Below are 71,873 nucleotides of genomic sequence, written 5' to 3' on the forward strand. Positions count from 1 at the left end.
GAATTGAGGCTTTTCTAGACAGCAAAATGGATAGTGGCACTGTTTGCAACAGCCAAAAATAGAAGATTTAGGATGGGATAGGATGAGACAGTCCTGCCTCCCTGGGCCACACATCTCTGGGGAGCAGGGGAGACAACACTTGTCTGAAACTCCAGTTTGATCAGGACAACCAGCCTCTGATGTAATATACTAAAAAAACTCTCAACAATTTAATTTATTGCAGGGTCAAATCTTTCCTACGCAGGTAAGCCTGGAAGCATTTCGCTTCTCTACAGACGGAGTATGACAGGTGGTATTTCTCTGCCTGCTCCATAGTTGTGACTAATCTAGCTGAAAGACTGCATTGTTTTGGGAATTAAAAATTAATTTTAAAATGTTTACTTCCTGTTGAGGAATTAGATGAGACTATGCCAGTGCTTTGACTAAACAGCTCCAGTCCTAAGTCTTCTTTCTCCTCACTCATTAAAAGCTCTTAACAGTTCCTGTCCAGTCCTATAGATGCTGCTAACTTCTGGATCTGTTCTGAGGTTGTTTACATACATTTCCCATAGAAATTAAGTGCAGAATTATCACTTTCCCAGTCCTTGAACACTTTTTATTAGGTAAAAACCTTCCTAGTCTTCCTTTCTGCATTGACCAACCCCTGCCAGCACACGGGTCAAGCTTACGGAAGAAGAGGGATAGTTTTGTGTGGAGTTTGGTGGGAACTATCCATGCATGTGACACTCCCTTGGACCCCCACCATGCAGGACTCAGGGAGGGATTCACCTCCAGCTCTCGAGACCCCCAGGGATGGCCCCTGCAGCTGACAGGGCTCATACAGCCACCAAGTCACCAGTGACCCCCCTCCCCCCCCCAACACTTGGCACCTTCCAGCTAGCCCTGAAGAGCCCAAATGCCAGCCTTGAACCCTTGAGTGCCTACCAGCATCCTGCCCTCAGGGAACAACCCATCCAAATTCACTGTTGCTGCCCAGATGTGGATTTGAAGCTACACTGAGCTGTGTTGAACCCAGCAGCCCTGTGGGACACAATGCTGCCTCACTATGCATGGAGCAGTTGAATACATTATCAGGCCTCAGATGGCTGGACTTCTGCCTCCAGAGGAATTTTAAACTAATAGAAATTGGGGTAGACAGTCCCTTTCCTCTTCTCAGGGATGCCCAAGTCACTGGTAGGAAAAAATATTAAATTCTCTTGAACCTCTACCTAGGAACATTGTCTGTGCCCTTATACTTTGGATATGAAATGCTATTCACACCCAAGGCCCAAGATATGTTTTCTAATTTTGAGATTCAAATACTTCTTCAGCAAAGGAAAGGAGCTGAAATTGCTCAAGGTCAATCAGATTAAGGAGCACCCTTACATTGGTTGTACATCCATTCTCACTACTTTGCCTTGGCATGAAGTTTGGCTGCTGGAAGAGTATGCTATCTCCAAACTGGGCTCCATCTTCTCTGACTGGAAAATTACTCTGAACATCTGCTCATTTCCTGACTATGTAAGTTACTAGATCTATGGTTTAAACCTTGGAGGATACTGGAGTTCTTCCAGCTAAACCACTGTGAATGCTCCACAATCCAAACCTCCCTGCCAGCATGTGTCTCACAGCTGCTGTGAGTCCCCCCTCATTGCTGCGAGGAGGGACTCTGCTCTTCTCTGATGTCAGCAAGGACCAGGCTCTGAAATGGCTGTGCCTTTTGAGCACTGCAAGACCAAAGCCATCCGACACAGCTGGTGCCTTCAGTAAAGCACATGCCCATTGCAGGAATGAGACGCTTCTCCTCGTGCCTTGACCCGGATTAAACACGAGCTGCTCACTGCCTTGTGCTGTGGGAAATGAAGTCAGCCCCAGCTCGAAGAAAACGCTGCAGGACATTTGGCTGCAGCCAACATTCTCTGGCCAGCACTTTGCAAACTCTGCTCCCCTCACCCCGAGATGGTGCCCAGCCCCTCGCAGCTGCCGATGCCAAGGCTCTCCTGTGCCCAACCGCACCAAATAAACCAGAGACCAAACCCGTGCTTCTTACAAACAGATTTATTTGCATTTTGACTGGAGCACAGATTCTAGATACAGATTTCTTCTGCACAACAGTACAAGAGCCAGTGCAAAATATGCTTTTTTTATTTATTTATTTATTCATGTACAAAAAACCCCAAAAACCAACAAACGAAAAGACGAAGAGTGTGGCAGTATTTACTCACAACTGGTACTCCTCAGCCTCCCATCGACCCACCTCCACTCGCCCTTGCCCATCACGCCAACTTTGTGGCCAGCACTGCCTGCCTCTAACAGCTGCACTGTCAGTGAAGAGGTAACTCCCCTTTGAAAGATAAACACTCACCCCAAGCAAACCGGGACAGCAGGCTACTTTAAAAAGTTGAGCACACCATCTGGTCACTAATGCATCCCCCCGCCAGGGAGCACAATTTTGAGGGAATGGAAAAAAAAAGGTACAAATCAAAAATGCACAAAAAAATAGGCACTAGCTTAACCCATTTGTTAGAGAGAGCAAAGGACGTTAGACCTCCAGTCTGCCTTCTCATATTCACCCACAGTAGTGATGATCAAAGCCAAACACTCCCCACTCTGAGTACCCTGTGCTGTCAAACAGATTATAATCTAATGAAAGTATTTCTATTACTAGCATAAAGTTAAACCATTTCATAACTGGAGGAGAAAGAGAAGCTACAGTCTGAATATAAGCATTTCTTTGAGAAGTAAAAAAAATCCCAACAGATAAGAGACAAAAAACCTGTTTGAGTCATCCACCAGATGATTGTTAGAATTACAGCCAATGCTTAAGCAATACAACACTGAGCTAGGAAAAGTCATCGTATGGTTGTTCTGCTTATGGAGTAGCCTTACTAGTTCACTAAGCACTGGGCAATCTATTTCTCTGTTACTCTAACTAATTTTCAGAAGCTGCAATGTAGAACTGCAGTGTTAGTGAAAGAATATGCTCATCTTCACCAAGGCCTGGGATTCGTATCGCAGAAACTCATCAAACTTAAATCACCCCAAGTATACCATGTCCAAATCACCTAGTTGCTACTATGGACTTTTACATTTCTACCCAAGGAATGGCTGGGTTTTGAAGCTTGATCAACCAGAGTCTTTTACATTGAACTGCAACTAAACAAAGCAGAGTACCAGTTAAAGCCAAAGAACACGTGTACTCAGCACAAATAGGTGTTGATACAGTACAGTATGTATATGGATATATATGTATATATATATGCATATATATGTATATGTTACATTATAAGGAGAGTGCCATTCAGGGCTTCTCAAATGCAAGAATCCTCTTACCACCTCTGAGTCTTGAAACTTCAGCCCATTAAATTTCACACTAAGACAATGAGAACTCCAGTATTTTCCATATTGAATGATTATTTCTATTTTAGCCAATTAACCATGCAGGGCCAGCAGAAAAAACAGGAGCTTTAATTTTAGTAGCACTAGTCCTGCCACCTCAATCAGATGGCCAAGATTTTATCACCAGATCATTTGCCCTCTCCCTGCCCTGCAGTTGTGTATCATGGGCACTACTGTGAGTTTTCCAGACATCACCAGAGTCATATTAACTGATCGCTATCATTTTACTCAGTTGATAGAGAAAATGCCACAATTTATGAAATTTCAAACAGACAGTACAGGTCCGACAAGAATGCAAGTTTATACTTTGCAGTACTGGCTAGAGTCACACTGGTATTAATCACATAATGATTCTGCCTTTTCATCCCCAGCAAGCCCACTTTTACTCCTAGTGGCTGTCATCATACATACAACTGAAGAGCTGGACAGCTTGGGAAACTGTGTTACTCACTGTTATACTAAGACCCAGTCCTTATAAAGTTCTGCTGCACAAATTTCACACATAGCTGTAAAAAGTTCCAGTTAAATCATTTTGAGTAGGTTTTCTTACTTTTTAAGAAATAGAAGCAACAACAATAAAAAAAAAAAATAAAAATAAGTGTAACAGGCACTTAATAAAAAACTAAATGCTATTTAGATGAGTGGGAGCTGCTCACCTCCCTTGCCTTTAGTCTATCTAGAATTTAGATATCTGTTATGTCACCCTGATTTTTTAAGATTTTCTAAGCCTTCTGATGTTTGCATTCTTGTAGCAAACTTTCTCACACACTTTCTGTAAACAACTTATTGTTTTGCATTCTTTTATAGAGGAGGAGAAATTTGATAAACTCTTGACCCAGTGTCATTGGAGAGGTGGCACTTTCATCCTCCAATCCACTGACACCTTTAGAAATCTATAGACGTTAAGAGTCAGAAAATAAACTTCCCTTTTCTCCCTTGAGAACGGCAGTGTGTTCACATCGTGTTGTTTGGTGTCCTATAGCAACATTATCCCAGACTAAACATTTGTGCTTCCTCCACTCTTGAGGAAACAAAAGTTTCCTTCTGGAGGCTGTCACTTCCACAAATGGGTCAAACAAGTCCTCCAGGGATGGCAGATCCAAGGACAGTCAGGGATTACCTGACACACAGGTGAGACAAGTCTTTCTTTCTCTCTTTATCTCTCTGCACCTTCCTCAAGGGCAGCAGTGGAGGGGAGGTGCTGATCTCCCCTCTCTGGCGACCAGCAGCAGAAGTGAGGGAATGGAGTGAAGCTGAATCAGGGCAATTCAGACTGGACACTGGAGAAAGGTTCTTCACTGGAAGGGTGGTTGGTCACTGGGGCACGCTGCCCAGGGACTTCCCTTGCCCCTGGTCATGGCACCAAGCCTGCCAGAGTTCAAGGAGCACCCAGGCTGCTCTGGATGACACTCATAGTCACACGGATCAGTTTTAGGTACTCTAGGGCATTGGACTCTGTGACCCTTCAGGATCCCTTTCAACTCAAGACAATCTATGACTCTATGCTGAAGTAACTCAAAATTCGTCAAGGAAATGCTATTGAAACACTGTGAGGACTTTGGTATATAATTCCTTATGGGCAAGAGCTGGTTTTTAGAAGAATCAAGGAGTTAGACATTTTATAACAAGCAAACAGTTCTCAGTCCCTAACTCTGGCAGCAAAGCCACCTCTATCCTTTCTTCACTCTACTGTGTATCAGTATTGCCGTGTCCCCTCAGTTACAGGGCTATCACATCTAAGTGGGTATGATGTGATACAGGCTACACTCTGGAAACTCCAAGGTCTATAGAACCTTTCCATGAGGTCAGATTCACCTGAACTGTGTGCCAATGACAGCCATACCATGCACTGGGCCAGTATTACAGAGCAGGATGAAAAAACACAGCCAACATCCATCTTCCAAAGCACCTTCTAGAAAATAAATCAAGCAGCTCCTGGTACACAGGGGCACACTGGTCCCACCTGCTCACAAAGACATCTGGAATTCATTCACTGTTTTGGAAGGCAGCTGTGTGTGGCCTCAACCTGGATTCCATGGGCAGGAGCTCCTCCTCACCTACACAGCTTGGTTCTCAACCAAGAAGCCTCAATTCCTTCATTTCAGAAGGGGGAACCACCACGACCCAAAGCCTAGACATCCTTTTTGCATGCCTACAATTCATGGAGCATCCAGGACAGTCAGTTGAGCAAGATCGTGCCTAAGCAGGCATTGCTGCTCAATTAGCTGAGTTGGCTGAAGGTTTTCCCATTGTAACACAAGTTTTCTATTCTAGTATTATTTTCGGTGAAAAAAAAAAAAAATCAGTGGAGATGGGTGGGGTTTTTTTGCGCAAAACTTGATGCTTTAATGAAAAAAGGTTGCTTTTCTCAATATTTTGCTGTTTATTTCTGTTGGGAAAACTTGAAACACATAACTTCTCTCAGAGAAATATCAGTCCGTGTCTGTCCGAATTCCTCTGGTGTCAGCTGGGAGCTGTAACTCAAGGGCTCCATGGCCCCCTCTTTCCCTGGGCACCTCTCCAGCCCTCATGACGCATTCCCTGTTTGACTAACCCAGGGCAGGAGCATCATGGGATCTGTAATTCAGCCAAAGAGCTCAGCCCCAAGGGAGACATGGCGCGCAAGGCACTTGAATGACAATTTCTGAGGGCTGCAACAGTAGCTCAAACTGATGCTGCTTTAAGGGCCAAATGGATTTAATTAAATGTTTCCATTTCAAAAGGCTGGAACATTTTATTCAGTGTTTTCCAGCTGACAATTTCTCATTTTTTGAAAAATTTCCTTTCCAGGAAAATGTTTGGTATTTCATCTTTCCATGTCAGTTCAGGATGAAATCAAACGTTCAAGAATCAGATTTTGATGGTGCATGGACACTCAGTTTGGGGAAACAGCCATATTAGTTAGCTGTCAAAAGTGAAATGGCTTCATCCATGCAAGAAAGGTGTGATCCAGTTTGCCTTTGACTTCAGTGGAAGGCACCTTTTTAGCTTAATGGAGCCTGGACAGAGTCCCAAAAGACCAAGGGAGGGTGGAGCTGATCATAGTTACAGATACAGGAAACAGGAGTCAAAAGTGAAAGAGCGAGAATGTAAGAAGTAGCAACTAAGATGATCTGTTACCTGGTCTTGATCAAAACAGTTTTACTCCAGTAACAGGATGAAAATCCATTAAGTTTGTAACTTCTAATTCCCAGTTACAGTAAAGATAGCAGTTAATCACTAATTTGTAGAGCAGAATAAATCCATAGTATGAATTTGTCACGAGCACTATAGCTTCCAGTGCTCAAAACAGTTCCTAGAAAACCTTCATATGCTCCATTCAAGGAGACTACTCTTAAGCTACACATAATAATATGGTACTGAACTGCTCACCACAAGTTGTCTGTCCTCCCTTGAACCCCCTCAGAACTGCTCTGCTGGATTGGTACTACAGAAGGTCTGTCAGGAGGGACCAGGGTCTCTGGACTTTGAGCATATCTGCAGGTGGAGAACAGCTAAGTGTGGGCTTTCAGAGCTGATACTTTGGGAGAAGGCTGGGCACCAAACCCTTCCTCTGCTTTGCCCAATCTGTTTTGGGAGGTAGCCCCAAGCCTTCCACCTCAAAGAGTACACGACAAGCCCTGGGGAGTCCACATCCATCAGCATCAGGGTGTGTGTTGAAAGCAAGAGAGCACTCAGAACTGTAAATAAATCAATTCGTCTGAACATGAGGGGTGAAGAGAATTGGGATTTGTTTATCTTTCATTTCCCTTTCGTACAAGGCAGATGTTTCTAAGTAATAAGCAGAAACCTCTACAGTTTTCAAGACTGAAGAGGAAGGGAGGGAGGAAAAAACATGTACAAGCTTTGAGGATGTTCTCAGCTCCAGCTTAAAAAAAAAACCAAAAGAACCAAAACAAAAATCAAACCAACCAAACAAAAAAACCAAACCCACCAAAATCACACACCACCAAAAATTTCTATCTGTAAAAGCAATTTTTTTTCTTAAGCTGTTTGGTAATTCTTCGCTCACAGGAGCATTTATCCAGAAGGTTCTTTGTGTTTCCAGTCTAGGTTGTAGCAATCTCAATGAGGCACTAAGTTTTAGGCCATTAAAGTCTCTCTGAGCAGCACGGTCATTTTAAAATGATGTGGTAGCCATCATTGCTTTCAGCTGTAAAAAAGAAATGCAAAGCATATTTTCATTGTTTTTAAGAAACACCAGAGATACAGAACTTCAAATTTTCTTTCTACGTAGTTTGCAATAGTTCATACACTTGTTTCACAACCCACTCACGAAAACCAATGTTGAACATCTAAGTAAAATAATTTACATTAAAAACCCCCTACATACTATCATATTTTATCATTTTATCCTAAGGCATTTATGTCAATGGTGTCAATGGATTTATGGAATTTTTGTAACAGTGTAACTGGGAGTAAAGCATTGATCAGTCTATCATAGTGTAGGTCAACAGCTTGACTTACACTAGATTAGATTACTTATCTTTTCAGTATAACAGCATTGAGTTTGTGATAACCTTTAGTGCAATTGAAAGGAGGAATTATCTTTAGTGTAACAGGTATCAGCAGCAGCAATACACACCTTTCAATGTACTGATAACAAAACAGGATTCGTCTTGGAAGTTTTGCACCATCTGAAGGGCAGAAGGAAAAAAGCCAACACAATACATTTTTAGCAATTAAATTCACAATTCTTTCAGAGCCAGTATAGACTTAGAGGAGAGGTATTAAACAGCATTTGGTGTCTAGTCCTGCAAAGTCCTGAGTATCCTTGCCCATGAGATTATTAAGGTACATGACTGATCAATTAAGGTCCTTGCAGTTGAAGGGAAAAGCTCACACGAAATGTGCTTGCCTGAAACTCATCCAGCTTCTTCAGCATTTTACCATCCTCTTTTTACAAGAACCTCTCTTGGTTCTTGTACCACTCCAATTATTCTATTAAAGATCATGCTCTTTGTTGCTTTCAGTGAAGCTGTACTAGTTTAGACAGGATTCAGGTAATCCCTTTCCTAAAAATCCAACAGTGGCAATTACATATTCAGTTAAACGATGGAGCTCAGCTGAACTTACATCAGCATTTAAAGAATACTGGAAATGGTAAACCCCAAGAAATGGACTCCCTGCTGAGTACAGGAATTGCTACTGAAAAGCCACCTCAGCAGCATCCATCTGGCTATTTTGATCAGACATTAGTACAGATGCTGTGCTTGCAGGATTCATTTACCTGTTTGTATTTTGTCAAGGAACAAGAATTGTAGTGAAACTGTTATAAGAGGCGAGGAAAATCATGCCTTGAAATGAAGAAAGACTAGAATCTAAAGCTATTTGAGCTATTCATGAGAGGCAACTAGATTTTCAGAAGAGGTGCAGATTCTAGTGGCACCTTTAAATAAGGAGATAAAGATTATTTCAGTTGCAATATGAAAAGCCCATTTAAGATTCATCCTTAGTCAATGCTTCCTCCCATCTTAGAGTAGCTATGTGGGCCAGAGGAGGTGAATTACCTTCAGGAGGTGTCTCATACAGTTGAAGCAAATGCTGGACACAACTCCAGAGAAGGGAGGTGTGACCAGAACCTTGCTGATCAGTTCATGAAACCCAGCTTTGTGAAAAAGCCTTCTCCTAGCTACTGAGTATCATTTAAGAAGTGCATTTTTCAGCTGTAAGTTCTCACATCAAAATACCATTCTCAGCTTAGACTGATGTCCCTATACCCTTTTGGATTTAAATCCAGCCTCTACTCCTTCAAATCAAACTTCTCTGGCCAGTTTGTGTGTCTTTGCCTAATGATGCATGAAGTACATTCACAGAGTGCCATACTCTTGCCACTATAGTACTAGAACAAGAAAAAAAAATTAGAAAAGCAATAGAACTTGTTAATAATTGACTTCAGCAAATACTTAAAGCCTTATACCCAGGCTGGTTCATGCAATTCCCCTACCAAGAGCTGCCTCCAAGCACTTTGCATCCATAAAGCATCAAAGTTTCAGATTTAATCAGGCTGGAATAGCAAGGAGACTTCAGGAATAAGCATTACAGCCTTCAATTTAGGCTTCAGTTGAGACCTATGCTCTGCTTCATTTGTTTTAACCATGCTTCTTATAAATGAAGCTCCTTAAGTGATTCTGGTGCATGAATGAGTAAGTAATTTAGTAGAGGAAAAAGAGGAGGAAGGGCAACTCACTATTAACCTGCAAGTTAATGGAATCGACTAAATTAAGGCATCATATAATGGGATACAAACAGTAGCAGAGGTCCATAAATTAAAGTATGCATATAGTGACAGACCCAGTGCCTGGAAACATGGGCCAAGATGTAAAACTAATTGCCCTACAGATTTTAAAACTTACCTTCTTTGGGCAACTTACCTATTTAATTTTAAAAGTTTTTAATTTAGATCCTCACTTCAAAATGTGTGTAAGTAGCCAAAATGAAAATAAATTCATAGAATTATTTAAGTTAGAAAAAACCTCTAAGATCACCATGCACAAACACTGACCTGGCACCAGCAAGCCCAACTCTAAACCATGTCTCCAAGTGCCGCAGTTACATGACTTTTAAACACCCCCAGGGATGGTAACTCAACCACTTCCCTGAGCAGCCTGTTCCAACGCTTGGTAACCCTTTCAATAAACTATTTTTTTCCTAATACCCAATCTAAACTTTCCCTAGTACAACTTGAGGCTATATTCCCCCTCATCCAGACACTTGTTACTTGGGAGAAGAGACAGAGCCCCACATTGCCACAACCTCTTTTCAGCAAAGGTCTTGAAACCACACCAAAATCAGTGCTGTGCATGCTGATTCACTACTTTAACTTGTTGGGATTAACAGCTTCACAATTCTCCCTTGAAAATGCATTCCATAATTTGAAAGTTCATTCTAACTTCAAGAAGTCAGACAACTGCTCCATCTCTGACAAAGATGCAACCCCCTTTAGGCCCCTTACCTCATTGCTGACTAACACGTGGATCCCCGTGGGTCCCTGCCGGTCGTCAGACAACTGCTCCATCTTGCTCCATTCCAAGATGCAGCCCCCTTTAGGCCCCTTACCTCATTGCTGACTAACACGTGGATCCCCGTGGGTCCCTGCCGGTAGATCCGATTGATCTGCTGTGGAGAAATGCTGTACAGGTTTGCAATCTTCTCCAGCAGCTCCAGCGTGGTCAGCTCTTCTAAGAAGATTGCATGATACACTGCAACAAGTGGAAAGCAGCTACAGAACAGCAAATAGAGGTGGCACCTAGACACTCAGCATCAACAACCAAATGGGTTTAAGATGAAGGTTCAAATGGAATAAACAAGCTTAGTATTTTAAAGCATCCCCCAAATATCTGGCTTGATGATTAGCAGAAAAATACCCACTATTCCTATGTAGCAGGCAATTAAAACACACACAACTTGTACCCAGAGGAAAACATGGGGACTAATGCACTTGCACTTGGGGACTAATTACAACTTGCACTCTGAGGCACTAAAACAGCCTTCTCATAAAGCTGCTTTTATTTTTCGATAATCATATTTTACTGATTTTTGAAGTTTAAAAAATAATTCAATTAAAGAGTAAAACACATGCTATGTCACACAAAAGCAGTATTTTATTAGATACCATAGGCACAAACTAAAACATACAATGTATAAGGTAACAACATGGATGACAGTATTGTTTTGGAAATCTAATCCAAATTATAGCTACCAGGTAGGAAAGCTGTACCTGTTTATTACTAAATGCAAGATTTAAGGATAATCTTTGCTCTCATTTGATTGTACATTGTCATCATGAGGGATGACAAATTCCAAAGCTTCAAACTTTTAAGAATTATAACCCAAATTTATATTGACCTTCCATTTCCCTGAATTTTTTCAAACAATACATAATCTAAAGAAAATTGTGGATGGAAGGGTGGTTTTTAATGCTGTTGTCCCTACTAAGAATTGAACAGAGATTTGGCATTCTACAGATAATTTGTAAGCTGGGTCTGTCCCCCAGGCAGACAGTGCCATTTGGAATCTGTAGCCGTGAAACCATAACCAAAGTGGCAAAACTGGAATAAGCAGAATCCCTTCAAACACTAAGGACCCCAAGCTGTCCTGCACAGGAGCTCAGGCAGAAAGCAGCATTCTCACCAGGTAAGTGTTTAACAAAATCCATACCTAAGAACTTACCACAAAGACTGCCATCTCCATTTTCTCGTTTTTGGTGAAGATGGGACCTGTTTTGCTCGGGTTCTTGACAGACATAAATTGTCATCTTGGGCCTCACATTTCTATGGATTAATCAAAAATGTAGTAAGTTATTTAGTAGATCTGAAATAGTTCCAAGTCAGCCATCAAGCAGTAAGAGATGGAATCATTCAGGCCATGCACAAGTAACAAACTAAGGGACAGCCTTGATGCTGGTGACTAGACAGCTTAGGACGTCTAGCAAGGGATCCCTGGGAGGTGATGCAGAGCACATTAATCTTTTTCAAGATCAGGTAAGAATAAACAGTTACAGCACTTGCTAAGCAGCTCATCATACTTGCCTCTACTGATTGAAATCCTGCTCAGCTGTAGAATTTATGAGCAGCATAGGGCAGTGTAGGCTGTGTACCTCATGAAATGGATGCAATCTATCAGCTGGTAGCAAATAAACCACTAGATATTTGCATTATGCTGCTTTGTTTTGGTAACATTTCTGAGCTGTGCTTGGATTTTAATATCATTGTGATCTGCAGCCCATGAGAAAACCTCTCTGAAGTATTAAAAGGGAGTCTAAATGCTACAGCTCCAGGATTAACTTCTAGTTAACACTGAAATGATCAAGGGATCATAAAAAAATAGGAAGGAAATAGTACAAACCTTCCTTTGATTGCATTAAAGAGCCGAATTCCATCAGCAGGCCCACAGATTTGAACAAAATCTTCTTTGGACATCTTCAGTAAGTCGGCACCTACATATTTCAAATTGATTTTTCTTCAGAAGTTAAACAAATCTCAGCTTCCAAACAGTACGTATGGGCAGCAGAAAAGGGCAGGGGTAGAGGGCAAACAGAATCCACAAAGCTACACCAGACCAATTTACACAGAGAAGTTGCAAATTCAGAGGTGTGCACTTTAAATCAATCACTGTGAAACAAAGCTGAAAGCTGCCAGAAGAACAGTGCTGCATTGGAAAATACTCCACCCAACTCATAAACAAGGTAGATATTTTACACTGACCATTAAATGACCTGGTCTTCTGTAACTGTCACATTCACTGAGTTATTTCATCATATTGCAAGTCAGAGAGTCTCCTCATGCTTTCAACACCTCTAACAACTGGCCCTTCCACCATCTTACTGGGGTGCACAACTACTGAATGGGAGGGCACAGTGAAGGTGCCAGATGCTTCTTAAATGTGCACATGTACAGGATGAGAGGCAGCAGACAGAAGATTAAGTGCTGATTAGATATCAGAAAAAAACATTTTCACTGTCAGAATAGTTAAGTATTTGAAGAGGTTGTTTAGAGAGACTGTGGAACTTCCAGCCTTGGAGATATTCAACGGCAACTGCACAAGGCCCTGGACTTGCTTTGAAGTTGCACTTCATGAACTTAGGAAGTCCCTTCCATTGTAACTCATTTCCTTCCATTTTTACCTACTCTGTAGGTCTACAAACTATTTTGACAAATGGTAACTATCTAAGAACCAAAGAACACACTGGATCAGACCAAGGATCCCATCAAAAGTGGCCAGCAGCAGATGCTACATGAGCTGCACTTACAGAAGTGAAAAAAACCAGAACACTTGGACTGTTTAAACTCACCCGAAAAACTTGAGAAGAGTCTACAGAATGGAGAGAACCTATTACGATGAAGCCACTGCTGGGCATCTTGAATAGAAGCAGAAGGAAGGAGATGCTACATTGCAAAAAGAATAAGAAGGTCTTGAAATGAACTGTTCACCAGTGTCCTAAAAGAGAAAAGCACCACATTAACATGATCTCAAGTACTTACATCATTGCTGGGAGGCAGGAGCTCCATTTGGTGGGTTGGAGAACTGTTGCTAAAAGAAATTATATAAAGTTGGAAGAGAAAAAAAACACATTATTTTAAATTTTACATTGCAGTGTCCATCCTCTTCCCCCTCCTCTATTTGACTCAACTTTCACAAGTTACATCTAACTTGGCTTTTTTTGTCTATTGGATCTTAAAAAAGGTGTTCAAAATTTGGAACAAGAATAAAAAAAACCAAAACACTCTCTACCTTAGTGTTTTGTTGGTCAGTTGAGGTCCTCAAAACTGAGAGAAAAACCTCAGGTTTACTGACCTTAATCAAATTTTTCCATATGGTTGGCTCATTAATGTGACATCATCTAAGTAAAAGAAAATTGTAACCTACAGGGTGGCTGAACTTGAAATTTCTATGAGCCAGAAATATCCTAACTAAATCCACTGTTTAACAATAATTCTTTACAAAGACTGAATAAAGGTATTTATAATTCAACACTGGTGTTATCTTAAACATAGTTAAGTGCCACAAATCATGCAAAACCACATTTCTACACAATTCTCCTAAACACAGACAGGACTCCTAAACACATCAGGGATTTTACAAAAGGAAAAAAATACTCAGCAGATATCTCTGCTAACACAAAATTTTGTAATTTCAGTGTTTGTTCTTTTTCATAGTTTGAGGGGATACACTGAAAATTAGTGATACAACATGGACTAATACAACATGGTAATTAAGTTGTGTGGGAAGGCAATAAGATAGCAGAGTCCAACCAAAAGAAAAAGGCCTATACCAAATTCCTAAGGGGAAGTATGTAGCAGGGAGGACTGCTAAGTACTGAGGGATACTGCTGTACCTTTCTGACAGCAGTTATCTTCAGCATTTCAGAATCACTAGAGCTGTTTCATTATGATGGCTATTTAATGACTTCAACATGTCTTCATTAATCCTTTGATCTAAAATGGCATCTCAAAACCCAGGCTGTTTTGACCCAAACAGGATTTCTTTACATGTCATTCACCTAGGAATTCAGCACCCCAAAGTACCTTTAGACAGAAAGTAAGGAAGAAACACCAACTCTGAAGAGGTGCTGAAAGCCTCTAACACACTTGTGAGAAGATTCTGGGGTTGGTGGTACAGGGCATGGTTTGTTCTCAGCAGGAGTTGCCCTGGAGGCCCTGTGATGTTCACCTTATAGCCACCACATAAACAGTGCATGTATGAACAGTACTCTGCATTACAGGGGATTCCTGGATGGAAGGTCTTAAAGGCTTTTGGAAAATAAAAAAAAGAGGGCAGGTCCTTAACATCAACTTGCAGGGTATAAAATGCGTGGACACACAAAGGCCACCATATCAACAGGAAAGATAAAGCATGTATTTGTTACATACCCATCTCCGAGGTTGAAGCTGTTGGGAGAACTGTTGTAGCTTGGAGATGGAGCATTGTTCATTTGATAAGGCACATCTGGCCAGGGAGAGCACTGTTGGAAGAAAGGCAGCGGGGAAACTTTCATAAGGATGGAAATGAAGGATTTGATTCTCCTCTAATACCACATTCATGCTGTTGCCACGCCACTAACTTCAGCTCATCACTCCTGCTGGGAGGAGGAGACGGGCCATGGATTTTCTACACTGCTCTCCAAGTGGGCTGTCAGGGGGCCAAGATTGATTCCAGTTGTGCATTCCACATTTCTTTCTCCCATTTCACAAAGCCTGTCCCCAAATAACACTGGGCCAAAGTGTGCACAGCTGTAAGTCAGAGCAACGCCAGTAAGTCAACTCAGACTGAAGGCAGCAGTGATACAGAAATACCCCTGGTCTCAATTATAAATCTCTAATTAAATCCAGGCAAGAGTGACAAAAATGCTCCTGTGGCATTGCTTCAGGTTTATACCAGCAAAAGAGCAGAATTTGAACCAGCCTGCTGAAACTTCTGGCTATTAGTCAAACAGCTCCAGTCATAAATGGGTACTAAGTAGAGAAAATTTAAGCTAGACAGACAGAAAGCTACTAAAAGCCTTCACAAATATAGGTCAGACTCCACATTCCATGACAGTAGTGTAAAACCAGAGTAACCCAGCTAGAATTGGTGACTCTGTTCTGAATTTAAGCCACAATAATCAGCAGAAAAAATCTAGCCCTGTTGAAACCCCCAACACCAAGAGCTCAAGAAAATGCTCTGCAGTGTCCTTGTTTGCAATGATAAAAAGACAGCAAGTGTAGCTTTGGAGCTTTATCATCTCCACAAACACTAGCAAATATTTTATAATCTCCACAAGCACTTGCAAATATTTAACTCTTTGGCAACCCACATTTCCCCACGCAGTATGTCAAAGTGCATCAGAGCTCACAGGGAGAGTCTGGGATCTGCCAAGTCAGTAGAATTAGGTCTGTCAATCAGAAAACATGCTGGCTGCTCCTGGCAACATGAGAAACATGGAGTGGGAGAGATTGGATCTCACAAATAGGAAGTTCATTTAAATTAAGAATAATTAACATAATTTTCTCAAGTCCAGCAAGCTGCTCCAAAAAAAGAAGAACTAAATCAAATAAGTCATTCCCATAGGGAGACTGAACAACACTTAAATCCCTTGAGTCCTGTTGCTGACTAATTCTACAGTCTATGGTAAGTTTATACAAACATCTTAGTAATGACAGGAAGGGGCAGAAACACATACAACTCTACACCAGATGCATCAGAGCATGAGACACAAGACATCCCTAGACTACAACCCAGAATCTTGCATGTAACAACAGCTTCATAGGCACATTCACAGAAAAACAGATGAATAATATAATTAGACAGCCTATTCATCTGCTCAAGTGTTCCACCCCCAAAGTGAGCTTTTGCCAAGCAGTTCTGAAAAAAACACAGACATCTGTATTTTCATACAACTGGCACCTGAGGGCCGTGACAAGTGCCCAGGAACACAGTGGTGAAAATCGAGAAAGTTGCTGGGGGTTTTTTGTTTGGTTTTTTTTTTTTTTTAAGCCAGGCTGCTAAGGGTTAGTTTATACCCCAAGACATAAGCAACTTTGGCATCTTTCATAAATTTCAACAGTGAGTCATTTTATAATTTCACTTCACTCTCAGTTTCACTCAGATCTGAGCACACATGTCTCCACAAGACAATCTCCAGGGTGCAGATCCTGTTTTCTTTTAAATTTATCTCCCAACATGATGTAGTATGATGTGTCTAAAACACTTTACCTCTGTGAGAATAGTTGTCTCATAGGAAGGCTGATACTTCTCCTTCTCTTGGGTGGTCTTCTTTTCCATTTTTTCCCTGTCAGTCTTCTGTTTTCTGTCTGCTCCTTTAGGCTATAAGTACAAGCACAGGCTCTCCCTTATGCCAAGCATTACAAGTTTGGAGACAGAGGCCAACAGATTTATCTAATCTATTCACAAAAGCCTCCTAAAGATTTACAGGCGTTCTACATATGAAACAAGATCAGATCTGCATTTTCTAGACAAAAGAACTAATCAAGCATCCCCACTGTTTCTGTACATCCACTACTGATGCCTATTGCAATTCTGAAATAGGCTGACCATGGCCCTGAGGTGGGATTCCAATAGTCCATAAGTTATGCACTTCAGCTGGCATTTGTACCATCTTTCCAGAAACACACTGCTCACAGGAACAAAACTGGAGCAGCAGATTCCTTGAGAAAACAGGCCTATGGAGAGTGTGTTGTTAAGTAGCCATAGGTCTGCCATGCCTGGATTAGGAGCTTCAAAGATGCTTGTTCTCTGAATCTTTTTCTCCTCCAGGTACAACAGAGACAAACTGCGCTCCAACAGCAACAACAAAAAGGTATTTAAGATCTCCACAGTAAAATTTCATTGTTCATGGAGGGTTCAAACAAAGAAACTGAAGACCATAATGTCTTGATTGCCTAGGAGCATCAAAACACACTGGATACCCCAAATTTGTCAGTATTTTTTGTAGTGTTTGAAGTACAACAGACTGGCACAAGTCTTGGTGCAACACTTCAACTAGAATTGCTGTGTAGGTCAGTGTTTATACCACCATGTGCACAGGAGTCCTGTTTAAGATCTTAAGCATTCCCAGTTAAAAGTCTGTTCTTTTACTCCAATATTTGCACCACTCCTACACCAACAGAAATCTTTGCATGTTCCTGTGCCTTAATCTAGTTGATGACAAAGCCAAAACTACCTCATACCTTGAACACTTTGATCTGGCAGCTTGCAGAATGCAAGTGTTCTGTGTATTCACCATTTTCGTTCTGCTTAAAGGTGTCGATTTGCACCCGGAAGGGCACCCCTTTCTCTCCTCCATGTTTCCGTGGAGTAAACTCTGTGCTGATGCAATGTACCTGGCAAAACAGAAACTGTGCTCATCTCTGGAAGACAGTTGGAACCTGTGCTCATCTGAATTTCAGATACTGCCTGAACATGAGATTTTGGCTCTTCACAAAAAACTAAGAGGCAGAAGAGTCATATGTTTTCATTTCTGTTCCTTTGGACAAAATAATCAGGAGAACAAACAGTTCAGAAAGAAACAGGGCATCAGGAAAAGCATCCTGTGATTTAAGTAAATCCCTCATTCGGATTAAAAACAGATCATTGATGCTCAGAATGAGAAATAGTCATGAAAGAAGAAAGGAAAACTAAGAGGTTATGAACAGTTTCCTCAAGACAAAACCTATGATTAGAAAGCAACACCTGTGTCTGAGTAATTTTTTAAAGAAAATCCTGGCAGTAGCAGGTAGTACTCCAACATTAACAAGTAGCCAGCAGATTGATTTAGCAAGTATACTACAAATTGATTGCACATGATTATCACATGAGTTAGTAATTATCATTACCATCCTCCTCTCTTGTTCATTTACTGGCTATTTTCTCTCCCTAGGTCTTTAAAAGATATCTAATCACTGTATTTACCACAGAAATATGACTTGTCTCTTACCTGAATGAATGCTGAAGCCCTCTTTGACGGATCCCAGAGAAATTCAACAGTGTTCAACTGGGTTGGGCTAGCCCTGGGATCCAAGATACCGACTGACAGCGGGATATCTGTAGAAGAAAACCCCTAAAATTTTAAAAATATTAAATTGAAGGAGAGAAAGCATTTCCATACAATCAGAACATGCATGTGAAAGCGAAGCCATCAAAGACATCCCTGCTTGGGACCTATAGCGCTAGATCACCTTCCCTCCCAAAGACACACAGGATACTTAAAAAACCTGAACACACATGCAAACACTCCATGCAGCACTCGTGTCCCCAGCACTGCAGAGGTGCCACAATGAAATAGTCTCACCTATATCAAGGATGCGGTCCCCAGGCCGACTCCACCTCCAGCCCTCGAGCTGCTGATGCTCTGTGTACTGCAGGCGGCGGTCGTGGAAAACTACACGAATTATACTCTGTTAAAAAAAGACAGCAGTATCAACAATGGGATCCAGAATTCTCCCACCAGATGACTTTGGTTTTCCAGAGCAGAAGCAAAAGCTGATCTGTTATGCTTCTCAGCCCCGCTCAAGAGGAGAGTAGAAGGGTCCACATAAGAGACCCATCACCGTGTGTATCAAATTCCTAAGGGACCCCTGAGAGAGAAATACACTTCCCCCTTCACAGGGCACATCTTACAGGAGTAACACAGCCCTGTACAGCTTTCTGGGAGTCACTCTGGAAGCACTATAGCAATGTCCACCTAATCTTAGGTGTCGTGGCATGTAAACATCACTATTTTGCCTCAACACCCAAAAAGGCTCATATGGGGGTAATATTTAATGCGTCTGTACCATGTCCTAATCCCAGTATATCCCATTCTATATTTGCAAATGTGGAAGCCAGCTCATCTGTCCCTGCCTTGGTGGAGCTGACATGCCCAGACACCTTGTCAGTGGGAATTAAACCTGATTCCAGCCATTAAGAGCCAGTCATTGGATTTGCCCCAGAGTAGTTAAACAGGGGTAGGTAGAGTAGGAAAGCGTCTGTAACAACAGGCTGGTCTGCAATGGTGCAGCCATGCCAATAACCGCAGAAAAAAGGCTGGAATAAGGGCAATCCCCAGGGCAGACAAGTCCTAAGTACTCCTAACTAATATGTACTTTTGTGTATTCACAGTGCTATACTTACATGAGTTAATGACCCCTAACATCCCAGTTTCTCAAGCCCACACTCTTGCTGGGAACTTCCGTAGCAAGTGAGTGAGCAACTTTTGCCAGTGAACCTGAGAAATGCCCAAATCAAACCCTAGCTTCAAGATGCAAACAAGCCGCAGTGGGAACACCTGCAAAATTGGAATCCCAATCCACATACTACCCAAAATGGGCCAAAAGATGAATAGGAAATGGCCTAAACTTGAACAAATCCAAACTGGAATACAAATTTTGCAACTAGTTCCCACTTCTCAAAGGAAATCCTGAGGCAGAAAGCCAAGAATTGAAGGTTGGATCCAGAACCAGGGTCCAGACCAATGTTTTTGAATTTGAACTGTTTTGGCAATGGAGGAAAAACAGGAAAAAGTCCCCAAACCAAATTATTAAGTTCTATATGTTCATCATTATGCCCCTTTACCAAAGTAAACTGGAGCTATACAGAATCTGCCTGGCAGAACTATGTAAACACCTGGGCCCTCCTTGTCACATAACCCAGGCATGTTGCTGTGATTCAGCAGGGAGACAAGTCTGCCTCTCCACAGCTCTGACCATGTTCACCACTGAACTTTGGGATTCCCCTGAACCCAATATTCACAGTGAAACTCTGGGGTCATGACCACAAACAGAATAAAGGTTGCCCTGAAGCCCTGCAAGGCCAAGCTGCATAGTCCCATGAAACTAGCACTCAACAACTCCATCACCCCTGCTTCCATTAAAAACAATGGCAAAGTGTTTTCCATTGTCTCAGCGGGAGCAAGGTCAGGCCCTTCATTAAAGGCTGTATGTAGTAGCAGGAAGAAAAGAAATCTATATTTCTCCTTACCTTTACATATTTTGTGTTTAAATCTTGAAACTCTCCCAATTTCCTATTCTCAAGTAGACGGATTTCATAAGACTGACCTAGAGTTTAAGGAAACATTTCCAAGGTGTTTAATATGTTGTAGCAATGAGAGAGTCATGCTGGCATTTATGTGGCTGATAAAGCATACGTTCGATCAGGGAAAGCTTATTTTTGCTAACATAATGCATTTGCCCCAGTAATCAATAGGCATTAAAGCACAGCAGAAATCTGAGGGGAAGGTTTGCCTTTTGGCAGCTAGAAGCTGTCCGTTAGGGCATCAATTATCGCTGTCTCCCGAGGCTGCTATGGTTTTCTGGTCACCCTCCAGAAAGTCACCAGAGTGCTTGAGGCAGTTGTCCCCCCATGCCACATGGCTGTAACAGCGCTGCCTTTGTCTGTCCCTCCTGCTAAAGCAATTCTGCCAAAGCAAAGGTTGTGTGAAGAGGTGCTAGCACAACAGGTCCAGGAACAATTCTGCAGAGGATGGCAACTGGGGAAAATCTTGCCATCTTCATGGAGCAGTCAGTCCTGTAAGGTGTTTTGGTGAACCACCAAAAAAAAATTGTTTCATGAGGCCTGGAAAGATGCTGCCAAGGGCATAACTATTCCTTCAGACGTGTGTGGAGGCAGCAATGGGGTATTACAGCACGTGCAAGGACCAGTTCCAGGAAGGGAATACACACTCCACCACCCCACCACCAGTGTCACATAAGGAATTTAGTCAGTTCAACAGGATTCAGCTAACTGATTTATGAAATAACATCTCTTCGAGGCTGACAGTAGACAAAGGAGATTGATATCTCAATACCTCACACACAGAAATTACTAAGACAGTACAAAAGCGCGTTGTACTACACCGAGTCTTTAAAATAAGCCTGCAACCAGTACCAAGGCGGGATAGGATCATCAGGAAAATGGAGTGTATGTGTACCTTATTGCTAGCTTTTCCTGTTCATCTTGCTATCCTCCCTTTTCCTGAAAAATGCACAGGGTATGACAAGCCAGGCACTAAGGAGGAGATCGGTTTGGTTTTTCTGGCTCAACCAGTATCTCTGCAGAACTGGCCCTGCAGAAAACTGCAAAGCAGATCTATCTCCCTCTAAGCAGCTTCTCCCAGCAGAGACAGAAATGCTACATTTTTGGATCTGGAATTAGAAATGGAAGACTTAGGACAGCAGATGTATCAGAGAGGCAGACCGCCTTTTGAATCCTACCCCGCATGAGCACAGATAATTGTGCTTATTCAGCTGGCTGGCAGATAGGAAAAGGAAAAAAAGGGAGGACAAGAGAGGCCATACTGAAGCCCCAAATATTTGCAAAACAGCCCGACAGGAGTTCTGCAAACAGGAAATGACCCTTGAATCCATCAAGTGACTTAGGGCATGGGGAGAGCAGAGAATAAACCATATATAGTACCAAAATAACCATGACAACATGGACCAATCTTTACCCATCTCCTGGCACATAAGTAAAGCAAAATTACAACAGTGACCTGCCTTTGAAGACAGCTAGACAACAAAAGTGGATTTTGTAAACCACAGTCCTGAAAGATCAATGTTAGGTTAAAAAAAATGGGTTCTCTCAGGTTCATACAAAACACCCTTTAGGCCATCAAGTCCAACCATTAACCTAGGAATGCCAGGTTCACCACTAAAACATGTCCCTAAGTGCCACATGTGCTGTACTATGTACTTGTATGTACTTGTATGTGCTGTACATGTTTATCTATGTTGCACAAAGTGGCTGCCCAATGGTTCAGTCTGGAGACACTTCACCAGCTATGGAGTCATACAGTTCATCATCCTGAACCCATTCACACAGCCAAGTGTCTCTTGCACTTACAGTTCATTCCCATGCAGATATAAGGCTAATTAATCATTACAGAATATTAATTTAGGTTTTGAAAGCAAGAGACAGTAAAATACATCTGTGACTACTCAGGGGTAACAAGGACAGTGAAATGTAGTGGTATGAGCTGTGCTATGGAGGAAGGCAATGGTCAAACCAGAAGCATTGTCAGCCATTCAATAGTATCTCAGGAATGAGCAGGTTTTTGGGACACCCTTGTGCACTGATAGACTCTTGCTCTTTGGTCAGCCTGATCTGCTTATCTTTAGTTACAATGAGACCAAATGAGACCAAAGAAAATAACAGGCATAAGAGCATCATCCATATTCCTTTCAAACTAGCATCAAGCACTCAAAAACTCTGCAGTGTGCCATCTCTGACCCCCTTGCAGGGATAGGGGCATAATTGCAGCCTGGAAGGCAGTGGGCACCACACATCTCCACCTGACAGCAGTGATTCACCTCAGATGGAGTCAGAAGCAGATCCTGCAGACCAGTGGAAAAGAAACTGCACTGTAGACAGAGTTAATATTAAACAGAAAGCCAAAGAGGAAATAACATGCTTTGATGAAAGATATATGGGTCATCTGATGGAAGCCCTGGAATGCAGTTTATGCCACGAAAAACCTCAATCAAAATGGTATTTTATGCTAACTGCTTTCCCCTTGAACTCTGAATGTTTAACTTGAGTTGCTACATGAGCATCAAACAAGACAGCTCCTAGCCAAGCTTCAGAAAACATGAGGGTATTTTCCCCTCCCTGTGAAACTCTGTCAGTGAGAATTTGGTCCCAATTCTTCAAAGTTCCCTTATATATCCATCTTCTGCTTGTGGTTTTTAATTCATTCTCCTTAAAGCTTTCCAGCAAATTCATTGCTTTGTGGCTTACAGTACCCAGAATTTATCAGCATGGACAGCATTCAGATACTTGTACTTTTATAGCACCAAACTGCTTGGATTATACCTTTTCCTTGGAAAATACCTTCCAAGCCTTGTTCACCCTATATTTTCCACCACTGCTACCAGCAAAACTAGTGAAATGATGAATTATGATCTCAGCCCTGCAATTATTACTGTAGAGAAAAAAGGCTCTAAAGAATGACCACTTGGCTGTTGGAAAACAAAATCCCTTTGTAAAGTAAAGTGAGTAATAGCAATCTAACCTGAAGGAAGCTGAACTCCCCCTGGCGTCAAAGAGGGCAAAGAAGTCACACAAGGCTCTGACACACAGATCATTTATGAATCCTGCATCACTGACTCACCAGCATGAGCAGGCACAGACTGACAGTTTTCTGCTCAAACTAAACCAGTAACAGATCACTCTTAGTCAGGTGTTCAAAGAAACACGTCTGTAAGTGTGACTAAACAATATGCACTTCCAGCTCCCAAGTTAGACTACAATTAGCTGAGCCCAAAACAAAGCTGAAATACAGAGTTCCCCCATACTGAGTTTTCCCATGTGTCTCAGGTGGAAACACAGATTAATACAGGTCAGACTACAACTTCCCAAGTCAATATGTGGTGGTAAAGCTGGAGGCAGGAGCAGAGGATACCAATGCTGAGACTACAGTGATTTGATTGAATAGCCCAGGTCAGGTCTAATACTGGGCACCTAAAGCACTTCTGTCACCACCTGAAACGAAGGGGACACTTTGCAAGCAATCCCCAGCACAGCTGATGCTGCAGCAGCCTCCAGCACGACTGTGACCCAGCACTCCCCTCACTCTCCACAATCCTTCTTCCCTACCTCAGGCAGAGAACAGGACAGTAACAATATTCAGAAAACCACAGCACATTCCTGAGATGTCTCCCAATTTCATTGAAAGCTTCAGAGGCACCAGTAAAAACCCAGGCAGGTAACAGTATACTGTAACTTCCATTTTAAACAGACATTCTCTGGGCAAAAGGAAATTCATGTAATCTCCTCCTAGGCTAGAGTTTGAGCAACTTGCTTTCAAACAAAGTAGCACCCAGTAAAATAGTAACCACCCAGGTCCACAGAGTTCCTGGTTCATAATTCATGAAGCAATTCCACCTATCTGGAGGATTTATAGACTCCTTACTTTTTTAAACTTGCATTGTCTTTGATAATTAACACACATTAAATGTGGGCATGGCCACTTAATGTGGGGCCAGTAGAATTTGAAGTCAAGCACTTACTACAGATGAAAAATAATTTAGTTCAACACAGGAATGATTTCACCTGCTCAAAAGGTGCAAGTTTAACAGCTTATGGATTTCCATGGAATTTAGACAGCCATAAAAATTTTAGGTAATTTCTGAATACAAAAGATTATCACTATTTCAAGCTCAAAGTTACACTTTGTTCAAATGTCATTTTACTACACAACCACAATATCCTGTTTGCTTTTCTTGATTTTGGTGTTACATTTCAAGGGCCACTTGCACTATGCATTTTGTGGTTTTCTGCACAATACACAGATACAATGCATTAATTTCCAATTAGGATGCTGATGTTCCAGGCTGATATGACTCAGGCCTTACTTAATCTAACAAAGTAGGCTTTCCAGAAATTAATTAAACTCTAACCTTTGAATAAGCAATATCCCCAACAAAAGTCTGTGGAAAAGGGAAAAAAAAAACCCAAAAAACAACAGCGTCCTCTTTCTCAGAATGGATCCACACAGCACTAGACAGAACCAGCCTGGAAACTGTTTGATTATTAAGCCAAGGCAATAAAAATTCCATTTAGCAACTTTATATGGACATCCTAAAGAGCGCACAGATAAAGGCAAAGGAATGCTGACAGTCAAATGCACCATGCAGAAGGAGGGGGAGGGAAGAAAAGCAAGTATTTATCATACCAAACCAAAGCATATCCAGCAGGCAGGAGGACCACCTTTGGAAAAGCCAAACACAACTATTCAGGGCATCAGGCACACACAAAGATTTTTCTGACAAGAAAGATTAATGGACCCTCAGGGTAAACAGACAAGAGTGGCAGAGCTGGCATGTGAACTTGCATGCTTGATGACACACACCTTTTTAGCCAGTCACAAGCTAAAATAAAAATTAGCATAAGACTTGCTCAAGTGTCCCATGTGTGGACACTCTGCAGGACAAGAAGCAAAAGCAGAACCCTCAATCCCTGAACCACAAATGACAGTGAGATATTCTGCAGTTGCTTACTGTAGCCTCATTTGACAAGATGCTGTAGATGTTTATCCAGTGGATATTTTGAATTCACCAGCTACACAATAGGCCACCCTGGCAGTTCCCACTATGCTAGGAACATGGAAATCCTGCAAAGGAGGACAAGCTGAGGGCCGAGAAATGCAAAAGGAATACCAGAGTCATTCTAACACTGCAGGCCCATCTTGTCCCACATCCCATCTTCAACACAGCAGCCAGAGACAGAGCAGGGTTAATACAGCCAGCCTTTTCTTCCTTGCCATATCTTCTCAGTTTCTGGTATTCAGTGTCTAGATTTCATCTACACTGAGCTGCCCAGCCATGACCAATGCTCACTAACTCTTTTGTGTGGTCTCCTTCTGAATTTGCTTGTACTGTGGAAATCAGAACCACAATTTACACATGCCTTGCTTTAGCATTGAGAGTCTGGGCTTTCATCTGCCTCCTGCCTCTCCCCCTGCACAAAACCCCCTTAGCTCCACCATGTTTTGTACCCAAGAGTTCGACACCGAGGATTCCTGCTCTGCTTGCCCCCACCATCAGGGCAGCAATGCTACAGGAACACAGCACAGCAATTCAACTCCTAGTTCTACCACCACACCACAAAGCGTCACCGTCCTTATGTCCCTTTTATGTTTTTCCCCCTTTTACAATGTGCCCCCAAGTCAAGGGGGTTTTTCTTGCCTCCTTTTTCTACTTCCCTACCTCTTTCTTGTGGGAAAGCCAAAGAGCTGCCTCGGAGCCAAGTTTGCTGCAGGAAATTTCACTGCTCATTTACTATATGAACATTTTTCTGAGTCCTACTCTCCACAGACTTTTGAAGATGGTCTATTTTACAGTGGTGACACTTCATAGCTAACAGGCACTAACAGAAACACTCCTCATTTACAATGGTTTCCACTCAAGAGAGGGAGGTGCATTTAAATCCCTGAAGAATACAGTCTCACTTTGAATCAAGGACACAAAACAAGCCAGTGGACACAGAAACACTACTAGTTGCTAACTTCACTGTGTGCACTTGGGTTTCTTTTGTATAGACTTCCACTTGATCTCACCTTATCTAAACCATGTTATAAACTTTAATTTTTAATACAAATTTATCAGTGAAGACATTACGGACCTCCAATAGAAAGCTGAAAAAATACCAACCCTGTGAAAATAATTTCTTTCTGTATTTCCACTTTTTTAGCATGTACTTGAAACACTCAGTATTATCTTAGTCACATCTGTCCAGCTCAGAAAACCTCAACCCTCTCTGTGTAAGTAAAAAATACAGGCTTTTTCTGGTTTCAACCTGTTTTAAGTCAATTTGGACAACAGGTTTTATAGCTCTGAAGGAGTAGTTTTGTGTGTAATATTTACTTGAGTTTCAGATAACTAAAATGAATGGTCCTGGGTGAGGGTGCTGACGAGGGATGCAGAAGAGCTGAGTATGGCTCCTGACCCCTCCTGGGAGCTCCCTTAGATGCCCTCAGGTTAAGTCCCTTCCTTCACCACATTTCTGCAACAGGAAACTGGGAGAAGCAAGTCCCACTCCCACCCGTGGCTGCTCAATCAGGCTGCTGCCACAGGGCAGGGAAGAAGGTGGGATCAAAGCTGACTGTACCTTCCACACTAGTCATGAACGTGGCACCAAGCTGGGACAGGAGGAATTCCACTGCTTGTGTAATTCTAGTTCTAGTTTCAGGGACACATAATAAATGTCTAGTTTCAGGGACACATGGGAAGCAAATGGGAGGGGAAAAAAAAAGGTGCTTTTTTCCCCTACCTCTTTTGCCAAAAAAGTACATTCTCTTACAAAAATGTGTATTATTCCTACAAAAACAGCTAATCAGGACAAACCCACAGTATTTCTCAAACTTCTTACTGCTACCTAAAATGTGACCTTTTAGGGCACATATTAGAGGAGGCTAATCGGAAAACTTTACATCATCTCACACTGACAGTAACACTCACAGAACATCAAATCCTGCAAAATCACAGGCAAAAAATTCTGTCATAATTAAAGGAATCTCAAATAGATATGGATAATGAATTAAAAAAATTATGTGGACTATCAGGAAAAAATCTTCCCAATATTTTCATACTTCTTACTACACTCTGAAGAACTTCTGAGCACTCCCTTTTTTCACAGATATTGAAGATTTATGGGGGAGCAAAATGCAGTCTAGGGGCTTCCAGTAGGATCTGTGCACAGGCTACAATCCAGCAAGCTCACAATCCCATTTGAATTTTATCCAGACGTTAGCAACAGAAGAAAGGATTACAAAAAGAATAGAAAACAGCCTCTTGGTTAAAAGACAACTGAGATTCTAGCTTCCTCGGGACAACAGAAGTCAGATGCTCTACTTACACAGAGGTGCCCTGTCATCTGAAGCAAGATTCATAGTGAGCTTTGGGATGGTGTGGTTTGGAGACAGGGTTGTTTATCCTGGGCTGCCAAGTGAAGACAGAGCTGCCAAACATATGGGGAAATTGCTTCTAGCACAATTAATGGCTTCAGCTGAGACACCAGAACCTACTCAGAGCTGTCTTCAAAGTCAGGCAGGAGACAAATTCCTTCTCCAAAGACGAAGTGCACCGCAAGAACCAAAAACACCAAAAGCCACTTTCAGAAATGGGAAAGACAAATTAGCATTGTTAGCCATTTCATTTTTTAAGCCATCCAAACCCAAGAACAGAGTGGAAAGGAGTCAAGGAGCAGTATGACCTCCCATAATGATATGGGAAAAAGGATGCATGGGAGGGTGGGCAGGAACCAGGGAGCACCTGGTACTCACAGCCTCAGTGGCACAAAGCCACTGTTGTGCCTGTGATCTCAGGCAAGGGTGGAACATTTATCCACATGGGAGAAGCCACCAGCAGCAGAGCTCCTACACATGCCCAGAGCCTGGTCAGTGATGGCAGTCACTGTTAGGAAAAGAGGTAGCTCCTAGCACGGGACAAAGCAAAAATATCCCCATAAACAGAGCTATAATTAAACCAGAAGCACACCCAGCCAGAGCTGATCACTCAGCTTTCTCTACACCTCATTTAGGCAAATAAAGAACTGTTCCAGGAAAAGTATAAACATCCAGACAGTTGTGACCCCATAAAAACTCAATTACGTAGGAGTTAACGTCAATATAAAACAGCTTTTTTCATTTACTGTAAATCTCAGTGATTAAAACTGGGTTCTCTTGCTGTAGATTAGGCAACCAAATTTGAGCTTTAGACTTTCTAAGGGAGGCAAAGGTTCTCTTCTGTCTCCTGCTGTAAGCAATTTCATCTCCTATCCAAACAATTAGGCATCTACTTCAAAGCATCCTCTTGCTCAGTGCTTCCTGCATCTTTCTTTGGAGAAGCAACCAGAGCACACCTGCAGCTGAGTTGAGGCAGGACAACACCCAAGAGATTTTAAGTGCAGCACCACTTAAAATGTACCTGTTTATGCACACATATCTTGAACCTGGATATATGCCTTGGCAGCCTGCGGTTGAAATGTGGGCTTTTGTTCAGGTGGACCCAGACTCAAGTTCATCTTTAGGCTTATGAGGCATCATTTGCTAATGCACCTCTACAGCAACACGCCCAAAATCACAAGTTCTCTCAGATATTAGTGGTTTTCCTTCATGGCTTGGGTTTTTGGCTTGTTTGTCTTCTGAAATATCTAGGACTGGCACTAAGGCTGACTCCTGGAAGACAGCATAAAGCAGAAGTGTCCAGCCTTCCAAACCCTAGCCAGCTGTACACTAAAATCTTTGCACAGCCAGGAACCACAAGTCACACACTGCTGATCGGGAGAGCTGAACAGAGCCCAAGAAAACTTTACAGGCAGATGACGGCAAATTACTCTGAAGTACCACTGGGACACTGGGCTGGATCTCTCACACAGCTCTCAGTGACCCTGTGCCACCAAACTTAACCTCCCTCTATTTGAAGTAACTAACACCTGAAGTTCTCAGCCAGCCCAACACTGGTCATGAAACAAAATCATGACTTCAACAGCTCACAGTCCACATGTGGTTCTGTCAATACAAGCTGATTCCCTTGGGCAATGACTTTCAGGTTTTTGTGATTTTTGACATTTTGCTTTTTATAATAATGACTTTATTCCTCACATTTATTACTGTTCAGATCTACTGCACACAGTGCTTGTTTCCTCCACATTCCTCCTGCTGCAATTTCTGGAACCACCTTTCATCGCATCCATTTCTGTCCATGTTGGAAACTGGTTTCAACCAGCCATGGTCAAACCACACCCCATATGACTGCAGACCATGGAATATGCACTGCATCAAGCCATCTTGCTGAAGCAGTGGATTGTAATATGGTTGCTGGTCGATTGTTTGTTTGAAAATCCCTATCCACAAGAGACACTGAAATAGTGCTAAAAGGCAGGCTAGTTCCAGAAACATTAGGATGTTTCTGCTGCAGACTTCTGGACAGTGTAGTTCTGTTGACAGATGTGATCCCTGACCAAAGGAGAAATGCCAGCAGCAGCTTCCAGTGCAAGGACAGCACCTTTACCAGTCTCATGGACTGAAGATGGAGTAGTATTCAGACACCATAATAATAAGCCTGTACTTTGTCCCATCAGATGAGCAATCTTCCTGGGATTCAGTAAAGATCTCTTAATGAAGGATCTGCCCTAAGGATCAACAAACTAATACTGTGTTCAATTTGGCTCCAGTTTCCCAAGGAATGTGGGAAGGCAGGAGAGGAAAAAGATTGGGACTGACAAGTGTAATGAGTCAGTCTTTGGAAACCAAGCTACAGATTTGACTCTAGTTACCTCATTTACAGGCTGGTTCTAGAGTTGTGGCCAGAGAGCACTCATGGTTTCAAACTGGAGCAGACAAACTTGGGACTCTGCCACCGCTTCATGTCCCCAAGTCAACTTAACAGCTACGCTCACTCCATTATGCTCCCTCACAAATCCTTCCTCTGCCCTTTTGTGCAAACACCGGTCTCTGGTTTCCAGCTCCAGAGTCCTCTCAGCCTCCATTCTTAGGGAGAGCCAAGGCCAAAGACCTCTTCCTCCTCAACATCACTGACCATCCCTCTAGGTCTACCCTGCAAGAAGCAAGGCTCAAGAGAAGCCATCCATGCTCCACAAGCCTGGAGCCCTCTCCCACCTGCACACAAACACAGCCATTGGACAGTCCTCCTTCCTAGCCCATATGAAGTCTTTTCAGGTCTCACATGGAACTCTCCACTGATTCCTCTTCTATCTCTGCTATGCCACTTGGCCTTCAATTTGCTACCCAGTACTTCCAGCTTTCCACAGCCCATAGGTCAGGTCTGACGGAGGTTTCTTCCATGCAGTCCTGCACATGGATATTCCTGAGCTGGTCCACTCACCACCACTGAACCTGTCACATGTAGGGAATGTGTTTCAAGGCAGGAAGCAGAGCTGCTTCACAGTGACAAAAGGTCATAACTGAGTGGTGAAGAGCTAAAGCTGAGAAGGAACATTTGAACAGCAAGTGGCAAGAACCACCCAGCAAGCAGAAAACTTCTCAGCCCTTACTAACAATTTGAGAAAGCAACCACACTGGATGTGAATTGCCTTGTGGGTGCTGCTGGGACAGCCACTGTCTTTGTACCTACTTTACTACAAGCCAGCCATGACTGACACTCAGGCAAGGCAGAGGGACATTGATTAACGAAGTTACCCATTTGCTAAAGTAATCCATCACAACTCTCAAGAAGGGAAGTTTTATGTAACAATGCTTGGCCAATCCATGATAAACACAGAGGGAGGTTAAGGTGCAAGAGGTGTCCCTTTGCTTACAGCCAGCACAAGCTGATAAGGTATAAGGAATGGTCTTAAATCGCTTCATGAGATGTGGCATTGTAGCTGGGTCACAGTGCTTTGGAGTCAGCTAGTTCTTCTCCCATGCCACAAGCATTGGTTCCAGAAACCTCAGCTGCCTTGAGGTCCCCTTTACACACCTCCTCAAGCTCATAGAATGTAACTCTACTAAGGGGATTCATTTTCTGACAGAGCCTTTAAATCCTCATCCCTTTTTAACCCACGGCAATGTTCTCACCAATGGCCCGCTAAGAGAAACTAGACACCCCAGCTTCCCAACTCTGCCCCTGTGCACAGCTCCTGCCAGCCTCATCCCTGCTTTACTCCTCCAGGCCTGCCCAGCTTCATGCTCTTCTGTACTCTGCAAAGACATATCCCACCTTGAGGGATGAAAGATAGATGATATCCAATAAATGACAATGAAGCAGGAAGCCCTGTCAAGATGTAGCAGTAGCTAACTCCTTGCAATAGTTAGCAGGGCAAAGCCTAACACAACATGGTCTATATAAAAGGCAGTAACAGTCTTACTTTGCAAAGGAAAACATGGACTGCTCCAGTCACACAGTTTTTTTTAAAACTCATGGTATTGTGTTAAGAGTTGTCTAACTTTTTCCCTGCCAAGGTAAAAAAGTAGGCACTGCTTCAAGTATGCTAAAATACTTGGCTGTCAACAGATTTTAATTAAAAAAAATATTTTATTCCAATATAGGAGAGAATTGTGTTTCATAGGAAGACTCATCTGAATCTCACAATTGATATGCCCCATTACAATCTCCTGGGATCTGCTGTGTTTAGATGAATAAACTGAGATGACACAGTCACATAACCCAAGCATCTTTTGACCCTCAGAGACAGAACAGTGCCAGCTTACGTGACAGGAAATACCTGGTTCCTTGGGTAGAGCCTGCAGTACTTCACTGATCTTTCTGTGGGGGTTCTATGGGTCTACCAGCTGACAACACAGATCCAGCAGCCAGCTGCACCTGAGGTCAGAGTCCAAGGGAGGTCAGGGCTCCGATTTCTACCAGTGTTAAAGAGAAATCTACCCAGGGATGCACCCAAGTGAGCATCCTACTCAGGGCATGAAGCTTAGAAATGAGGCAGTATCCTGAGGCAGAAGAGGATCTCAGTGAGAGGGCAGACAGCTTGTTGTTAGGCCCTTTTTTACAGCCTGGCAGAAACTGAGCGAAAATGTTTTAGCATAACCTGTGCATGGAGAGGTCTGATCCCCTCAAGACTCATGCACAGGAGGTCTGCAAAGCGACAGCCAAACACCAACCACACATGTGTCTGCACAAATGCTGCCAAAGCGGGTAAAAAGAACACAGAGAAACAAAGTGTTTATTCAGAAGTATGAACCAGTCTGTGAGGTTGGCTATAGAGGACCTTGCTGCACTGAACCCTGGCAAGTTGGCAAGTTAGGCACTGAGCAGAGCCATCAGCCAGCCTGTTGGAGAGATGTCACTCTGCCCAGACCTCAGAGCAGCCCTTGGATACCTGCTAAATCATTCCCTGGCTATGCCCTCCAGCAGTGCCAGGGGACTTGCAGTGGTAAGAGCCCTCCCCAGTCCAATCCGCTTCATCAATCTGGCCTTGTGAGATAAAGGCAGGAGGCTGCAGCTTAAGATGTCCAAGATCAAGCCAGTATTTTGCCACAGGGAACTGTGCATGTTATAACACTGCCTTAAGTCAACAATTAAATCAGAGGTATTTCATGATTTTAAAATAGTTGATAATCTGGTATGTAAATGTGGAAAATTAAATATTTCTCCTTTCCTCCACCCCCCTTCCCACTTCTATCCCTCTTTTCCCATCCCATTGCCCTCCCAGTAAGGCAAAGTGTGGGATCAAATCTCATGAACTGTTCCCAAGAAATATCCTCTCCTTCAGTGTACTGCAAACCCTACCTTGGTTGAGGTAGGTCAGAGTTTCTTCGTGCAGTTTCACGGCGGGGGAGGTGGCTGTGCAGAGGACGTACTGAAAGGGTGGCAGTTTGGCATCGTTCTCAGGAGACAGCTGCGGCTCTTCCTGCTTGAAGATGGGCAGCGCAAGGACATCTCTGCAACGTACAAGTCAGACACAGTCAGAAAGAGTTTATGGACTATTCCAGCCTCAATCTGCATCTGGGTCTCATTATATGAGATAACAGGGGTGCTGTCTAGAGAAACACTGGGTTAAAATGGCTAAGAGGAAGAATTTGGCCTGTTTAACGTAACCAGGCAACTTCTGCATCTAGGATATCAGCACTCACACAAAGAACATAGCACTGCCAAAACAGAGTATGTCTGAGAATTAATGCAAGTTTTTAAGAAATAAATCAGATTCACTTTTCAGTTAAGCAGTCTTCTTGATGAGAAAAAAAAATCAAAAATAGATCCTTCAATCCTTGTGGACATATTTGATTAAGAGTTCTCAGGTTATCAGACGAAAGCCTTCCAGAAAAAAACTCTTGATGAGAAAAAAAATATCAAAAATAGATCCTTCATCCTTGTGGACATATGGACATATTTGATTAAGAGTTCTCAGGTTCTCAGACGAAAGCCTTCCAGAAAAAAAGAAAAAAAAAAAAGGCAAGAAAGGGCACTTTGACAGCCAAATGTCAGATCAGAAAAATGTCTTCAAGTAGCAGCCATGGGTGAGAAGCAGACACAGCTCTGGTGTACAAAAGAAATATTCAGGTAAATGATGCCATGAACGGCTGGATTAATTTATTCATAATATCTCCCTGCATTCTAGTAAACCTGGTCCCAAGGCATCATACAGCTCTTAAGTCAGGACTGGGCTACCTTCATAAATGCATACACAGGTGCATGGGAGCAGCTTCACTAGGACCTGCACACAGCCCCAGCTCCCACTTCTTTACAAAATACTGATAGTGACCTGCCTGCTGATTTAGTGTCAGGCTGATCCCAACCCACACTAATCCCCAAGCAGAACTGGTATTAGCAAGGCTGAGAGCTCAACAAATGATGAGTTGATTAGTACAAAATGAGATGTCAGGAATAAGCATCCTTATCTCAGCCTGTCTGACACTGAAGAACCACATTAGCCGTTGTGTCCACCTACTTAAAACATTAATACCCTTCCAAATTAGGAGGATTATACTGAACATGGTGACAATTCAGAACAAGCGATTCTTTTTCTCCTCTATTTCTTCCAGATGTGTGAAGACTCGAGAATTTTACACAGGCTGTAGTTCTGCTCCCTCTGACATCCCCATACGCAAAATGCTCTAAGAAAAACCATCCAGCATGTACAGGCATGCAACCTGAAAGGGCATTAAGAATTTTTTCCTTGCCTGTTCAGTTAATGATCCACTTATAGCACTCACAACCTTGAAGGCTACCTAGGTCATCAGTGAAACAGTGAAGCAGTTTAGAGTAAACTGCTCAAGTGCCTGGTTCAAACACAGGTACTCCTGTTTAATACAAAACAATGCCAGAGAGCAAATTGTGCCATTTCAGATGCAGAGAGAAGAAAAGAAACACCCATCTCTGTTTCCATTCTCTCTTCCAACCCCACGCCCCCAGTATTACCAGCCACTCGAAGGCATCCAGCCCCATTTGCTTCCTGGCATTACTGACATAATCACAGCTCTTGCCTAACTGCTGCCACAAAGAGGTTGTTTTTTTTTTCCCTTAGTGATGATTTACTACAGCAATGAAGTGACAGAAATGCCTGCAGTAGATTTCTGAAATAGATAGCATTGCTCCACACACATGCAGGATCTGATACTGCTCCGGAGTCATCTCACTCAGCCCGGAGTCATGTCACTCAGCCCGGATGCCAACATTTGCTCCCAAGGATGCCAGCATTTGCTCCTAACCCGCTCTGCACAATGCTCTCTGAATGCCTGTGGCTTTACAGATGAGAACAGGTCAAAAACTCCAGCGCCCGAGAACTTCTGCAGTTCGGCAGAAACAGTGCCCAAATCTGCCCTGGGTTTAACACTCAGGGGTGAGGAATTTGTACACATACTCACCTGAAACAGTTGAGAAATTTAGGCAAGGGGAAGTCAAATTTAAATGCCATATTTCACATCAGGTTCTTTGCACCCCTACACCTGCCAGCACAGCTGTCTGATCACTGAATTCTGCAAGCATGGAGGAATCCATGACTCGGTTTCTGGAAAGCTTCACCATATTAAAGCTCTAACAAAGCCACATAAGTTAATCACATTTTTATTCCTAGAGCATTTAAACTAATGGCTGTGCTCTAACTGCTTTGGGTCAAGACCTTCTTAAGCGTTCGACCTTATTGTGTTTGGAACTTAGAATAAGGTCAAAAGATTTTTCAAGTTATAAGCATATAAGCCACCACAACACTTATTCAACTCTTCATTCAAGAGCCGCAAATCAAGCTTAGGGGAAAACAGGCTTTTACAACAGTTCCTATCCGTAAAAAAAAAAAAAAAAAAAAAAAAAAAAAAAAAAAAAAAAAAGTTGAACTCCTTAAAACTTCCCCAATTTTCACCGTTATGCTAAAGATTTACAGTTTTGGACTTAAATAATAATTAGTTTGCATCACTGGAAGCTGGAAGGAAAGAAAGTTATTTGAGAGTTCAGTCAGCTGACAGATCAGAGGGTAAAACACGTACTGCGTTTTCATAAGAAATTAATGAAAATTTACAAGAATTTTCTGCAGCATCATCTTGCTCCAGCTACAAATACCACTGAAGTACAGCAGAATTTACACGGATGTCTCAAATACGCAGAAAGCTCTTGATCTCTGCAAATATAACTTACACAAGCTTTTCTTACAGCAACTTCAAATGCTGTACTGTTTCAGTTTCTTGCAGTCACTTCAAGGGGGTACGGAAAACCTTCAGAAAGGCATTGCTCAGCAGAAAAACACCCCTGTTAGAAATGCAGGTCTTAACACATTCTCATGGAAAGTGAATTGGCCAGAATCAGCCATCTCTACATAAAAAACAAGGGTTTTGTTCAACCAACCTCCCCTGAAACACCTGAGGGCATAGTTGCCATAAAAGTGGCTATAGGGATTTTAATCCCAGATCAAATCCACCACTTAAGAGAGACAGGTACTCACTAAAGCTGAAGTTTGTTCCTAAAATACCAAGAGTCACCTCCATACCAGCAGCCTTCCTGACAGAACAGATATCCTTCATCCCCCAGCTAGCATCAAGCCAGCAAAAATAAGCTAATATGTTTTCTGGCCCATTAAACGGAATTTAAATTGTGGAGTAAAGCCTGACCCAGACCTGATGATCTTCTAGCATTCCTGCTACAAATCCATGGAGTTAATGTAGCAGCCTGACCACCCTAAACGCTCTCTAATGGAGAACATGCTGATGCTCCTCTGCTAGTACCATTTTCACTGTCCTAAACTAATCAGATTTGCAAGTGCAAAGCAAGAGAGAACAAGACTTTTGCCACATTCACGTTGTGAAACTGAGTTATTGACAAAGAGGGAGGAGATGAAGAATCTTGTACGAAGAAACGGAAAAGCTGCCAGAAGGCAATAATCTCCCCAATATGGTATCATTTGATAATGGGCGATTATTATTATTTAGTCCAAAACAAAATTCCTTTGCAAGTACACTGATAGGCAGCAGCAATAGTCAAGATAGCGTGTCTCCTTGAAAGAGAAGCATTATCTGCATTCGAAGTGCTTCCCCAGACAAACTCAATGCTCTCTCAAGAGCAGTTATTTGGGGGTACATTCGAAAGTCAGGGTTCTTGGGCCACAGCCAGGTTCTCCACTGCCACAATTCAGCAAAATCCCACTCCAGCAATCGCCACCAGCCGACGGCGGAGCTTTACATCTTCAGAAAACAAATAATTCACAAGCACCCAGCAAAAAGGGAACTCCCAAAGTTGCCTGCTTTGACATCGTTTGGAGGGAGGAAACACGGGTTTGTGCTACACATGTCACAGACTATTGTTTAGCAGCCCTTGTACTTAAATTAGGCACATTTAATTGAACGCAACTGTGCGGAGACAGGAAAAAGCTGGTTTAGACAAGTTCAGAAAGTGAAATTCTGCGCTTTTCACACATCGTCCTAAAACGCAGAGAAAGAAATCCCATCCCCAGAAAACTGGGTGCCCTCTCAATTTGCCAACAGGCGTTTTCCTCTGACAGCGCTCCGCCGCTGCCGCACCTCCTCCCCTGGAGCTGCGCTACGCCAGCCCGGAGAAGAGGGAACCCGGCACAGGCAAGAAAGCAACGCTGCAGAGAACTGCCTAACCAGGCGCTAAAAGAAAAAATAAAAAAAAAAAAAAAAAAAGGAAAAGAGAAAGCAAAAAAGTAAAACGGTTTCTCAGGCAGAGGGAGCGGCGCGGCGGGGCACCGGCAGGGAAGCCGGCGGGCGGGCGGCCGCGGGACAGGGGCACCCGACCGAACATCCACCCCGTGCCAGGCTGCCGCCGCCTGGGACTCACCGCAGGTAGCTGCCGGTCGAGTGCTGGTTGTAATGCTCCGGCTGCGTGTGCCAAAACAGCATCTTGGGGATGGCCGGCGGCGGTCCCTGCGCTGCGGAGCGGCGGCCGCTGCCCACCCCACGGGCGCCCGGCACGGCTGCCACCAACTGAAGCCGCGGCCCCGCCGGCTCCCGGCGCTTTTATGGCTCAGCCCCGGCGGGCGCGGGTTGCCGTGAGGGGGCCTGGGGCCAGCGAGGGGCGGGCACGGCAACCCCGGGGCGATCCCCGGCTGTGCTGGGGCTGCCGCCCGGCCTCTGGCCCGCTCCGTCCTGCGCCAGTGTGGAAGACCTGCTCAGGTTCCTCGGAGGTCCTTGTTTTCTTGAAGTGAACGACAGGTGATGGCTTTAGCTCCGTGCTGTCGCTTACCCTGTCCTGTGCCTCAAGTTAATGCGACCTTTGTGTCAGGGGGTATTTTCCAACTGAGAGAGCAAGAGACAAAGTTTGCCAGAGGAGGTGGATGAAGAAGAGAACAGTGTCAGGGACTAAACTCACCCCTAGCCATTTGAAACCCTCCTGTCCTTTCTATCTCAACTCCCCCACACACTGCAGAGAAATCTGTTTCTTTTCCATTTCAAGTTGCAGATGCTGACCCTCACCCACACAGCTGCCCATAGCTGTCATTTTCCTAACGCCCTCAGGGCACCTTCATGTCCTACCAGTCCTTCTGTGGTCTGATAGTTTGGACAGGAGGGAACAGAAGGGTAGAGGGGCTCCCTGTTTAGGCATTTCATACTGTATGCACCAGCAGAAACTGAAACAGACCCTTGGTTACTCTGAGTCATTAAACATCTTTCAGTCAGCTTTTCAGGAGAGGGCTTCCTATCCCTGAGGTTCCTGGTCAAATTTCAGCTGAGAAAAAGGCACTTTACTCAGGGTACTTGTCAGCATTGACTGCCAGCTTTCACCGTCAGATGAGTTTTTTCAGACAGTCAAATTTTCTATTCTCTTGCCATGATTATAGAATATTGCTATTGTCACACCATTTTTAGATCATAGTTAGGTCAAGCCCAGTAGAGTCAGATGCAATATAATGATGGTCAGTGGGGTTTCCAGAGATAAAGAACAAGGTAGCCTGAAAGGTAACTAAGCAGTTTTACAGAGATGTTATGAATCTAAAAGTTTTTAGGATGCATTGTTTATATCTGCTTGTTAATTTCAGAGTAAGAAATTGCACAAATCAATGTGTGTTTACAGTATCCTCAGTTACTACACAGTTAGACAAACACTGGCTCTAGCAAAGCAAAATGGCTGGAGTTATCTTTTTTATACTCTCGAAAATATTTAGCTGTGCTCACACAACATCTGAGACCTTGATTAAGCAAAGACTATATATAGCTCTTGGACAGAGAAACAAGGCAAAGTTTGCAGAGCTGTCCAAGGACTTCTCTAAATAGTAAATATCCTTCCACAGTTTAAGTAGTTTGCTGCACCTACTGGGGAAATATGAACTCCAGTGTAAAAGTAAATTGTCACACTGTATGAAACAAAAGATCCCATCAAGTCTGGCGTGATATATTTTCTTTACTACCCTTCTAGAAAGTACATATGTTGAAGTGAAAATTACTTTAAAAATTACTTTAAAATGATTCCACTCATTTCCTCTCTAGCCTGTTGATAAGTGTAGAAAATAAGGTGAAATCTACTAATTAATTTTACAGAGACTCTGGCAGCAGCTCTGTCTTCTAAGTGTTCCTGTCCTTCCCATTCCTTTCTAAGCCAAATCTGATGAAGAAAAAGACTTCTTTGTTCCTTGTCTGCCTCTCCTGAAAGAAATCTCAGCCATTTTATGGTCTAACTGCTGCTCTCCCCCCATTGTGGAAGTTTGTATCACAACATCAAATACCTTCTCCTGGCCTTCAGAACCCACCACATCACGTAGGCCAAATCATCTTCTGCACCGCTCTCTCTGGGGCTCCCAGTGTCTGCACTTCCTCTTACCTTAACACAGCTCCTCAGGGAAGAAGTCTTCTCCACCACAGCTTTGTCACCCAAACTTCCCTTTACTCTCCTACTTCATCCCAGATTAAAGTAATTTCTTTGCTGTGCTGATTGCTTTTCATCTCTCATTTTAGATGTTGTTCAATTTGCCATGGTAAAATACTTTGATCATATGATTGAAAGGGATGTATTGAATATTTTGTTTGATGGATTTTTCTACTTGAGGTAATGCCATGAAAGGACCTTGGGATACTTTTTGTGTTGAAAAAAGGTATTTAAAAAAACAAGTGCCTTTTCCTGTGGATGTTTGTACCCGGAAACCCAAGCAGTGTGCCTGTGAGTTCAGTCCAAAAGTTCATTCTGCTGCTTCACTGTTCATTGCAATCCCTTTAGCTAAGCACTGAGTGGGAAACATCTTTCATCTGCTTCGCGAGAGCGTCGAGAGGTTTTGAGCAGCTTTTCAGCACCTGGAACCAAACTAAGAGAATTTGGAGTGAAGTGACTGAGATACAGTCACTTCTGCTGGAAGTGACCTTTCTGCTCTGGAAGAACAATGTTCCCATTAGCCAAGGGTCTAAATGGATTTGAGTGTTGTGACACTGTAGAGATGGCTACAGATCTGTAAAAGAAGTGAAACACTTCACTTGCATGAAACTGAAAAGAAACTGAACATCTCTATACCTTTATGACTTCCATCACAAACAACTGAGTTGCTTCTGGGAAGTCTAACAGGATGTTCTGTGTCAGTTTAGCAATTTTGTGTTCACAAAGACCCAGATAAACTGAAAGGACCAAGGGTGAACATTATACTGTACCCAAGAGCTCCCAAAAGCAGCCAGTTATTCAGGGATTACTCCACCTCCCTCCTGATGCATAGACCATAGAATCTGGATGAACTACAGGGATCTGAAATGAGCTGCAGAGACTTACTGAGATGGTCACCCAAGCTCTGAATATGCTCTTAGGAACAATAGTCAGCAAGTGCCTTTTGTGTTGCCTTTCTGTGTATTTTACCTCACAGGTTTCCAGCCTTTGGCTTGGGGGAGTTATATTGAAGGAGCTCTGCAGGATAACCAAGAAATGTGACTGTGCTATGACTGGCTAAATTTGCTTAACTTTCCCTGGAAAATACTGAAGGCACCAGAAAATAGAAAGGACTGCAAACCTGAGGTTTTAATCAACTGCAGTATTATGAATGAAGAAAGGAACAGCTTTTACACAGCTCTTATTGATTTAAATTTAAAAAAAAAAAAAAAAACACAAAAAAAAAAAAATACAACAACAACAAAAATCCACACAAAAAGAAAAACCACCAAAACCAGTGCTTTGCCTTTGACAGGATTTGGGATTGCCTCCAGGCTTTCACAGGTAGTCCACTGACCCTCAAGGTCTCCTCATCTGGAGATGCTGGTCCACTTTTCAGATGGAAACCAGCCTAGCTGGGTTCCCATTGCTCTCTGCTGAACAGAAGCCCTGGGCAGTGGCTACCACCAGGAGCATGAATGTAGGTGTGGTGTTACAGCCAAGAAGGAGGACACTGAACTGGAAAAACTGAGAATGAACAAGGTCTTGAAAGTGTGCATTATACTGACAGAAACACTGAGCTTATTTTGGTTTTACAAGAGGAAGATTAACAGGTGACTTAAACATAGTCTATAAATACTCACATGGAAAATCAACATTTCATAAAATATGCTCCTGAACCTCACAACAAAGATACAGGAGCCACAGAATAAACACTGCAAGTTAATGAAGTGAGGCTAAGAACAGACTGCAGTGAATGTAATCCACCATGAGTGTAACTTTCCCAAACTTTGTGGTTAAAGCCACCTCCCGCCATCCCTATTTTCTAGATATAATTACAGACTAATTTTTTTTCACACACACAACAAAAACCCAAAAACGTTGAACAGAAAGGAATCAATTTAGGTTTTGTGGCCAGTTTGAGAGAGGAGAGCAAAGGTGCTCACCAGGACTCTTTCTGTCATTACAATCTCTGACGTCTCCTGCCAAAGGCTTCCAAAAGCCATCTTATTAAAGTCACTTCCCTGCTCTACCTCGTGAGTGTGGAGCAATGTGTCCCCTTCCCTGACAGTCAAACTGCCCCATGCTCATATGTTGTGATGTGCTGTCAACACAATCATCCTGACACAATGAGAACCACATTAACTGAACTTAATAGCAAAACAAATATCAGGAAGAATACCACACAGACTGGCTTATTTTCTTATTCAAGTCATTCATTAAAACCCTCACCATTTTCTTACTTATCAGAGGTCACCATCAAATTTCCAGCTGCCACTAAATTTCCAGGCACAACATAGCACTGATGTATCCACGAGGTCTTTTTGCCACAGAAATTAAGCCTCATTTGTGAGCTCTCCCCAATGTCATATTAATCATTTTGACTGTCCTGATTTTATCACTAGAATCAAAATTTTCTTTCTTCCTGGTGAACATTTCTTTTAAAGTCATTTTGTTGTGGAAACAAAAAAAAAATATTTACACAATGAGGAAGATGGATGATTGGATGACAAAATAAGTGCTTTTTAAATGCTCATTATACATCTATTGGCATTGGCTGTCTCATTGTGAGCTACAGGCTGCAATCGTGGGGACACACAGTAGCTGTGTTTACATTGCTGCAAGAGAGATCTCCAGAGCCAGCAGAACAAGTAGCAAAGCAGCATATGACTTAAAAAAAAAAAAAAAAAAAAAAAAACAAAAAAAAAAAAAAAAAAAAAAATAAAAAAAAAAAAAAAAAAAAAAAAACAAAAAAAAAAAAAAAAAAAAAAATAAAAAAAAAAAAAAAAAAAAAAAAAGAACAACAGCAGAAAAAAAAATCATGTACTTTTTGGCCAGCAGCAGACACTGACTCTGCAAACAGCTGTGCCCAGAACATGGCTGGGGGTTAGTTATGGTCCCTCTGCCTGAGGTCACTGTCTGTGCTGTGCTCCTGTCCTGGCTGGAGCAGCTGAATCCATCACACCCTCGCACACCAGGGTGGCAGAGAGGGACCGTCGCTGCCTGGTGCTTTGTGGGCAGCAGTGGCAGGAGGTGCAGCATCGTCACTCAGAGCTGACAACAGCCCAGCTCTGCTCACAGCTCTGCTGCCCGAGGACGCTTTGCTTCATAGCTGAAAAATTGTTGCTGGGCCAAAAATATCTGTGATGGCTGAGTGTATCCCACATCCGCCCAGCAGCCTGGTCTGCCACCCTGCCCCAAACACTGGTGTCAGCACTTGCAGGAAGAGGAGAGCAGGGAGAGGAGAGGCCAGGAGCCAGGCTGCAGCAGGAACTGACTGCTTCAGCCAGCTTGGCCAAGGGTGGGTGTGGGAAAGCAGAAGAATTCCAGAAGATGTCTAGTCCATAGATCCCACAGACCAAGGCTGTGTCCTCTCTACTCATGGAAAGGGAGTCCTAAGAGGCTGAACAAGAGGCAGAAGACTCCCTGTGGAGATTTGCAGGCACCACCAAACTGGGTGTGGTGGTTGGCATACTGAGCACCCATGCTTTGATCAGCAGGACCTTGGGAAACTTGAGGCCATGAGAAACCTCACTCAGTTTTGCAGAGCCATGCAAAGCACTGCACCATGCTGGAATAACCCCATGCAGCAGTTCAGGCTGCAGGGAACCAGCTGACTGCTGAGCAGCCTGAGTGAGGAGGACCCAAATGTTGTCTTGAAAGATTAAGTACAAAAACAACAGTTCCCCCTTGCCACAAATGAGGCAAACCATTCCTCATAATGCATGAGATCAAGGAAGGCTATCGCCCCTTCTCCTTGATGCTGGTGGAACTGCACCTGTTTGAGCCTCCTGTTCAAGGTGGAGAATTTGGACAGATCCAGCAGGTGAACTGCTGAAGCACTTGGGGCACAGACCACCTCTCCTGTGAGGAAAGTTTGAAGGCATTAGGCTTGCTGGGTCTGAGGATGATGAGCTTAAGACAAGTCCTAATAGCAGCCCACTATGCAAAGGCATTAAAGAAGGTGATGAAGTCAAGCACTTCTCATTAGCAGCAGTGATCAATGCAACGTCCACAAGCTGTCACTTGGAGATTAGGCTGAGCATTAACAAAAACTTCTTTACCAGAGGACTGGAACAGGCTACCAGACAGGCTGTGACATCTCCACCCTTGAGGTGTTCAAGACGACATCAGCAGAGCCATGGTTGATGCAGTCCAGTGTAGGTCCAGCCCTGTTTGGAGGTGAAGTTTAGATTAGAGATATTCAGAGGTCACTTCCCCCAACATTTCAACAAGTCTGTGAAATCCTGCAAGGGGTACTGTTGTCCTGACCCAGGTTTTAGTCTACATGCTCCAAAATCCCCTTCCTGCTCAAGGCGATGTCCAGGTCTTTACCAAATGTGTAATGCCCTAGCACATGTGGGATGGCCACAGTTTCCTACTTCCTGAAGAGACTCGTGGTAAAAGGTCTGCATGCTGCTCTACTACTTGTGCTGTCCTGCCCCAGTGAGACTTCTGTGCAAGAGCCAGCTGAAAAGTAGTTATTTTTAACTCCAGAGGAAAGGCTTTATAATAATCTGGAGCTGGCAAAGTAACAGTGTCAAGTAGCCACATCCTCTCCAATGTAAACTCTTCAGACATGAAATAATTTCAGGATAATTACTAGACACAGTTGAGCACGTAGAAAGAACTCAAATGCTGCACTCCAGGGCATTTATCTGTTGTAGGACAGCACTAAGTATGAAATACATTACAGTCTTTCATTTCCCCTGAAACACTTTAGAGACATTTTCAATTCCTTGAGAGGAAAACAATTCAAGATGCTTCATGTACTCAAAACACCTTTCAGTAGTCCCTCAGAGAATGCTTAGTGCCTCAGCAGAATCACATAGCCCTTCAGAAACACTATGTTTGAAAACTCAAAATACAAGAATATGTTGTTATCAATGTATCAATACAACAATCAATTATTATCAATATTATTATTATAATAATATTGGTTCTTTGCTTCAAAGTAAAGCTTCCATCAAATGAGGTTTTTGTTATAGAAATGCTCTAGTTAGATGATTCACACAACAAACTCATAACTAAGAAGACAGACTGGAAAAGGTAGTGTGGTTTTCTTTTATTAGCTACATGTAGTCTGACTGTAATTATTCCCAACTGGAATATTTGTACATAAAAGCAATTTTGCAATGATAGTAATTTGTACAATTATTCTAATAACATGTTATTCCCTTAATTTTTATAAACAAATTCTAAGACTCTTTTATTGTGTTTGCAGAGCAATTCCCAAGTCAAATAATGAAGCCTCCCAAGTTCCCTACAAGGTAAGGTAAGGGGAGGTGGGTGCAGACTGACCTCTACTGCTAGTTACAAATGCATTTATTTCTTCAGTATTCCTTTCTCCCCCAGGATATCCCAGATTTCCTGCTTATACAAGGTGTCCTCTCTTGTCTCTGTAAGTCCTGTGGGGCAAGTTAACACATTCGTATTAACACAAATTAAGGAGTTGATACATTTGTATTAACTTCATATGGTGGGACAGAGTGTGGGTGCACCATCACCATTAGGTAATGAGCAAGTCACCCCACATTGCAGGAAACTTGAAGGCAAACTGACCTCACCAAGAACAGTGATGGATGTGTGAATAAACCCCAGGGTGCCCAGTCTAGCTCTCCTTAGCAGCCACGCAGTAGGACCAGGGAGAAGCCATCTCTTTCAAGGTGGGAGATGCACTACTGAAGTCTGTGATTTCACTTGCTTCTTATGCATCCAGGGATAAACTTAAGAATTGCTTGACAAAAAGTAGTGGAGTTAGAGGAATGTCAGAAATGTGCGTGTGGAAGAAGAATCACAGAAACACAGAATATCCTCAGTTGGAAGGGATGCACAAGGATCATTGAGTGTAGGTCCTGTTCCTGCAGAGGACATCCCAAGACTCACACCACGTGCCTGAGGACATTGTCCAAACACTTCTTGAGCTCTGGCAGGCTCAGTGTTGTGACTGCTTCCCCAGGAAGCCTGTCCCAGTGTCCAGTCACCCTCTAGGGGAAGAACCTTTTCCTGTTATCCTAATATCTAACCTAGATATTATTTTATAATTATTTTATAATTATTATTATTATCTAACCTAACTGTTATTTTCTTCATAACAGTGGGCACATTATATAACTTTACAATAACCTGAGTGGGACCAATAGAAATGTGACAATTTCAGCACCTTCCCACACAACACAGGGCAATGGTTTAAGATACTGTAGTGTCCAAATTTTTAAGACTTGAAATCACCAATTTCAAGTCTGTAATACACAAATCATCTGCCCACTGAGGTACTCTTGTGCTGTGGATAAAGACTTTCCAGAAAGGAATGGAATAGTATCTGAGGGCACAAACTGTAATGAATACCCTGAAATAAGACAATCCCAGTGACCAAAGCACAAAACTGCTGCACCTGCACTTGCAAAAGAAGGCTTGAGGGTCTGTTTTCACAGTGCAATAACTAACCTCGCTGCACAGCCCATTACTTCAGCTTTTCCCATGATGTAGGTGGGGGAGTCAGCAGCAGTTCAGATGCACAATATTCAGTACTGCTGGCTACAGCATGGCGAAAATGACCCGTTTCTTGCCTCCTCTAGGTCTGACTGTCCAACAGTAATTGGACTAAAGAGAGAACAGATACCAAGGATATAATTAAAGCTCACTGCACTGAGCAGAAACTGCTGTCTTCAGTGGGATTTTGTCTCAGGCTAGAAGCACTCCCGTATTTCATAGTAAAGACAAGTGCAGACTTTCAGAGGAAATTTTTTCTATTGTTCTACTTTAATCAATCAGTGCCAATTAACCAACATTTAGTTTCAGCTTGAGGAAGGAATGACAGAAATAATTATGTCCTGAGACAAACATCCCATCAACTTCTCCAAATCATTAACTGCCTCAGATGAATTGGCAATCAATTAACTGAGATTAAAAAGTCTAACACACAAACCATCTTCATTCCCCTCTCTAGAGCCAGGATGACACAAAGTTACTACCCAACTTCTTACTACCCAGTGTTCATATAAATGCAACCTTACTCTGTAAAACAGTTTTGCTGGTTCATCTCAGGACAGGGGTTCCTCTGACACTGAAATTCAACGTGGATTTGCTCTTAGCTGACCCTGAGCAGGGAATGGAATAACCACTCCTGACACGTCTGTTTATAAGGCATCAGCTAAACAACTGTGTTACCCCAGAATAATTCAATCAAGAGCCTTGTGCTATAGATACGTGTTGCCCATTGTAAAAGAAATTTGTGGGCTTTAAGACAGATTATTGTAGATAGACTGAAGATGTAAAAAATAGAAATACTAGTGTGAAATAGGCTAAGGTTGTAGTAGTTTCAGTGTAGCTCTGCCTTCCTTATTTGAGTTATTATAAATATTTGTTTAGCATAGGGTGCACAGCATCCTGAATTCCCTGGATTGTGCCAGTGTGATCCCATTGCTATAAACACTGAAGATGAATCGGATTAATCCTTCCAAGCAGCTACTTTCATTTATCAAAACAAGGTTAAGAAACCTGGTCACGATTTATAAACATCTCTTGGGAAGGGTATTTTCTTGACACAAGCAGAAGTGAGGTGGTAACACTGAAGGGGAAGCTGAGTTCATCCAGCAATGTCCAGTTCATAACACCTGGTGTGAGCAGTAGCAGTCATGGAGACTATTAATGGTGAGACAGGACCATTATTTTTATGATAAATAAATGGAATAAACCTAAAGTGACATAATCTACTTAGTAGTGTCAAGCAGTCAGATTTATATCTAATCATCACACCTGCTTTTCAATAGTTTCCATTTATTTGAAATGGCTAGCATTTTGATTTTATCATTATACCTGCCTCTTGTGCTTGTTTTCTTCAAAAGCATAAAATGCATTATTCTGAAGTTCTTCTTCCAAAGTTTCTTGTTTGGCCTGTTCTAAACTTAGCAGTGAGTAAACATACAAGGTTTTGATCCAGCAATCCAAACATAAACTGCACTGAAGAACTGTCTGAACCATTGGTGCCAGTGCACAGCATGACTGGGAATCCATGGGGAATTCCAGAAAAAAAAAGCTACATTGTGATAACATTTACAAAAGAGGAGGGATGGTCTCCTTGAGCAGCTTGCTAACTGCCCAGATCTAGGAATCAAACAGTGAGGAACATGATGACTTGGAGAGATGTCTCTTGGTAGAGGCTGTGGGTGGCACACCTGATGTTATCCCAGCTCAGCAGCAGGGAGTTGGGAACAGACTGTGGCCTTTGAGTGAAAAGAAATGTGCTTTTAATAAAGGTAACTTCTTCTCCTGCTGTCACCCCTGGGAGGGTCTGAGGCTCTGTTTCAGCCTGTGAGATGTCCTTTGCTGCAGGCCATCCCTTGTTTGATGGTGCCTCTCTGCCAGGTCCAGCCCAACACAGCCGGGCATGGATAAATGTGACCAGAGGAGCTTCCCTCTGCAGCCCCTCACCTGTGGGGATTTAGATGCCAGCAGCTGCAGTGCAATCCCTGTCTCCTGGATGGGGGGGTCATGCTGCAGCAGGTTCAGCCTGTGACCCAGAGACCCTGCAAGGGCCCAGGTTGCTCCTCGTGTCATTCCCTCTCCAGTGGAAAGGGATTGCACTTCACAGGCCAGCTGGCTACAGATGGGACTTTTGGGGGAATCCCATCTCTACTGGAAATAAAAATAATGGTTGAAAATCATTGAACTACACAAACGCAAGAGCCTTCCAGTGGCCTTGAATACGCTATTCATTGAGGTCGGAAGCTGCTATGGAATTTTTCAATACATGATTTAATCCGGGCAGCCTGAGCTCCAGAAGCAGAGGGAGGAAACCCTTCGACTCTGCAGCCAGGGGCCCTCGGGCAAGGAAAGGGAACATTTTCAATGGCTTTTAGAGGACACAGTGGCCAAGTCATGCGTGTTCCAGCAGTTCAATGGCAGCACTATAAAGCTAGAAGAGAAGTGTCAGGTGAGCTTTCTAAAAGGACAAAGATTGCTCCCTACTCTGGAGCATGCTAACATTTGGACATTTGTGGGTTTTAACTGAGTCATGGTTTGAAGGCAACCTCAGCATAGAGATTTTTGGCCACCCTAAACAGAGTCAGCAGAAGCTCCTCAGCAGGCAGAAACCTGCTGTGGCACCCACTTCTCAGCAGCTGAGGTGTCCCTAGTTGCTTCTGGGGTGACACAGTCCTGCCCTGAGAGCTACACTGCCTCCCCATGCACTTCCACCCACCTGCAAGGCACACTGTCCCTCTTCCCTCACCTGTACCTACAGTGCCAGGAGACAAGCAGCTCCCTCTGGGAATTGTTCTTCTTTCAGGAGAGGAAAAAATGCCTTTTTTTGGTCTTCAGTTTGCTTCTCAGATGGATCAGTCCCAGTGTGGAGCAGTGGTGCCAGCACAGTGTGGGGAGCAGGGAGGGAAGAAACCAAGGGAGGGCTGGGGATGGATTCTGCTCTCAGCCCAGTGAGGTATGAATATATATATATATATATATATATATATATACCACTGATAGTGAGGTATGAATATATATATGTACCACTGAGGGTATAGCATAGTCTCAACTCCAAAGAGACCAGTGTCTAAACAGCTTTCCATGAACTACTTCCACATCTTCCTGCCTTGATGGCATTCCCTCCCTTCTGACAAAGTTTGCTGACATTTTCTGAATACAGCATCTTCTTTTCTATTCCAGAAAATCTGGAACCTTATTAATAAAGCAAACAAACCCATGAGTCCTAACCTTCACTGTTTGTTTCATTCAGTCCCAATAACCCAAGGGAAAGTAAAACACAGCATTCACTGCCTGGTTCCTGAAGGGTGTGGGAGCAGCTCTCAGCAGGGAGAGGAGACCCAGAGCTGGGGAGTACCTGAAGGACACAGACTGTCTCTCCTCACCCTGCACTACACAGCTCTTCCCAGGCCTTCTGGTAAATGTGTTTTGGGACAGAGCTTCAGGGGGGATGTCCTCAAGTCAAGGGAACATCATCACCAAAGAGGGACTTATTCAATTTTCTGTCCTTCAAATGCCAGTGGCCTTTTTGTGGGTGTCTTTGACTTTAGAGACTGGTCGAGGAATTTGTACTTCACACTCAATTGCATCCAACTGCTTTTAAAGCAGAGAGCATTGCCAGCCCAAGAAATACAATCTTATCCAAGGCCTTGAGAAATGTGGTGGCTGTTTTTAAGTGTCTTGCTCCATCACAAGCAGCTCTTTGTCAAGGGCACCCAAGGCTAACCAACAGTGATAAGGGGATCACATCCCCCGCTGCTGCAAATGGTCCTGCTGCTCCAAGGGAATCAGACTTTAAAGGAAAAACCAGCCCCCTGAGAACCTGGTGCAGAGGCAGAGCTCCCAGGTACCCTTGGCACCGAGGGGTGGCAGTGCTCAGTTCAGGGTGCTAAGCCTCCACGCTGGCTTTAGTCCCAAGGGAAGTGGCATCACCCCACACAGGCAGGGACCATCAGCTGCATTTCCCATCTCGGGGCCAGTTAACCTTGGAGAGCCAAGGGGAGGGGAGGCTCCCCCTGGCAAAGGTGCCTTCTGTGGTAAGCATGAGAGGGGGGGAACCCAGGACATAAGGTAAGAAAACAAACCCTAACACAAACAGAGCTGAAGGGATGGCTGGATAAAATTTGAATGTGTTTCAACAATGGAGGAAGCCCATGACTGAACATGCGTTTTAACTCCCTGCAGATATGTAATGGCTGTGGAGGGATCCTGAAAGTGCTGAGAAACAGCAGAAAAGCAGAAACTCACCATCCCCTTGATAATAGGAACCTTGAAGGAAGGTGAGCCCCGTGTCCCCAAAAGACCTCCCAGTGACTGTAAACGTTTGCTAATATTTTTAATTTTTTTTTTTTTGGATGTACAGTTTGCAAGGCCTTCTCCTGAAAGGGACCTGTTAGTGCAGCATCCCATGCTCTCTTTCCCCACCTGCACATCCAGGGCAACTGGGCTGTCACCACAGGAGCACTGGGAAGATGGATTAGTTAATATTTGCTTAGTGCTCTGGAGATAGCACTATATAAGTCTAATTACATTTTATGCCCTCATGTGATAAGGATGTCATCTTGGATTAGAGGGGATTAGTTGTTAATGCCATTCCTGTACATACCGGTCCCCTCCGGGGCTTTGATTTCTGCTGAGAAGGTTAGTCACCCTGCTTTCAAATCACTGAGGTCCTCCTAGCTATGATCATCGTGGAAATCAAAGATTTTTGGTGGATGAAAACAAGACTTGGTGGATACCTGACTATGCCATCAGCCAAGCAGAGGTGTGCACTCAGTGAATGACAGTGTGCACTCAGTGACTCTCCTGCTCTGGCATCCCTAAACCTTTGGCAAGGCCAGGAGAAGGGATTGAGGGTGTCCCCTCCCTCTGCACCGAGTTCCAACACACCACCAAGTTATTAAGTACAAATCTAAGTTAATGTTTAGTGCTTGCCCAAAACACAGTGATTGCCAAAAGCCAAAACAGAGTGAGAATACACACGCTGGTAATGACTGCAGGGAAAATGCCACTGAGAGAACATTCCCACCTCCTGGCAGTGCTGCCCTCCAGGGAGTGCTCCAAGCTGGGGACATGTCCCAAGGGATGCAAGGGGCCTCTGGCTCCCATGCTGCATGGCAGGAGCTGGACAACTCGCAGGGATTTGGCTTTTTGAAGCCTATTGCAGTGAAGCTTGCATCCCTTCCCCACAGTGACCCTGATGGCTCTCAGGGAATTTTCTGGAGAGCCAAGGCCCTCTGCCCTGGTTGCAGAGGTATCACAGATTATTCCAAGATCTCTTTCAAGGTTCCCTTTGGAGCACTCCCAGTTGCTCCAAGCATTATTTTGGAGCAGGTTGCATTTCAGCTTCTAGCTTAGAACAAAATGGGCTGTCCTGTCTCCACCTCTCACCGAGCAAGAATTTGTCCCAGAGGAAACCCTGGATCTGTCACCTATGGCTGACCACCCAGGAATAGAAAAGGGTAGGGCACAAGCTCCTCTCAGCAGCAGAGGTTAAGGATACCACCTCCTGGCTCCCAGCCCCCAGCTGACAGGAGCAGTTTCGGCTTACCAGCATGATCAAGAAGCTCATTGGAAAGGAAAACCTCCAGGGACTTCCTAAAGCTGCATTAAATTTTCAGAGACAGATCCCACCATGGTCCTTTAGCAGGGACCAGTGCAGCTGGGTATAAAACTGTGAGCTGCAGCAAGAAGTGGTGACCAGCAAAAGGAGTGATCAGCAAAAGGAGCCCTTTCTGGGCTTCATGGGGAGCACCCATGACAGCTAAGAGGGCACAGCTGAGTGAGGAAGAGGGTGAGGGAGGGCTCCACCAGAGCATGTGAGGGCTCAGATGAGCACAGTTCAGGCTGATGCTGCTGGAAGCCAAACTGAGTCAGTCTGGAGGTGCTTCTCCATCATCAATCGAATGCAAAAGCAACTGGAGCTTTCTGCTTACCTGGGTTGGCTCTACACCTCCATTTATTTCCTATTGTTGGCCAGAAGAGCTGGTCTTTTGCAAAAGAGGGAATAAATCACCACCACTTTCACTCTGGGTGTGTGCTCTCCATCCTCCCAGGGGAAGAGGTGCTGGGGTGCAGGTAGGGTGCAAAATGTGTGAGGGAAAAAAGGTTAGTTTGGTGTCTGAAACCAGACATATTCCATGGAGGACAAGGGGCAGCTGCAAGGCAGAGTGCTGGGGGACATGAGGCTGAAGATGCCACCAGGGTGCCCTGGCTTGGCCCAGCCTGTCCAGAGCCTCAGCAGAGCCATCACCCTGGGAGCCCTGAGCATCACATTTCTTTGGCTGCCAAGACTAACCTCCCTCTCAGCAGCTACTCCAAATGCAGGGCAGGGAGCCAAGCTGTCAGGGAAGCCAGCAGGATCCCTTAGCAATTTTATCAAACTCAGCATTTTTTGGGAGAACATTTCCATTTCAGTGAGTCAGCAGCCTTGGGAAGTGTCTGTCTGTCGGCAGCAATGAAGCTCGAGGTGGGCACACAGGGAAAGGCCCCTGGGACACACACCTGGCCTGGCATGGACACTCAGGGGGAGACATGCAATGAACCTCCCACTTTTTGGCCAATTCTCCTCCAGTCTGTTCCTTGTCCACCAACACAGATGCTTGTCCAAGCTGAGTTTTCAGGTTTAAGTGGACTGACATGTAACAGGTCAAAACAACAGGATTCTCTTCCTTCACATGCTTGATCATATCATCCCCTTGCAAAATTAGGCCTGGAAACAAGTTAACTTTATTACTCTGATTGTTATGTTTTCCTCATCTAAATTTTTCTTTTTAAACCCAAAATGTCTTGCCCTACCCAGAGAAGAGATTAACCCCCTGTGGAATTGCCCCTTGCATATTTGAGGGCTGCTCTGATGCCTCCCTGAGCCCTTTCTGTTGCCTGTTATCCAATCCAGGTCAAGCTTGCTGGGAGTCATCATGTCCTTGCTAATCTCTGGCCTCCCTCCAACCTGCCCATGTCTTCCTCACCCCAGTGGCAAGCCAGCTTTTCCTCACAGGCCTTCTCTGCAAACCCCCAGTCCCTTCTTCCAGCAAGTCCTCACAAGGATTTACAGCCTGTCGCTCAGCAGGGATGGAGCTGTTCTCGTTGTTGGAGAGATGGAGGAGATAGGGCAGGGGATGCAGGCTTGGGGGTAGCCAGCAGATTGGAGACTGCAAAGAGACCAAAAATGCTGTCAGCCCCCACTCCCTGCTCCCTCTCCACCAAGAGGGATTTTTCACCCAGGGAGCTGAACCAGGTCTACCACATCAGCTTGCAGTGCTTGAACCAAGGCTTCACCTCTCCCAAAAAGTGATGGCTCTGGGGGCAAGGCAGGGAGTCAAACTGGACTGGGGAACTCTCAGGACAAACCAGGATCCTGGAGTCCCTCCTAGGGCAGGGCTTGGTTTCTCTCCATCCTTGAGTTTTGGGGTTTTTTTTGTTTTTGTGTGTGTGTGTGTGTGTGTGTTACCGAGGGTGGGTTGGAGTAGGACTAACACATCAGGCAGTCTCATCAGGCAGGGCTCCTCATCCTCTCCCAGCAGGGTTTGCAGGGCTGCAAACTGTAGCAGTCGCAGGTACCTCTTTGCAGGAAAAAGCAGGAAAAAACTGGCAGGGAGTGGAAACAAGTGGTGAGCAGATTAGAAACCCAGCTCCTATTTATAGACCGGCAGTCAAGACACTGCCCCTGTGACAGGGGCATCCGTTTAACCCTTCTGGGCCCAAGCACCAACCCACCCAGAGACGCTGAGCCCACCCAGCCTGTGCCATGAGGGAGCATTTTGGCACAGGGGAAGCAGGATCCTGCACCAGGGCACCTGTGGAGGGGGCAGAAGACAGGTCCAGGCACAATGGAGCTTACAGGGTAATTCTTCAGTGAGGCAGTGAGGAGAGAGGTGAGGTTATGGTTGTTAACAAGTTGGGTTACCAGGACAAGGAAAAGAATATCCCAAGTATTCTGCTGCATGGTAGACAGAGAGACAAAAATATTTCCTCTAAGAGAGAGGTAATGAACATGTTTTAGGGGCAGCTGCAATGTTTCCAGCCTCTTTTGTCTCCCCTGGGTTTTGTAAGTTTGAATGCAATGGGGGCCATCCCTTTGAGGGCCACTGCCTACCCCTTGCCCAGGAGTGGTCGCCGATGCTCACGCAGGGCTGCTGCATCCCACAGGAGTGCGCTGCGACCCCTGCTCGCTGCTGCTCCTCACCGTGGGCTCCCCGAGCTCAGACCCTTCACCAGCCCCCTGCTGCATTTGCAGTGGTTAAATGTATGCTGAAGCTCCCTCTCGGCTGTTTCTGTACCTGCTGTCACTGATGGGTGTCTTTGTGCCATACACGGTTGTTTTATACACTGCCATGGCAAGACTTTCCAGCTGTTCCCTCACTTGCTTGTGTCAATAGCTATTTTTACAAGATTGCCTTTCTTTACTTCTTAATTGATCTAAATCCTTTCCCTTAGCTTTCTTGTTAAAGGTGGATTTAAAGAAAAGGACTTCATTATCTCGGACATTTTTGAGTCATTATGAATTTCATCCCTGTCTTCATTAATTACTCATTACCCCTCAGCTCTGGAGGGCTGCTTTGTCCTCGATGTGTTTGTGAGCAGCTTCCCTGGCACCCTGTAATCCCGCCAGCCCCGCGTTAGCTGGGTCTGGTTTACACTGCCCTCACCATCCCCTCTACTGCCCGCGGCTGCTCCTGCTCTCCTCCGCTCCCAAACCAGCTCCTGCCTTTCCCTTGTGCCCAGCACTGCCTCTGCACAGTCCTGTGGCCCTGGGTCCCTCAGTGGGGAACACCCCATGAGCACCATCCTGTGCTCCCTGCCTGCCCCACGGGACAAGCACCCATCCCCTCTGTCCCCGAGCATGCAGAGAGGAGTCCCCAGCTCCTGCTTGATGGGTGGCACCCAAGCCTGGGTGTAAATAGCCGGGTTTTGGAAAGCCGTGGCTTTGCTGGGCCTGTTTCAGTACATGCCAAGTTATGACAAAGCAGCATGGAGAACAGAGTAATGTTGTGTAAGGGCCTTGGGATTAGCAGGCCAGTATTTCCCAAGACTGGCTGCAGTCAGACCCTCAGGGAGAATCTGGAAGGTGAGCATCTCCTGTGCTGCAGTGCTCCAGGGGCACCATGGCTGCAGTGGGTGTCACTGCCCTCCCATCCTCGGCAGAGGACAGCCGTGCTCAGGCGGGCTCTCAAGTGCTGCCCCTGCTACTGAACCAGCCTTCTGCAGCCCATTTTACATGCACATACTGGCTGTAACACCGTGTTGTCCACAAATGGATCCATGACTGGGGATTACAATCAGGGATGGCCTTTCTCTGGACCTATACAAGCACACAACCATCTGGGAGCCCTGGTTTATGGTCTGCCCTCTCCTCCCTAAGCTCAGTGTTACATCCATTTCTGCCTTGAGCCTCTTCCCATCAGGCTCCTTGCCAGGGCTGGAGACAGCCCTTTCCATACTTCATGGAAGTGTATGACAATGCAAAGCAGGAAAAATATGTTGGGTTGGTGAAGAGAGTGGTGTGCAATATTTGCTCAGAGAGGGTAAACGAGGATTGCAGAAGTGAGAGGTTGGGTTGCACAATCAGAAGCAGTGGAATTATTTAAGTTACCACTGATCAACTGAGCTGCATTTTCTCAGGGAGTTTAAACCAAAATATCTTAAAGTGGAGAAAATTGAGATAAGACACCTGCCTGGTCCAGGAGTGCAACTCTGCTGACATGTCCTGAGTCACTCCTTGGCACATCCCTTAGTGGGAGGGAAGGGGTCACAAAATCATTTGAGGGGGAATGCAGAGGGAAAAAGAAGCAGCAACTCAGACTCTTCGGGACAGAGAAATGAACTGAGAATGGGCTGTAAGTGCTTCCAGCAAGCCTTCACACTTGCCAGGAATCTGCTACCTACCTTTAATGGCTGGCAGCGACTCCGGTCCTCCTCCATAGGGATGAGCTCAGCAAAACCCTCTAAACCAAGGATTACAGCCATTCCTCGTCCTCCATATGTGAAGCAGCCATGTGGCTGAGGAGAAAGGACTTCACCACAAAGGGGATACAAGGGACAGATACTTTCAGGTGGTTCAATAAACAAACTCTCTTCTGTCTCATCCCAAAGAAGACATGAAAATCCATAGAATCATTTAGGTTAGGAAAGACCTCTAATGTCACCAAGCCCAGTTGTTAACCCAGCACTGACAAGTCCACCATAAAACCACATCATAAGTGACACATCCACATCCTTTAAATACCTCCACAGATGGTGATTCAGCCACTTCCCTGGACAGCCTGTTCAATGCCTGACAATCCTTTCCATGATTTTTTTTCCTAATATGTCATCTAAACCTCTGTTGGTGAAACCTGAGGCCCTTTTCCTATCATTTGTTACTTGGGAGGAGAGAATGCCTCTCTACAGCCTCTTTCAGCTGGTTGTAGAGACCTATAAGGCATCCTCTGAGCCCTTTTCTCCAAAGTAAGCACCCCCAGCTTCCTCAGCCACTCCTTGTAGTACTTATGCTCCACACCCTTCCACAGCTCCGTTTCACATGCCCCAGCTCCCCCTGTCCTTCCTGTAGGGAGGGGCCCAAACACAGCATTTGAGGTGCAGCCTCCACAGTGCCCAGCACAGAGGGACAGTCACTGCCCAGGTCCTGCTGGCCACACCACTGCTGATCCAGGCCAGGTGCCACTGGCCTCCTTGGCCACCTGGGCTCAGCTGGCTCACGTTCAGTCACTGTGGACCAGCACCCCTGGGTTCTTCTCTGCTGGACACCTTTCCAGCCACTCTGCCCCAGCCTGAGGTTTTGTGATCCAAGGGCTGGATTTGACACTTCACCTTATTGAACCTCATACAACTGTCCTCAGACCATCAATCCAGCCTGTCCAGATCCATGTGCAGAGCCTTCCTGCATCCAGCAGCAACGCTCCTGCCCAACTTGGCATTGTCTGTGAACTGACTGAGGGTGCATTTGATCCCTTCATCCAGACCATTGGTAGAGACATGAAACAGAAGTGCCCTCCAACACCGAGTTCTGAGGAACACCGCTGTGACCAGCTGCCAGTTGGATTGGACTCCACCACCTCCCTGGGCCTGGCCATCCAGGCAGTTCTAACCCAGCAGACACTGCACCTGTGCAAACCATGAGCAGCCAGTGGCTCCAGGAGGTGCTGTGGGAAATGGTGTCAAAGGCTTCACTGAAGTCCAGGTAGAAAACATCCAAAGCACTCCCCTCATCCACTCAGTGGGTCACCCTGTCACAGAAGGAGATCAGGTCAGTCAAACAGGACCTGCCTTTCACAAACCAGTGCTGGCTGGGTCTGGCTCCCTGACTGTCCTGGACATGCCTTGTGATGGCACTCAGGAGGATCTGAGTACCTCAGCCTGTCCCTCATCCTTTGTCACCGTGTTTCCCGTGCATCCAATAAAGGATGGGGATTCCCCCTCTGGCCGTTAATTGCTTATTTTCTTTTACAGCAGGAGCCAGATTAAGTTCTAGCTGGGATTGAGCCCCTCTGATTTTCTCTCTGCATAACCACACAGAAATGCTCTGGGAAGAGGCCAGGGTCACTGGGCAAGGATGGACCTTCCCTCCTACTGTTATGACATACAGCAGAGTCAAAAAAGACCCTGTCACCACAGGGGCAAGATCTGCAGCAGGAGGAGCCACCACTGTCCCTTGCTCCCAGCCCAGCCCCTGAATCTCAGTGCAGAAGGGTCCCTGGGCTGACATGGGGCAGGGCTTGGTGACAGTGAGGAGTGCCAGTGCTGCTGTTCATGCTCTGTGACATTCTCCGTATATTCTTCTGTCTAGGAACATTCAAACCAAAATTCTCCCCTACAAAATCTGAACCTCTTGTGCACTCATGGCTTCCTTGCTATCAGCATAAGGTATTTGAGGAGCTTTTGCCTTGAACATCAAGGTAAAAATCATACCTTAAGGGAACTCATTTCCCGTGGAGTGGAGAGAACAGCTTCACTACTGGTTTTTACATTGTGATGAGCTACTATTCCCACAGGAAAACAAGTGCTTGAGTGCTCAGGCTGCCCAGACAATTCAAATTCAAGTTCTTTGTCATTTGGTAGCAGGTGCAGAGACCTGTGCAGTTCCCAGCATTCCTTCACTTCCCCAAATGCTTCATCACGCAAATATCTACAGCCACTTATTTTAAAACCTCTGTAATTCTCTCAACAAGCTTCAGAATACAGGTTATCTTCGAAGCCCTTCCTCCTTGAGTTACATGACTTTGCACAGCCATCAGCTTTCAAAAACAATTGTGTCAAATAAGACCAAAACATTTACAAGCACAGGTTGGAATAAGGAGCTCTGTTGGACAGTGAATTACTTTGATGTTTCTCCCCCAAGAAGAAACCCAACTTCCACTTATTCTAGGGCAAACTCAAAAGGTTTTATTTTAATTTTTTTTTTTTAGCAAATTCTATCACGTAAATGTTAACAAAAAACATCTGTACAATTGCCATGATACACTCAAAAGTGAAACAAATAAGATATAAATACAGATATGGATGTAACATGACAAAAGCGGAAAAAATAGAAAAAAATACATGCGCATGAACACGGTGCCAACAAAGTCATTTCTCATGGCTGGCATTTTTCAGAGCGTTTTTTACTTCCCATTTAAAACATTGTTAGCAACGTCCTGCTGTGTACTACAAAGGTCTATTTTTCTGTCCCTTAATATGTAATATTATGCTTGATAAATAAAGGGGTGGGGAGAAAAGGTTCTGATGACAAAGATGCAAGTTACATTACTTATACAGGTTATTGGTAAGCTAGTAATAAGCAATTAAAAAGACAGTCTTGTATTGTAATCCAGGCAAGCACACATAGTGTACCTTAAGAAAGCCACATGCCTCGGTATTTCTGAACTACATGAGAACTACAGTACGTAGACCTGTGGGGCAGATGGAGCCGGGATTTGCCCATGCCCACGGAGCACTGGTGCAGCCAATGGCAGAAAAAACATCCACATCTGAGATTTCAGCAACCTTGCAGCCAAGAGCTGCTGTCTGCTGAGAGTTTTCTCCCATTCAGATTTTTAAAGCATGGTGGGCAAAGAAAATACACTTTTTTTTATTTTTATTTTTTTCTTTTTTTTTTTCTTTTTTTTTTAAAGGTACGAAAAATTGAAGCCCTGCATAATGGGCAGCAAGAAAAAAAAAAGGCAGCTGCAGTAGGTGGCTACTGCCAGGAGAAGGTGAACACAAGCTTCACCGGAGCAGTGAGGCACTGCAGCATGCAGACCTTCCTCTGCAAGCGTGTGTGGACACTGATTTGTAGCCAGAGAGACCTTTATGCTTGCTGAAGAGAAAACAAGATGATTGTACAGCTTGTTGAAGTCAAAACTGGAGATCAGAGAGGTGACATTCAGAGCTAGCCCTTTGAGTACTTCAAAGGAAACACAAAATAAAAACTGGGTCATGTTCAACTAAAGAACCCTACTATGTACATTGTCGGCGATGATTTATAAATACCTACGCAGAATGCTCCTGCTGTGCACAGGGAGAACACGCCCTGGAGCACTCAAAGGATGGACAGTCCTCGACTCACGCCGTGAAATCAAGTAGCACATTAATGAGCATCTGCTGACAAACAGAAGTGAATCTGGCTCAGGAAGTAAGGCCTGGTTCCCCCTGCAGCCCCTCTGGTGCCTCGGGGAGCGCAGGCTGGCCGCGGGCGCCTTCTCAAGGCCAGCCTGGACCCGACTGCGGCGTCAGGGACGGCACAGCGCGTTCACTCTCAGTGCATACCAACAGCGTTTATAAAGCATATAAAATCATTTGAGAAGGAATTCGATTCCTGGAGATTTGCTACAGTGTGCCATTCAATGGAAAGGAAAAAAATCAAAACCAAAAAAAGAGCAAATGATGATAGACCAAGCTCCATCACAGCTGGGAGGGACTAACCACCTGGTCAGCTATGCTGACATTCCCAGAACTGGAACAGAAGATGCTGAGCTGAGATGGGGAGAAAGAGAGGCATAAATACTAAGCAGTTAAGAGCACAATTAAAACAAAAAAACAAAAAACAAAACAAAAAACCAACACCTCCCCCCAAAAAACCTAGCCCACTACTAAAAATTCAAACAAGACAGCTTAACTGCTGCCAACAAGTCAACTGAGTATTTCCTCAAAAGGAAAAATAAATTTGTGTTAAAATCAAATTTGAAGCATTCAAAAAAATTAAAAAAGAGCACTCTAACAAGCATACAGAAAGATGTGGAAAAGAAATGGTCCACGGAAAGGCAGACACGAACCACGGAGCAACCAATCCCCCCCTTCAGAGAGAATGGCTTTTCTGAGCCTGCAGAAAGACCCTGGGGGAATCCCCCACCTCAGGAAAGCACATGGTTTCTCCTGCCATAGCATTGCTGGTTGGGAAAGATGAGGGAATTAGCCCTGCAGCCAGCAGAAACCTGCACACGTGTACCAGGAGCAGGCCACCTCCCCTGCTCTCAGGTGAGCAGGGAAAGGGACCAAGAAGCTTTGCAGCCCAGTGACACAGCCCCACCAGCCCCAATCCCTCCTGGGAGAAAAGCTGGCACCAAATGTCAGCTCCCAGCTTAACTCCTCAGGGATGGGGTTGAAACACAGAGGGATAATTGAGGGAAGGGGCTGTACCCTGCCCTGCTGCAGCAATGGAGTCTCGTGTTCTCAGTATGTTCCCAAGGTGTCCCTTCAGCTCCCTAAAGGGGAGATGGAGGAAGCTGGAGAGACTCCAGGGCACTGAGAGCAGCCAGGGAACACACATCCATCACCACGGCTCAGCCTTAAGCTGCAAGTCCATCATCCTCTTGCATCACTGGCACTGGAGGCAAAACCCCAGCTGTGATCCATGGCAGGTTTGGGGTGGGCATGCCCATCAGCCAGGATCCAGCCCAGGGCCAAACACAGCACGCTAATTAGCAACCTCCTGCCTTCCCTGGTTACAGCAGAGGCAGGGGGAGCTCCCCCTCTGCAAAAAGAAGGGTCTGTGTTCAGGGAAGGACGGTGCTGGGGTATTTGGTGGCTGCTGGTTTGCCTCTGACTTGGTCTGTGTCATTAGGCTGCAAACACCTCACCCAGAGCACCCTGCTGCCAGCAGTGCCCAATGAGGGACCCCCACTCTTGTAAAAGCAGAGCACTCATCAAGCCTGCGCATGGAGATGGCACAAAGGAGGCTTCTAAGGGCAGTTAACAGTACTGCAGGGTCTTCAGGAACAGAAGGGGCTGTGGCAGGCAACCAGCACTGTCCCAGCTGGCTCAGAGGTGCTTCCATGTGGCATTTCTGTTCAGATTCAGACACCCTTTCTGTCCTCTGGGATGAACATTTTGCCCAAAGTGCAAAGGAGCTGTGGGGACAAAGCCATCCAGCATCAGTGGGTCAGTCAGAGCAGCAGATCAGCCCTTTGATGCTACAGATTTCAAGGAAAACAGCTGGCACTGAAGTACAGCTCTCCCAGCTCCCACTGCCCACCCAGTGACACACTCAGAGCCTAACCCAATCCCCCCCACCTAACTCCACTATCCTGTCGCAGACGTCGGTCCCAGAACTGGGTCTCAGGTTCCCTTTGGGAAGTAACAGGTAACCTGGAGAGTCTTTTGAACATACGAAAGAGCCAAATGGGTTGAGAGGGGAGAAGTATTTACAAAGTCAATGAAAAAAGCAAGAGCCCAGCTGTTATGCACAGCAGAGCTGGCTGGATAGCAGTTACAGAGAGATCAGCCCATCCGGGGTCTGTCAGAACTATGTACAAAACTCAGATGTTTAAAAACAACCTACTTTCATTACTCACTTGGTATCTCTCAGTATTAAAGTATCTGAGGCTGGAATCACAGCTACACCTGCAAAGATCTCCCCATGGAGGGCCCTGCAATTCAGGCAAGCTGCAACAGGGAGTACGGAACAGGAACACAAGACTTGAAAGAAGAGAAGGACCCAGCCAGAATGGGTGAGGGGAGAGAGCAGGTAACTAGCACACAGAAACCAAAACTGGGTATGAACTAAACCAACAAGATTTGTTTGACTTTTACTTGTGTCCAGGTTCTTGGACTCAGTGTTAGAATGCTAACCTAAACATATTTCTGAGATTTCAGCAGGCTATACAAATATGTTTAAGTATGGCTTTCTGATGTTCACTTTAATGAAGACTGCGACACAGACCTTGCTTCCTTTACATTCAATACCAGTAAGATTCTACATAAAAGCTTTTAAGGGACTAAAATACTGATTGCAATAAATATCTGCATGGCCTCCTTAAGCTGATGGAGCACGCCAGTGAAGAGTAGCAGAAAGGTCTCTGAGAGGCACCGTTGATTGCTTCTAAGTCTACACATATGTCCACAGATCTCCATTAACTGTGCGTTGAAACATCTGAAGAGGAGCTGCTGTTGCTGTTGGTGGTCTGTGCCCTCTTTATATACAAGTTTAGTAGCTTCATCTGAAAGAAAGAAAAAAAAAAACATCAGGAGAAGATGCCAGAAAAAAACAGAGGGGGAAAAGCTGACTTGTAAAAACTTGCATTCTGTGGTGAGCTCATTTTGGGGTGAGCTGACACTGGGCACTCTGGAGGAAAAGCAAGAAAACTGACCATATTCCAGAGCAGAGACAAGAGGCTGGGCACAGTCCCACTGAAGTTACAGACAGACTTAATGGGATTTAGAAAAGCTTCTTGGATTTCACTTCAGCAGCCATCAGTTCATAGACCTCAATCCTGCAGCCAGGCCAGGTCAAGCAGGATTCCCACAGAGGTCAGTAGGGCTGCAGGCACACTGCTGATCCTCAGAGCTAAGGGTCTCTCTCCTAGGAAACACCCTGAACTTTCCCTGTTTTATAAAATGTTCTTTTTCAATGACATTCTATCTTCACTAATGTGGTACATCTAGTGCAATTGCAGTTGTTATGACTATATACTTCCCTTGCATGGATTTGTTTTCTTTTTCTTCCTTGCCACCTAAACTCCAGATCCTGTAGTGACTCATGTTTACATTTAACTTTAAACAGGCAGGCAGTCTGCATAAACCCAGAAGAATTGCTTACATGTTTATAGTTAGTGATGTGGTGGACTATGTTTGTGGCACCTAGGATACTGGAATAATAAAGCCTCCACAACATTTTATAGGGAGATTTCCTAACATCCCAAATATAAAGAGGTAAACCTCAGCACACATAGCTGTCTCTTCCAAGAGCAATTTGAAGGCATAATTATAATTTGTTTAGCGACAAGACAGAAATAAAATCCAAGTGTTTTTAGTCTCAGATTGTTTTGGCCTATACTACACTTCCTTACTCATGAAAGAAATTATGACTTCAAAATGACAGAATGAAGCCCTCTGAACTAAGCAGCTATTTATGTGCACAGATTTGTTTCAGAAACAAAACCTGGTGAATTCATCTTAAAATTGCATAGAAATCTTGGGTATGAAGACTTAAAATAGCAGAAAAAAAAATTTGTGGTGGCTTGTTGAGAGCTCTGAAAAGCAATCAAACACCAACACAAAATTCTTGTCTGAAGGACAGAGTTGATTTAAGGGCTTGGTTTCACTTGCAGCATCAGGTCAGAATTTGGGTTTTGCAGCTAGTCTGACTCCAACGTACAAAGTCCTTAGAAGGGTCATTTGAGCTTTTTGTTGTCCCAGAAGGAAAGGGACACATGTGCCCTGCTGCTAAAAGTGAAGCTTTACCTGCATTTCTACCAGCCCTAATCACAACTTGCTGCTGAGAGGACCTGCTCTCCCACCATCCCCATGCATTCCCATCACTCTATGCATGAGGATGCCTGTGTGGCCACAGAGCAGACTAAAAGCTATTTAATTTGTATTGCAGATCTGGTTTTCAGCCAGAGCAGCCAGCTGAGCCAGCTCACAGCACCATCACCTCTGGATGTAATGCCAAAAGAGGAAGGCAAAAGTGGCTGGAGAAGGACCTGCTCAGAGGCAGCCTGCAGTTACACAAGATCAAATGTATCATAAAACCCATCTCCAAACACCATTAAAATTTGCTAAGTGGGATTTCAAATGCTCACACTGCCGAGCAGGTGCAGTGCTGCTCCTGTGGCATTTGTCAGGGTGAGACAGGATTTAATAGCATTCAGGGAACCCGACCCAGAGCTGCAGTGAAGCCACTGGTGCTCCTGCTAGTAACAGCCAGCAGAATGGCTTGCAGTACCAAAACACCAGAGACACATTACTCTTGTACCTTGCTTCCTGTGAGTTGTGCGAGATGAGGTTTCAGTTCTTCTCCAATTACTGAATAAATAGCCACTAAGCAAAATACACTGGCTTTTCTGACACTGCTCTCCGTGTTATCATAACCCTGGAAATGAGAGGAAAAGGTCAGAAGACAAACAGCACTCCCCAACACCCTTCCTGAGCAATACACTACAGAGCTGAAGTGCATTTTGCAGATGTGGCTGGCCTAAGAGATCAATTAAAAAACCTCTGCTTAAGATAGCAATTTGCAACCTGAACACTCAAAGAGCAAGAGAATGCCATCACCCTATCTGTTCCTTCTGTTATGACTTATTACTGTCATGTTGTAAGTTATTAATATATAGTTATTTATAGCATTAGATAACAACACATGGTTTCCTAACACAAGCTCAGGACTCTATCAGATACACACACTTCTGTGTCCAGTCCAGATGACCATGAACTATCCTGAACAGCCAGGACTCTGGAGGGCTGCTTACCTATCAAGTAGGAAACACCACAGGAAAGAACACGCTGAAAGAGCCCTGTACATGTGCTGATCTCTGGCAGCTTGGGCAGAGCTCAAACGAGCCACCAGGTCACTCAGCAGCTATGGACACCAGTCCCGAGCTCAGGCATCACTCAGCAGCCATCCCACCCCTTGAGAGAGGCAGACACCACTTCACCCTGCGGGACGCCGGCTCCTCCGGATGCAGGGTGACCTCTGCCGGGAAAGCCAGAGGAGGGATGCAGCACAGCTGGGGCTGTCCCAGCTGCAAGGCCCAAGTACAGCCCAAAACAACAGTCTGCAATCCCACAAAGCACTGAGCTAGGAAAGCAGGAGACCTCGGTGAGCTGACAGAAACACCAAGCTATTGAGCATCAAGGTGGAGAAAAGGCTGAGCCTCCCCATCAGGACCAGGACAAGCACCACAGCTCTCCCCTGCTCCCTGTTCTTCCATGGAGTCCCCATCTGCCCATGGAGAGCCTGCTCCAGGCTGTTGAGCTGCACACTTGTGCCCACACTGCTGCTGACACTCTTTGTCCCTCACCGCTCTGCCGGGACCCTCAGCATGGTAAACAAGCACAAAGGTGATTCTCTCCAAACACAGCCCTTCAGCCAGGATCCCAAAACACTTCCCAAATGTAAGGAGTAAATTCCTTCCATCACTGAGTTTCTAAGGTAAGGAAATATCTTGGGCAAACTACACTCTGAAACAAAAACCATTTAAAGTAAATAAAGAAGACAAATAAAACTGTCTTTTTAAAGGCTTGCTGCTCTCAGACTTTTCCAGTGCATCAAAGTTTTGCTGTTCAGATTGTTGTCTCCAACAATGATGGCTAAAACCATTTTACAACAAAAGTTTAGATGAATACAGAATTGTCCAATTCCCAGAAGCTGAGATTTAAGAATTGCAAGAGCTGACACTACAAAGTTGGGAAGAATGCCAGGATGCATAAGGGGAATTTCTGACTTTGCTCTTGTCCTTCCAACATTTTAAGCTCACAATGAGGAGGCCTCTTTATCCTAGTTCTCCATGGAAGTCTTACCCACCTAAACACATCTCCCCCTTTCACTCTGACTGATCTGTTCCTGACACAGTCCCTCCCCAGTAAACACACACAATTTCTCTCCTTCCTCACTGCTGCTTCACATATTTTCTTCTTGTTTGCAGCCCCATCCCAGCACTGCCAGCTGCTTGTGCAGGGGACCAAAAGACAGCACTGCTACAGCCAGTGCTCAAAGCTAAATCCACAGTGCACAACTAAGCCTCAGCCCTGGCAGAAACACAGCTCCCCAGCCCGAGAGAGTTATGAAAGAGGCTAATAAAGTCAGCAAGTAGCTTGGTCCTAATTTCAGAGAGAAAAGAGGAAAGGAGCAACCTGCCTGCTGGGATTCGAATTCAAGTGCAAAGTACCATCAAAGCACACAACAGCTCAGCAGAATTAAAGGGGACTACAAGATGTACAGAGACAGTATAAAATGTGGCTAACTCCTGTCCTCAAATTTATTTAATGGCTGCTACTAGCTTGCTTGAGAGTCAGAAAAACGCATCCAATTGTGGAATATCCATGTAAGAACCTGAGTTCTTCTTTTATTAAAAGGATCAAAAATTCATACATAAAAATTTTATTTTACCAAAAATTAAATGGCTTAATTTACCAAAATCTGGTCCTATAGGATCCATCATTCTCCCTCCCTTAGAGCAGAGATGTCACAAATTAATGGTGGCTTGTGCTCAGGAGCAGTGACATGGGATTCTGTACCTGTAACAACCCAGGAATGATATCAGGTAGGAGCTGATGCAACGATTCCTTGGAAATCCTCTCGATGACTTTCGTTTGCATTTTGATGGCAGCTAAATTAATTGGATAATCTGCAGTCTGAATGATTGGGCAAAGCACCTTGATGCACTGCTCAGGGTGGATGGAACTCGCCAGGGTGGAAGCAGCTTCTTCAGCAGCTCTGACAACCTGAAATGAAAGTAGAGCAAACCCTTATGTTAATGAGGTCACACTCGACAGCCAACACCACTGGTGTGTGCTAGGAATGACTGCCAGGAAATGCTTGGGGATGTTCATTAACAGATCTGCAGGAGGCTTTGTTGAGGGGCAAGTGACTCTGAGACTTCACATCCTCTGTCTCCAGTGACATCTTTGTTCCAGCCAGTGGCAAGAAGTCCTTCCTTCCTAATGTAACTGTGTCAAGAGTTGTGGCTACGTTGAAAAACTGATCTGTCACCCAAGACAGCCAGGCAATCCCATCTCTCCAGGCACTGCCAAAGAACCCAAACACACCAGCTTAGACTTACACAAAAGGTTTCTCCTTAACCATTGGAACAAATGGCCCCGTTGCAGCTTCCAGTGTGCACCTCATGCTGAGTGGCACATGCCATGCTGAGGCACCCACGGCAGCTGTGCCCTGCCCTCCCCAGCTGAACTGCACTGCAGTCAAATCCAGGGCACAGACACAGGAGGCTTCAGGGAGTCCCTGACCAGGCAGCTCTGCTCTCAGCACATGTGGGTTCATCCAGGCAGCTCTGGGATCACCACACAAAATGGGAGGAAGAACAAGTGGAAAGAGCTGCAGCACCCACCCTTTGCAACAAACCCACACTGTAAAGCAGCCACACAAAGCAAGGGTGATGCTAAATTCAACTCTACCCTGAGAGAAAGCAGATTCACAACTTTCACTCTTCCCCAGCAGGTAGGACAGCTAGTTCAAAGAAGAAAGACCCAAATCTGGTCTCTCCTCCCAAGAGAATTTATTAATTTTACATTCTGCAGTAATTGGATAAAAAAGAACAGGATGGGAAGGCAGGTTTTCTTTTTTCAAGTGTCTGTGCTAATTGCCAGGCAACAAAATGAAGCTTCCTCTTGACTGCCCTCTTCCTGGCCACAAATAACACACTCTTTGCTCCTCATGTTCTTGTTACAACACAAAAGATGGCGGATGCTTTTCCTCATCTCTCACTCCCCTCTTCTCAGGGCTTACTTTAAAGGGAGGGTAAATCCTGAGTAGAGAGCTGCCCCCATGGGCAGACTTAAATCCAACACCTCAAATTTTAAGAAGAAAGAAGCATTCCCAAATCCTTATCTTTGGGATCTTCCAGCTAGTCCCAGGCAAGCCCTAACTAAGCCCAGGAACAGGAAAGCACCCATCTTTCCTGGTTGTGTGGGAGGCTCAGGTGCCCAGCACCAGTTCTCTACCTGCTCCTAAACTGAACTACCTGGGGCTGTCTGAAGTCCATACTTTGAAACCAGCACCAGGAAATCTGTCCCAGGCAATCTGCAAAACAGCAAATAAATCAAAGCATAGGTCTCCTGTCACTTAGACTGAAGCCATGGCTGCTGAATCCATGTTGTTCTCCTCTCCCACACACTGTGGCGGCATCAAACTCAGGGACTTCTATTTGAGGAAGGCAATCTGTGGACAGATGTAGCTCTATCAAAGCCTCAAAAGAAGGTGAGCTTTCATTATTTTTAAGCAACCACTGTGGATAATGCATGAACAAGGAGAAGCTTATCTTAGTCCATGGACTACAAAACAGTAGGTTTGATTGACTTTTAAGATAACAGCAATTAATAGTGACCAGAAGGGATCATCTCCACCCACAGTCATAGCATCATAGCCATGCTGCTAACATTTATCTTCCACTCATGCTGAGAGCTACCTCCCTGAAACAGGACTGGCACAAGACACTTGCATTCCCAGGAAACAGCTGAACTCATCCACTTGGCTTTTGGCACTCTCTAAGGCAGATCCAACAGTGAAGGTGATCTCAGACACTTCACACGGCACAAATATTGCATGCAGCCAAGATATGGGCAGGATGGTGAAGCAACCTGAGATTTTGGACTGCTTCTGTACCAGTGCCCTATTTACAGAAATAAAGCTGTCCAAGTGCTCCATTTACTTCAAGCATTTCTCAGCATTTAATTATAACATTAAAACATATTCCAAAATGAATGACAATCCACAATGTGGTCAATATTAAAAAAAAACCAAAAACATAACTTCCTGAAAGATCTGTGAATGAGCAGCTATGCAGAACACAATGCTTGCTTTCCCACTTGCAGCGAGTTTTCCCTCTTCCAGCTATGTCTTTGCTAATTTCTCTTCAATTTCACACATGAGAAGCATGAAAGTTAATATGTTTCCACAGAAGTTAGTACTAGCTTGGGAGCCAGCACTGTGTGATTTTGTGGGGAAAGAAGAGAAACACCCAAGTACTTAAGGGAAACCTAATGCCAGGCTTTAATAGCACAGAGTGGAATTGCTGGAGTAGATTAAGCCAGGAGCTCCCAGGTCTCTAAAGGAATTGAATTCACTTCCAGGCACTGCAGCTTCTGATGTCTGCTTTCCACAAATGATGGAAAGCATGAACTTAGAGGGGCCTGAAACTTTACCATCAGTTTAACTATTCACTAGCAAGCCACTAGCTAAAACCCCCCAAATATTACTATCTGAATGCAGGCCATTTGGGATTTTGCTCTGCAGCAAAGCCAAACACCGTTGGGAGGGTGTTTTCATACACTCTCAGAAAGAAAAGCTTGCACATATATCACAACACACTAAAAGAAAATTGTAAAAAAAAAATATTAAACCTTATATTCTCTTGGTATTTTACTTGATAAAAAAGCAACAATATTTTAGTATAAACCTTAAACATAAATATATTTTAGTATAAACCACAGATCAGCTAGCCTCTGATCTCAAACACACTACCATTAAAAAAAAAGCAGTAGGTGAAAAATGTAACAAATATTCAATCTGGGTTTCAGCTCCATATCCTCTTTGCACACAGTATACTATGTCTATTAAGTTGAAGGTATGATGCAAGTCCATGAGACAAAAAGCCTATTAACCAATTCCAAGCACAAGAAGCGTTAAAATAAAGTGACAACCTTTCACAAAATAAGTGAGAATTCAACAGCAACAAAGGTCACACATATTTTGCCCATCAAAAGGTGAGTAAGGAAAGTTGTGAAGGTACAGAAATTATTGATGCCCCTGACAGTTCTGCTTTCAGCACTGCTGCCCAGTTCTAGCACAGATGTGGCACATTTAGGCAGTGGCTGGCTATTTCACATCCCTTCCCCCAAAACACAGGAGGATGCATTACACATGTCCAGCATGACAGGAGCTTGTAAATGTGACAACACCAGGGAGACTTCCAAACCTCCCATGAGCACATCTGGCAGAAAAAGCCTGCACCTCAGCCACACTTCACAAACCCTCTGAGCTGTGATTAACTTTAACATGCTCAGGTCTCACTGACATCAACAGGATTCCAGCATGTGCTAACGTGCTTGTCTGGATGAGAGCCTCTGCAGGTAACCAGCTCCTGGCTCCCTGGGGAAGCACCAGCAGGTGACAGGGTGTAGGAAGGGGTAGGGCAATACCAGCTGACAGTGAGCCAAAGAGAAAAACTCATCCCTGCTGGCACAGGAAGCCAAATGCCACCATTTTGCAATGCAAGAACCAGCCCTGTCCTTACTCCTGGCTTTGGCAAAACAAAACACTCAGCCACCCAGAGAGTCTCTGCATCCCACGAGGGGCTCTCAGTATTCACCCAACTGGCTCAGAGTTCCACTCACCTGGCATTGCCAGAGAAATCAGCAGCATTTCCAAACAGAGGGAAGTGCATTATCAAAAGGTACAGCCTGCCAGGTCATTTGGCAACAAGAACATGCAACTGTAATAGAGTTTAGCAAAGACATTTTGCCATGAGGCACAACGCTTGTGCCTTGCAAATTGTACATACCTTACAGTATCAAAAAATCAAGTATCATTTTTAATCAGGGCTTTAACCTGACCAGCAGAGTGAAACAACCTTAAAAGGAGTGGGAGAAACGAATAAACAGGATCATGGAACAGGTCTTCCTCCCAGCTTTGAAGGCAAGATCAACAGATACACATGGGGAAGTGACAGGAAAGGCTCGTACTAACTGTGACACCACAGTAAGTAGTGTCTATGTAATCTACCCTTTAAGCCCAAGAAAATGAAAGGGTGCTGTTTGCTACGTGCTCAGACTGGGGAGCTTGCTGTCACAAGAGGATTAGAAGTTAGACAAGTTAACCAAAGGGAAAAAAAAGCCAACCCACACAAGGAGGCAAGGCAGAACCATTCACACGGAAAGGCTTTAAGACAGCTTGTAGGGGGAAGAATATCCACAGGGAAGCATCACTGTATGCTTGCTTCTTGCTAGTGAGTCAGGTAGGGTATCAAGTGAAGCAAGATTTTTGTCTGACCTAATATAATTATTCTTCAGAATCTCAGAGGTACAAAATAAAAGTAGAAAAGCCATCAAATGATGACGGCAGCTGGAAGCAGCAGGTTCAAAAAGGTGGCTATGAAGCAAGATGTGCAAGAGTACAGAGCCTGCAGTTCTTTAAAAGCACAGACACTAGGCTGTATGTAAGGTATGTCACAAACATGATTTTACCTCCCAGTAAAAGCTTAGAGCAAACCATGGCTTGAACTGGATAGTTTGACATCGTTCAACACAGGGCAGGTAGCCCTGGAATGCAGATCTAAGAGATAGCTCTTGGCCTTAAAGCAGCAGGTTTTTCTCCTTTCTAAAGGCTTACCTTATGCTCCACACACTGGAGACTAGATTCAGCCTGACTTTTGCTGGCATAACATAAGCTTTGTGTGCTGGAGGGTTTCTTGAAAGACATCTGTGATGCATTCAGACCTTTCTAGTGAGTCTCACGAAAAATAAGTTTTTATACTTCCACCCAGTTTGCTTCAGGGAAGGAGCCATATTCACACGCACAAACCAGCGAGGTGTAGCACACAAAAATCTGTTCACCTCTAGCAATGTCTTCCTTAATGCTACCAAGGAGTAAACTTCTTGTTAGGCAGTAACATGTCAGGCAGTCCCAGGAATATGCATGGGAACTGCTTCCTGATTTCAGTGTGAGTGGATATGCTGATGTGCAGCATTAGTGTGATCAAGACAGTGACCTGTCACAGAGCCTTGTCTTTAAATAGAAAAGCACACTGGAATCATCGAAGTTCTACAAAATTTGCTGCACAAATTTTGGATGACAATTCCCACTGGTTTACCTGGTTCACAGCACACTGCAGCCACAGGATGCTGTTCACTTACGACAGCCAGAGCTCAGACTCCCTCTCTTCCACTCAATTTCTTCTGCCTAGCTACTACACTTCATGCATTAACATG

At 44.3% G+C, this 71,873-nt stretch overlaps 2 protein-coding genes across 17 annotated transcripts in view; both read right to left on the reverse strand.

The window, feature by feature from the left end:
- Positions 1 to 2,066: 2,066 nt before the first annotated feature.
- TFCP2L1 (transcription factor CP2 like 1) lies at positions 2,067 to 37,704 on the reverse strand. The gene is made up of 15 exons (XM_041409158.1): positions 37,530 to 37,704; positions 33,036 to 33,187; positions 20,314 to 20,390; positions 18,647 to 18,752; positions 18,293 to 18,399; positions 17,547 to 17,699; positions 16,573 to 16,683; positions 14,751 to 14,842; positions 13,362 to 13,410; positions 13,172 to 13,265; positions 12,226 to 12,316; positions 11,551 to 11,651; positions 10,438 to 10,580; positions 7,964 to 8,015; positions 2,067 to 7,531 (listed from the first exon to the last, which is right to left on the reverse strand). Exons 1-15 carry the CDS (start codon positions 37,589 to 37,591, stop codon positions 7,494 to 7,496), a joined length of 1,428 nt encoding a protein of 475 aa, XP_041265092.1. The 5' UTR covers positions 37,592 to 37,704; the 3' UTR covers positions 2,067 to 7,493.
- Positions 37,705 to 58,374: 20,670 nt separating this feature from the next.
- The window catches only part of CLASP1 (cytoplasmic linker associated protein 1), a 171,620-nt gene continuing 158,121 nt past the window's right edge, over positions 58,375 to 71,873 (reverse strand). For all 16 annotated transcript variants that reach the window (XM_041403676.1, XM_041403683.1, XM_041403571.1 and 13 more), the window contains 3 exons: positions 66,447 to 66,653; positions 64,186 to 64,302; positions 58,375 to 62,428 (listed from right to left, as the gene is read on the reverse strand). In XM_041403676.1, the coding sequence (XP_041259610.1) occupies positions 62,342 to 62,428; positions 64,186 to 64,302; positions 66,447 to 66,653 (411 nt within the window). In that variant the 3' untranslated portion in view covers positions 58,375 to 62,341. The remainder of the gene's footprint in view (positions 62,429 to 64,185; positions 64,303 to 66,446; positions 66,654 to 71,873) is intronic.

Source organism: Onychostruthus taczanowskii, unplaced genomic scaffold (genome assembly GCF_017590055.1).
Source record: "Onychostruthus taczanowskii isolate IOZ18803 unplaced genomic scaffold, ASM1759005v1 scaffold10, whole genome shotgun sequence".
Lineage (NCBI taxonomy): Eukaryota > Metazoa > Chordata > Aves > Passeriformes > Passeridae > Onychostruthus > Onychostruthus taczanowskii.

Excerpts from the sequence above, each read along its gene's own strand:
- TFCP2L1 (XM_041409158.1), bottom strand. The coding sequence starts at position 37,591 with ATGCTGTTTTGGCACACGCAGCCGGAGCATTACAACCAGCACTCGACC. Across the intron at positions 14,843-16,572 it reads AGACAACTATTCTCACAGAG|TGCTCTCCCTGGCCAGATGT; the intron begins GTAAAGTGTTTT and ends TTCTTCCAACAG. Across the intron at positions 10,581-11,550 it reads TGGAGATGGCAGTCTTTGTG|TGTATCATGCAATCTTCTTA; the intron begins GTAAGTTCTTAG and ends CACTTGTTGCAG.